Source organism: Oryx dammah, unplaced genomic scaffold (genome assembly GCF_014754425.2).
Source record: "Oryx dammah isolate SB20612 unplaced genomic scaffold, SCBI_Odam_1.1 HiC_scaffold_2, whole genome shotgun sequence".
Classification (NCBI taxonomy): domain Eukaryota; kingdom Metazoa; phylum Chordata; class Mammalia; order Artiodactyla; family Bovidae; genus Oryx; species Oryx dammah.
Window position 1 is genome coordinate 85545818 of NW_024070186.1, and position 60948 is coordinate 85606765.

Below are 60948 nucleotides of genomic sequence, written 5' to 3' on the forward strand. Positions count from 1 at the left end.
TGTTAATTATTACATTGTAAGTATAATGTAAAGACAAGTAAAAGTATACAAATACATATATGTTTATATAACTTAAATATGTAAATTAAATTAATTGTATATTTCAGAACACTTTGGGCAGCTGGTATTCTTTGTTAAAGAGAAAGGGGCCCTCATCTTTTTGACAGCAGGAAAATAATTCCCTTCTTCTGTTTGGGAAAAAGAGGATTCTATACCTAGAACTTGGTTCTGTAATAATCAATATTTGCTGGGCTATTTTTGAGGAGTGCTTAGTATCCAAACTCCCTTTCTATTTAGGGGAACCTTTTCTTGCACAGTCTTGGTAGGAAACAGACCCATATCCCTTGGAAATTAGAACAGAACTGCACAGTCCAGCCTCAACCATCTGAATCTGCACCAAGAACCATGGGTCTGGAGCAAGTGATGTAAAGAAGCTGACTCTTCCAGGGTGGCAGCTGCAGCTCATGGTATCTGGAGCAGTTAGTGGCCACAGTGCCAGGGACAGGGTTCTGCAGCTGCAGTGATGCAGCCTTCCAACCAGGTTGTCCCCGTGGCATGACCATGGCTGTGGTTACAGCTGTCCACCTCTCTCTGGTGCTGCCCATTTGCTCTTCTAGATGGCCAGCCTTCACACTCGCATCCACCTTCAATCCTTCCAAGAACTTCGTTCCTGCTCCAGAATCAGTTTCTATTGCCTGCAGTCAGGAACTCTAACTCATTTTCCAAATGGGAAAAGAAAATACAGAAAAATTCTTAAAGTTGAAAAAGGCGATGGGCAAAGGAGAGAACCAGGGGCATAAAGGAGACATTGGGGCTTCACTGATAGCTCCGTTGGTAATGAACATGCCTGCAATGCAGGAGACCCCGGTTTGATTCCTGGGTCAGGAAGATCCACTGGAGAAGGGATAGGCTACCCACTCCAGTTTCTTGGGCTTCCCTTGTGGCTCAGCTGGTAAAGAATCCGCCTGCAATGTGGGAGACCTGGGTTCGATCACTGAGTTGGGAAGATACCCTGGAGAAGGGAACGGCAACCCACTACAGTATTCTTTCCTGGAAAATTCCATGAACAGAGGAGCCTGGTGGGCTACAGTTCATGGGGTTGCAAAGAGTCAGACACAGCTGAGTGACTAACAACCAACAAGGAGATATTGGGATTTGGAAAAGTAAAATAGGCTTTTTTCTGGAATTAGCATAAAGCAGTGATAGCAACAAGTCTTGTTAGAGTAAGACATTACCTGTAGCTGTGAGCAAAGCTGCTGAATTCCCAGGGAAACCAGGACTGCAATTCAATTGGCACAAGTCAAAAATTACAACCCACCATCCTAGAAGGATGTCACTCAAATGCTGTGCTGAGTTGCTCAGTCATGTCTAACTCTTTGCGACCCCATGGACTATAGCCTGCTAGTCTCCTCTGTCCGTGGGAATTCTCTAGGCAAGAATACTGGAGTGGGTAGCCATGCGCTCTTCCAGGGGATCTTCCCAACCCAGGAATTGAACCAGGGTGTCCTGCATTGCAGACGGATTCTTTACCAGTTGAACTACCCAGGAAGCCCCACTCAAGGAACAGAGTGATAGAATTATTTTCAGAGACAGTAGTGTCTTTTATTTTGAGATCATGTTTTTTGGTGAATATACTTTAGGATAAATTAGACCTGGAAACACATAAAAGAACAGAAGTAAAATGTAGGCCACAAACTTGATAATAATACAGGAAAAACTGAAATATTTGAAACATGTAAAAAATATTAGTGAAGAAATTAATAACCAATACATTTTTATAGGTGAAATAATGTGAAACCAAATTTTAACAATAAGAATTGAGGGAGCTAGTTTATGATTATGTGATAGAAATGTTTATAGTTTGGATTGTAACTACTACTTAAGCTATCCTGAAACTACAATTCTATATAAGTTTAATAACAAATACTATAATTGGAATTGTTAACAGAAAAATAATACTCTCTAACACACTCTCTATAGTGGTTTATAGGTTAAATTTGGTAACACTGAATTTAAGCCCATTTCAATGAAATGATACTTTTTTCATCTTAGGATCCCTTCAATCATACAGGTTGGCTGAATATAATTAACAGAAGTTTGTGAAAGAAACAGATCCATATAGGCTTTGTTCCATGTTAGGTTTCAGTAGAAATGAACCGCTCTGCAGTTGCATGGCTTCTTTGCGCCTCTGTTTCCTCATTTGTTGATTATAATGGTAGCTACTTAATAGAATTGTTCTGAGAAAGCTAAATAAGTTAATACTATAAGCCCTCAGAACAAAGCCTGATGTATTGTAAGGACTCAATAAGTGTTAGTTGTTTTTATTATGATTATTAGGTTTTTACTTGAGGGTAAAGTTAGATATACTTTCAATGGCTATGGAAAGGAAAGCAGGCTTGAGCAGCAGTTTAATTGAAACAAGATAACTTAAAAAACCCAAAAGGTGAGGCATTCTCAAAGGTGACCTAAATTTAGAAAAAATAAAAAGAGCAGAAATGTTTAAAGAAGCGTGTGCATGTATGTGCTCAGTTTCATCTGACTCTGCGACCTCATGGACTATAGCCCACCAGGCTCCTCTGTCCAGGGACTTTTCCAGGCAAGAGTACTGGAATAGGTGGCCATTTCTCTCTCCAGGGGTTAAAAGGAGGATTCACAGGAGATAACCTTTCATCTTAGAAACCCATCACCAACTGCAGATGGCCCCCAGGGACATGCCACCATTATCCTTCTGGCAGCAAAGTCTGTAATGAGTGCAAAATGGTCCACAGGCAGAGGGAGCAAAGGGAGAAAAGCCTCTCTGAGTGACTTGTGAGTGGAGAGGATGCGGGAGGAAACCAAGGAACCCTGTTCGGTAACCCTGGTAAGGGCTTTGCTAAGGAAAACTCAACAACCAAGAGGGTATTGGGTTGTAGGTCACAAGGAGCGAAAGCTGAGGGTGGAAGGAGGGGAGAGATCCAGAAAGGATGTTGCGGTGGGAATTACCACAGCTCCCAGAACAGATGCAGGAAATGGAGCAAAGCCTCTCCACGTCACAAAAGCAGCGTGGAGGCGGGGAGATGCTGACAGGAGCTCTTGCTTGGGCTGGCTGGAAGTCCACACAGCTCAAACTAGACTGGGCAATATGCACTTTTAACCTGGGACAGAACGTGGGCTCTGGAGTCAGACTCTGGCTCCTGGCAGGTGGATGAACCTGAGCAAAGTATTTTGTTTCTTTGGGCCTCATTTTCCTCCTAGGAAAGGTGTCTTGCACACATCAAGAGCTCAGTAGACCTTAGCTGATATTATTGCTTGCTGACAATTTCATCTTCCAAAGAACAGAGGAAGTAATAAGGGGAACTGCCACTCTGAACCTAAATTTGGCCAAAAGGAGGAATTGGTTGGCAGAGTGGAAGTGACAGGAACCTTGGGAAAGAGCAACTGTGTCTTCTTAAAGTTTGTGATAGAGAAATGCTAGGGCACTGTTAAATGTGTTCCCCAGATTTTAACAATTAAAAGAATTTTTTTCCATTTCCGTGGCTTGAAACTTGAGAAAGATGCTCAAGAATTTGGTATCTTCTTAAGAACATCTCCATTTACCTGTGAAATCTCAAATCAGTGAAAAAGGAGAAGGGACTTAAAGAGATCACACAGTTATATATATGTTTGCTTATTTGATTGTGAGAGAAAGTAAGCCTAAGATGGACAGGGCAGAGCAGGAACAATGATGAGCACAAGAAGCTGGAACAACTGCCTAATGTGCTTTTGAGAAAGTGAAAGCCTCTCGTGAATTGAGGCCTGTAAAGTGCTTCATAAAGTCATATTCGAAGCAAAAAAGGGATACGATATTTGTGGTCAATGTTGTCATGTTGGTGGGTGACAGAGAGAAAGAGGAACTTAATTTGTATTTTGCTTCTGTTTTCTGTGTCACAGGGAATGTTCTTAGAACAGAAAGGCCCAGAGGAGAAGTTTATCTGAGGTGAAAGGGAAAATTGTAAAAGACACTCCCAGTGTTTCTCTATGAATTCCAAGAATCTAACCAGACAAATTACTTTCCAGAGTATCAGGAGACTTCCAGTTGAATTATCCTTGAGGCATTGTCTAAATGACAAACCTCTGGAGACAGACACTTATTACAATTTTCAAAACAGTGAGCAAATTCACTTCCACACATCACAGCCATTGAATTTATTGCCAGTCCCAGAACCAAAATGGAATATTGATGAGATAGCTCTTGGGCATCTCAAAAAGGCAGTCGTCACTAGGAGGCTAAAGAATATTTCTGTCCCTGCCATTTTGTCCCCAAGGAGGTTTTTCATACTAGCAATTCAAATAAATAATACCAACATTGGTTAATTTTCATCAGGAATGTGTTTTCTGGAACAAACACCACCAAATCAATTTAATTTCTTGATCAAGATGATCAAGTGTCAAGTGATGATGAGTATCTTTCTATGACATTCATTTGCAACATCTCCATTTTTATCCATTTTTATTTTAAAATAAAATATGCTTTATTCAACTGAAATATTTTTCACTAGAATCAATTCTTTTATCTGACTGCCAGTGCAGGGGACACGGGTTCAATCCCTGGTCTGGGAGGATCCCACGTGTGGTGGAGCAGCTAAGCCCATGCGCCACAACTCCTGAAGTCTGCACACCAAGAGCTTGTGCTCTGCTGCAAGAGAAGCTACCGCAGTAAGAAGCCTGGAGACAGCAATGAAGAGTAGCCCCCACTCACCATGACTGGAGTAAAGCCTGCGCAGCAACAAAGACCCAGGGCAGCCAAATAAACAAATAAATAATTTTTAAAGGATCAATTATCTTTCATTTATATTTTAAAATTTAGTTTTGTCTCATTTCTTGGTTTATTTATCTGTATCAGATCTATATCAAATTTTAATAAAATATCTGCCACGTTCAGTGACATTGTGATTGTGCCCCTACCCCCGGTCCATTTCCTAATTCCTGGTGAGCACCCCAGCTTTTGTCTGGGAACCATATATCCACCAGCCAGTGCAGGAGATGTAAGGAAAACTAATCCCATCCATCCCTGGCTTAAGAAAGGACCATGGCTCAAGTCAGGGGTCATCAGCAAAACCTCAACTCCAGTGAACTATTATTGCAGAGGGTAGGATGTGACTTAATTCAGGTCAGTTGGAAAAAGACTTTTGGTGGGGTGTTCAGGGAAAGCAGTTCTCTTCTCTTCCATTGACTGGTATGATATGAAGATGTGAAGCTGGGAAGCACTGCAGCCATTTTGTTGCCATGAGGTAGAATCCTGGCAGAGGGCTAAGCCACCACATACAGGAGACAGGACCTATAGGCCTCCATGGAAACTGAATGGAAGCCCTGATTAAATTACATCTGAAGGAGCTAGTTATGGATTTTACTATTACACAAACCATTAAATCCCCTTCCACTGCTCCTTCTTAGCCAGTTCAGTTGAACTTTCTGTTCCTTGCTACTGAAAATGCTTTAACTGATACACCCACTGTGGATTTTCCTTTATGGCCATTGTTTCAATCAACTCCAGATTTTCTTACTCAAATTTTACAGGCCTTAATTTCATTTAGAAGATTTTCATTTTTTAATTTTTAGGTAAAAATAAAATTTTAAATGTTTCAGTATAAGCAGTTGTGTGTTTCGTTTTCTGTTGATTGTATCTAACAGAGATATTCATAATAGATTAGATAAAAAGTTAAAGATAATCTATATGTTCAGTTCAGTTCAGTCACTCAGTCATATCCGACTCTTTGAGACCCCATGAACCAGCACACCAGGCCTCCCTGTCCATCACCAACCCCCGGAGTCCACCCAAACCCATGTCCATTGAGTCGGTGATGCCATCCAACCATCTCATACTCTGTTGTCCCCTTCTCCTCCTGCCTTCAATCTTTCCCAGCATCAGGGTCTTTTCCAATGAGTCAGCTCTTATCATGTGGCCTAAATATTGGAATTTCAGCTTCAACATCGGTCCTTCCAATGAACAACCAGGACAGATCTCCTTTAGGATGGACTGGTTGGATCTCCTTGCAGTCCAAAGGTCTTCTCCAACACCACAGTTCAAAAGCATCAATTCTTCTGCACTCAGCTTTCTTTATAGTCCAATTCTCATATCCATACATGACCACTGGAAAAACCAAAGCCTTGACTAGACGGCAAAGTAATGTCTCTGCTTTTTAATATACTGTCTAGGTTGGTCATAGCTTTTCTTCCAAGGAGCAAGCGTCTTTTAATTTCATGGCTGCAATCACCATCTGCAGTAATTTTGGAGCCCAGAAAAATACAGTCTGACACTGTTTCCACTGATTCCCCATCTATTTCCCATGAAGTGACGGGACCGGATGCCATGATTTTAGTTTTCTGAATGTTGAGCTTTAAGCCAACTTTTTCACTCTCCTCATTCACTTTCATCAAGAGGCTCTTTAGTTCTTCACAATCTGCCATAAGGGTGTGGTTAGCAAAGGTGAAAGAAACGGGAGTGTAAAGTAGGACTTCGGGATTAACATATGTATGTTGTAGCTTAGTCACTACTTGGTGCCTGACCCTTTTGTGACCCCGAGGACTGTAGCCTGCCAGGGTCCTCGGTCCATAGGGTTGGTTTCCCAAGAATACTTGCCTGGGAGAATACTTGCCTGGAAAGTGGATTGCCATTTCCTTCTCCAGGGGATCTTCCCCAAGCATGGATTGAACCCACAGCTCCTGTGTCTTCTGCATTGTAGGAGGATTCTTTACTACTAAACCACCTGGGAAGCCCTAACATACGTATACTACTATATATTCATATGTATATTACTATAGATAACCAACAAGGAACAACTGTATAGCACAGAGAACTAAACTCAATATTTTGTAACAATCAATAAGGGAAAAGAACCTGAAAAGGAATATATATATATACATGAAGCTTAATCACTCTGTTGTACACCTGAAACTAACAGAACATTGTAAATCAACTATTTACTTCAATTTTTTAAATTTATTTAAAAAAATAAAGTTATTGTTCCATTGTTTTTAAAAAAGATACATACTGAAGTACTTAAGGGCAGAATGTAATGATGTCTTAAAATACACTTTTAAATATTTTAGCAAAAATCAATAAAGTGAACTGAATGGGAACAAATTCTTGCAGAAGACACTGAGCACACAGAGGGAGCAAAGCCAGCAGGTAAAGGTCACAGTCAACATCAGGTCTCCCAGGCAAGGAAAGGGCCCACCAACGGCATTGTTCTCAGCATTTCCTTCCTGCTTAGGTTCCAGCATGGATGCCCTTTGGGACTGTAAGTTTCTGAAAAACTGATGTCTTTATCAGGACGTCCCCTGGGGCGTCAGACTGGAGGGTAAGGCAACTGAAGGGCTCTCCCATGGAGGAAGGAGAGAGGTTCTGGCGGGCCCGAGGAGATGCTGGAGGAGGCAGATTTCAACTGGATGAAAGGCAAAAATAGAGCTGATTCCTTGGGGAAGCAGCAAAATTCCCCTCTCTGGAAGCATCAAATGCAGGCTGGAAGGCTTGGGCGTGCTAGCCTGGATGTTTTCTACAGTCTCTTTCAGCCTCACATGCCAGGACCCAGGGAAAGGAGAGAAGGGTCTGGAAGTGGTGAGGGCAGGATAGGGCTGCAGAGAAAGGGGCCTGGACCAGGCACGAACTGGGCTTGGCCTCGAGCTCATTCTCTGGCTTCCCTCCTGGGACACTGCTTCTCAGTGCTGCTTCCTGTCTCTCACAATCTGGAGAAACTAATTTCCTTCAGTGGCTGATTTCATTTGATAAGTTAAGGGAGGGGAGCCTAAGCCAAGCCATCACAAGGCATTTCTTGAGCAGAAACAGGGAGCTCAGTCTTGACAGTTTCTACCCATCCTGGTCAGTCTCCACAGTGGGGAGGACTAGGAGAGAAGCTGCAAGTCAAATTACTGCAATATTTGTTTTGAGCTTTGCAAATACTCCATGCAAAACTGGCAAAGAACAGTGACCAGCATATTTCCTAGTTCTGGTGAGGACAGAACAATACTGTTCAGCCCAACACACTGGACCCCAGGGTCACTCTGTGCTGGGCTTAGATGGGATGCAAAGATGAATGCATGCTTTTCCTTCCCTTGAAGTATTCAAAACCTTCAATGGCAGGGAAAAAAAAAAGGCTAAATACACAAATAAATACAAGTAAGAACTCACTGCAAAATATACTTGATTCTGAATTGCCAGGAGAGAATATGGAAATATGGAATCTCCCCAGAAATACTTAACCAGCAGATTGTATGCCATCTGGGGTAGTTTAGATGCAACCTCTGGTGAGGGATAAGGAAATGGCCTAAGACCATTGACCCTTTGGTGATCCTGTCCAGACCCAGAATTCAAGAGGCAGATCTTCCTATTAGTTTCCCTCAGTTCAGTTCAGTTCAGTTCAGTCGCTCAGTCGTGTCCGACTCTTTGTGACCCCATGAATTGCAGCACGCCAGGCCCCCCTGTCCATCACCAACTCCCGAAGTTCACTCAGACTCACGTCCATCAAGTCAGTGATGCCATCCAGCCATCTCATCCTCTGTCGTCCCCTTCTCCTCCTGCCCCCAATCCCTCCCAGCATCAGAGTCTTTTCCAATGAGTCAACTCTTCCCATGAGGTGGCCAAAGTACTGGAGTTTCAGCTTTAGCATCATTCCTTCCAAAGAAATCCCAGGGCTGATCTCCTTCAGAATGGACTGGTTGGATCTCCTTGCAGTCCAAGGGACTCTCAAGAGTCTTCTCCAACACCACAGTTCAAAAGCATCAATTCTTCAGCACTCAGCCTTCTTCACAGTCCAACTCTCATATCCATACATGACCACAGGAAAAACCATAGCCTTGACTAGACGGACCTTTGTTGGCAAAGTTTCCCTAGGCCCAAGATAAAAAAGACACCCTTCCTCTCACAGAGGGCTAAAAGCCAAGAAATCACCAGAAATAATCCCACTGGGTTCTGTCCTGACTTGTCTCTCAATAGCCCTGGAACCCTCAAGAATACCTGTGTCCCAATACCAGATTCTGTGCCCATGAAACAGAAACCAAAGTGTTCTCATAACAAATGACACTTTGGAAGCATTCTATTGTTTATAAAACCTTTTCATATCATTATCTTACTTGACTATCTCAACTCTGTAAGGTAGTTATAGAGAGTACTATCATTATCCATTTGCAGATGAGAAAGCTGAGGCTTGAAGGTAAGTGACTTGCCCCAAACCACACAAGCAGTACAATCAAGCATATGGCTTGTGTCCTGGTCCCATATGCTTTCTACTGCACCACACCACCTCCAACTATGATAAGCCAGGGTGGCCATGCTGTGTAAAGACATTGCAACTGTGGATTTGGGGAAAACATGGAGATGGCATTAGGATCATGGTCTTTTGGGACCTTTGCAAAACTGTCCCCCATCACTGTGCCTTGAGCCCTAACTCCACAAGTTCTGCCCCCAGGTATTCCTTCCCCCCGTGGCATGCAGGTGTAGGCCATTACAGGCCAGATCGCAAGGTCGGTGCCTCTGTTCTCATCCTTTCAGGGCAGAGGATCTCAAGTGAATGCGACAGGACGATGTGTGAGAGAGCGCCAGAGCCTTTGAACAGAGGTAATTGGAGTCTCTAATCTAATCTGAAGATGATGCCCCTGGAGAGGCAAGGAGCTCAGGAAGCCAGCCAGCTTGCTCCTCCCTCACACTGCATCTCCTTGCCAGAGTGACCCGGTATCAAGGAGGTGAGAATCTAAATGGATCCATAAAGCACGGTGGTGGGAAACTGGAGGAAAGAATGGAAAAGGAAAGCTGGAGGAACTAGAACTTTCATTAGCAAAAGCAGAGGACAAAGAATTAGTTGAAAGGGATTAAAAAACAAACAAAAGGTCCTCAAAAGTATTGAGAGCATCTTCTTCCCTCCAGAATAAAAGATTTTGTTCGCTTTATAGAAAAGACTGTTTGTGGCTCAACCCACGGCAGGCTGTGGGTTTAGCTCTGAAATAGGACGAGGAACTAGTTAACTTTTCCCACTCTATATGGGTTTCCTTCTGCGAGCTCCTCCCCAAAGGGCACCCAACACCACCCCACCCTTCCCTGAGAATCTGAAGTGTGGCGCTGCTGCCCCCTGGTGGGAGAATGCTACAAATCCAGGGAGCCAGGTGTCTTTGGGGAATGGCCCCTTTCCACACCCAGGGTGGAAGAGGGACCTCTAAGGAGCAGGCAACAAAACGGAGTATTTTAATGCAGACTGACACTAAAAATCAATCTTTGCCAGAAATATCTGAAACATCTGACTTAGAATCAGCATAAACGTCTGCTGCTGCTGCTAAGTCGCTTCAGTCCTGTCGGACTCTATGCGACCCCATAGCAGCGGGCAGCCTACCAGGCTCCCCCGTCCCTGGGATTCTCCAGGCAAGAATACTGGAGTGGGTTGCCAGTTCCTTTTCCAATGCATGAAAGTGAAAAGTGAAAGTGAAGTCGCTCAGTCGTGTCTGACTCTTCACGACCCCATGGACTGCAGCCTTCCAGGCTCCTCCGTCCATGGGATTTTCCAGGCAAGAGTACTGGAGTGGGGTACCATTGCCTTCTCCGAAATAGCCCTGCTAAAAGAGGTTAAAAGAAAACTAACAACTATGTAGATCATTGCTTTCATAATTAAAATCAATAAATGACTTAAAAAAAATAAATAAGGAGATCAAGGTAGAACAAGGGGGAGAGTATTGACTTGAGACAGAAAGCTTTTGATGAGCCTAGACTACCAATCTTCTCCCTTTGCACTATTTGAAATATATTAACTTTCCTAGACCACAGTGGAGTACTTCCTAGAGCACAAAGTAGGGTTAAAACTCAACATTCAGAAAACTAAGATTATGGCATCTGGTCCCATCGTTTCATGGCAAATAGATGGGGAAACAATGGAAACAGTGACAGACTTTATTTTTCTGGGCTCCAAAATCACTGCAGATGGTGACTGCACCCATGAAATTAAAAGACATTTACTCCTTGGAAGGAAAGTTATGACCAACCTAGGCAGCATATTCAAAAGCAGAGACATTACTTTGCCATCTGGTCAAGGCTATGGTTTTTCCAGTAGTCATGTATGGATGTGAGGGTTGGACTATAAAGAAAGCTGAGTGCGGAAGAATTGATGCTTTTGAACTGTGGTGTTGGAGAAGACTCTTGAGAGACCCTTGGACTGCAAGGAGATCCAACCAGTCCATCCTAAAGGAGATCAGTCCTGAATATTCATTGGAAAGACTGATGCTGAAGCTGAAACTCCAATACTTTGACCACCTGATGCAAAGAACTGACTCATTGGAAAAGACACTGATGCTGGGAAAGATTGAAGGCAGGAGGAGAAGGGGACGACAGAGGATGAGGTGGTTGGATGGCATCACTGACTCAATGGATATGAATTTGAGCAAGCTCCACGAGTTGGTAATGGACAGGGAAGCCTGGCATGCTGCAGTCCATGGGGTCACAAAGAGTCAGACACGACTGAGCGACTGAACTAACTGACTGACGGAGAGTACAGTGTTCATTTTGTTTTTTGCCGATAAACATCTTCAAAGACTACATTGCTAAGAGAGTAATGTTCAAAATCTTCAGCTTACTTTCTCTCACGTTTTATTCCAAAGTCCACAGATTGTCCCCAACCCACCTTTCCAGCCTTGCCTCCCACTAGACTTCAATGCACAGGTTGTGCTCCCTTCAACTGAACTCTTCACGGCTCCCAAACCCTCCCTCTTTCCTTCCCATTGTCGTTTCACTGTCAGGGCTTCTCTCCTATCCTTCCCACTACTCATCTAGCTCTGTGAATAATGTGCATTACACAGATACAAAATTAAGAAATAAAAACTGGCAAAAATAAAACAAGAACAGATGTGTTTCTAAAAAGCCAATAACTTCTTCATTATGTTTTATGTCTTTTGAATTTTGTACAATGTGCCTATACTGCATATTCAAGACAAATTAATTAAATGGCTTTTTTCTTAATAAGAAAAAAATAGATTAGAAATACTGGAAATATACTCTTTATTCAATGACTACAAATTTAGCAAACAGGAGCACAAAAAGAAGGTTTGTTAATTAAAATATGACAGAGTAGATACTACAAAAAATACTCTTTAAGTAAAAAAAAAGGAACAGCAGCCAAGTGACATAGAGAATAGTTTGAGTCTCTAATCCAATCTCTTTTAAAAATCTCATAAGAAAATAATTGAGAGAATTTTGAAGAAGAAATTTTGAAAATTAATTCATGTGTATATCTTCATGAGAAAAAATGAAGTTGGGCCCCTACCTTATACCCTAAGCAAAACTTATCTCCAAACGACCATAGACCTAAACATAAAACCTAAAACTAAGACTCAGAGAAAAACAAAGGAATATGATCTCGGATTAGGCAATGGTTTCTCAAATACGACACCAAAACTTCAACTGATAAATAAGAAATAGATAAATTTGACTTCATCAAGTTAAAAAATGTTTCACTTCAATAGTGAAGTCGCGCAGTCATGTCCGACTCTTTGCCACCCCATGGGCTGTAGCCTACCAGGCTTCTCCGTCCATGGGATTCTCCAGGCAAGAGTACTGGAGTGGGTTACCATTTATTTCCCCAGGGGATCTTCCCGACCCAGAATTCGAACCCGGGTCTTCCACATTGGAGGTAGACACTTTAACCTCTGAGCTACCAGGGAAGGGAAGCCCCTGTACTAGGGCACCATTATTCCAGGGTATATAAAGAACCTCTACATTTCAACAATTAAAAGACAAAATTTCTTATTGAAAAATGGGCAAATAATTTGAATAGATGTTTCTCTAAAGATCTTGTATGCTGCTGCTGCTAAGTCGCTTCAGTTGTGTCAGACTCTGTGCGACCCCATAGACGGCAGCCCACCAGGCTCCGCCGACCCTGGGATTCTGCAGGCAAGAACACTGGGGCGGGTTGCCATTTCCTTTTCCAATGCATTAAAGTGAAAAGTGAAAGTGAAGTCTCTCAGTCGTGCCGACTCTTAGCGACCCCATGGACTACCAGGCTCCTCCGTCCATGGGATTTTCCAGGCAAGAGTACTGGAGTGGGGTGCCATTGCCTTCTCCTAAGATCTTGTATAAATGCACGTAAATATGTAAAAAGATACTCAACATTATTCAAAAACCACAAATTACCACTTCATACCCACTAGGATAGCTATATATATATATTTATATATATATATATTTTTTTTTTAAAAGAAGCATTTGTGAGGATTTGGAGAAACTGTAACCCTCATACACTACTAGTAGGAATGTTAAAATGGTGTGGTCACTGTGGAAAACAGTTTGGCCTTTCCTTGAAATTTTAAACATAGAATTACTGTATTATCCAGCAATTCTATTCCTAGGGAATGCCACTGAAGGAAATTGAAAGTATATTTTCATGCATAGGTTTGTCTAAAAATATGGATACAAATGTTCATAACAGCATTAGTAGTAATAGCCAAAAAGTAAAGACCAAAATGTCCTTCAACTGATGAATGGACAAACAAATGCAGTATAGATATATGGAATATTATACAGCCATAAAAAAGGAATGAAATTTGACACATGCTACAACATGGATGAACCTTGAAATAATTATGCTAAGTGAAAGAGGCAAGACAGAAAAAGTCACATATCACATAATTTAATTATTTGTAATGTCCAGAATAGGCAAATATATCAAGATAGAAAGTAGGTTACTGGTTGCTAGGGAACTGGGAAAGGGAAGAACAGGGAAGGATTGCTGATGGGTAGGTGATTTCTTTTTGCTGTGTTGAAAATATTTTGTGCTTAGATAGTAGTGATGATTATATAGCTTTGTGAATAAACTAAAAACCACTGAATTGCATACTTTGGTAAATTTAATGGTATGTGAATTATATCTCAATAAAGCTACAAAAATAGTTGAAAGTTTTTTAGAATTGAAGAAAAATATGAGTCTCCATATGAAATGTACATGGTGAGTATCAAGCAAGATAAGTAAAAATAAATTCACATCTGGTTACATTGAAGTGAAATTGTACAATAATAAGTATAAAGAAAAAGATTTAATAGCCATAATGGAAGAAAAGATTAGCTATAGAGAAGAGACAATTAAACTGACAGCAAATTTCTTATGCCAGACAACAATGCTATTTTCAAAGAGCTAAGGAAAAGGAATTGCTAACTTAGAATTTGTTTCACTAGTCAAACTCATTCAAGCATTAGGGCAAAATGAGACATTTTCTAGACATTCAAAGATAAAGAGAGTCTCAGGAAAAGACACGTGTTGAGTGCCCAGATACTGGTTTCTAAATGTCATTCCCCGCTAAAAGAACCAGCCTTCTTGATAAGACAATTGATTTCAGGTCTGGAAAAGTGCCAGAGGAGCCTAGGACATTTTGTTATGCTAGAAATTTATTTCATGTAAAAAAGATGACATATGGCAATTTCTCTGGTGGTCCAGTGGCTAAGACTCCATGCTCCCAATGCAGAGGGCCGGGTTCGATCTCTCGTCATGGAAGTAGATCCCACACATGCCGCAATGAAAACTGAAGACCTGGCGTGATGCAACTAAGACGGAGAACAGACAAATAAGTTTTTTTTTTTTTAAGTTGACACATGTATAAGGTTACCCATTGCAGTGTATCTGTAATAAGGAAAGACTGGAAATAAACTAAATGTTCATCAGTAAAGATTGGAAAAATAAATGATGGGTCCTTCATACAATGGATACCACAAATTCGTGTGAAAGAAGTCTGCATGGGGATGCAGAGTGATAGTTCTGGAACTAGACTGTCTAGACCAGAGCCAGACTCTGCCATATCCCAGATCTGTGACCTTGAGCAAGTTATTTAAACTCTGTTGCCTCAATTTCTTTATCTAAAAGAGGGATAATAACATTACTTATCTCATAAGATGGTTCTAAGCCTGCTGAAAATGAGTTCATCACAGATAAATCAAAAGAATTCCTATATCCCCATAATAACCAATGAAAAAATGTAATGAGGAACTAATTTCATTCTCAATTTTAAAAGACAAACACCTTATATAAGGTATATAATATAAAGAAAGAATATTTCTTTCCTACTAGTGATATTTCCATCCATTTGAAAGGAGTTCTACTGGTTAACAAACACTCCTAATTTCTCTGCCTCTTTACTTCTTTTGCCTCTTGGAGTACTAAGTGTTATTAAGTAGTAAATTTAGGAAGAATAATCTGGACATGCTAGGTTCAGCTCTATTTTTCTTCTTCTTGGGGAGCAAATTGCTGACAGTGTTATGTACATAGCTATATCTATGAGATCTTTTGTATAAATCTTTTGAATGCCTACTAATATTTAGTACCAAGAACTTGACTATCTGACCTAAAACTATATTCTCTAACCTGGTCTCCATCAATGAAACGTAGTATTTTTTGTCTCCTAAGTACTACTCCTTTATTTCTCAATTTTTCCAAATCCAAGTGGAAAACCCTATCTAATTATCATACCGTCAAAGATAATACTGAAGGTCATAAAAGATGACAAGATATACCATGATCATGGATGAAAATACACTTTATCATAAAGTTGTTTTTTAATATCAGTTCTCCTAATCTGTTAATTAAACATGTATATTGATTTATATTTTCTAACATCACAATAGAATTTTCAGATAACTTTACAGGTTAGATATAACACTTACATGGAAGAACAAAAGACCAAGAAAAACCAAAACAATTATTAAAAATCACAAGGTTAAGGAACTTACTCTTTCAAAAATGAAGATTGACAGTAAAATAAGAATAACTACGACTGTATGGTATTAGCCTATTGTAGAGGTATAAACCAAAGGAATAGAAGAGGGAGCCCTCAAGCTCATTATGTATGTATGAAAACTTAGTAAGTGATGAAGGGGATATTATTGCAAATCAATGGAAGAAAGCATAAGCTATTTAATAAATAGAACTAGGATAATAAGTTAATCATATTTTTAATAATAAACTTTCTATTTTCTCCAAAACAAAAAATTCTCAATAAAGACCTAATTAAAAATGTTAAAACACCCTTTCTTCCTTTGAATTACAGATGTGGACAAGAAGTCTGGAAATATCTTTTCTGTCTTTCACAGCCTTTGATGCGCATTTGTCACAGTGCTGTCAACCGATACCTTCCCTGTGTCAAGAGTCCTGTGTTTAACAAGCCTTCAGGGCCAGAGGTGTAACATAGAGAGAGAAGCCAACCGTCTACTGGATGACTGCTGTGAGCCTCTTTCAGGCAGCCTACCAATGAGCAGGCTCTCAGGGAGGACCACAGAGCCCGGTCTACAAATTTTCTGAATTATTGGACTGTTTTTGATGCATTACTCATGCCAGCAAGGCTAAAATCTTAATTATAAAGACAGCTTGTTCAGATGATTCTGATTCCTCCATGCTGCTGCTGCTGCTAAGTCGCTTCAGTCATGTCCAACTCTGTGCGACCCCATACTCCTCTGTAAATGTGTGAGGTCACAGGAAGTGTGGAGTCCCTCTCCTGTACGCAATGCATAGTGTGTCCAGCTGTGCCTGGCCTGAGCACACTTCCTCAGGGAATGGTCAGCGTCTGTGGTACCACATGCATGACCCGATTCCTTTATACCTGCAGGGTGAAACATGCCTGTACCATTATCTGTGGGGTTTGACCTTGACCGCTTGATAAACAGAAATATTGCTAGTGAGAGTAAATTGGGCCAAATGTTTTGATAATTAATTAGGCAATACCTAACAAAGGTGAAGATGAGTATAACCTATAGAATGCCATTTCTAATAATATATTCTAGATAGACTACAGCATATGTATAGAATGCATTCAAGCTTTGTTTGTAATAATAAAAAATTGGAAATAACCCATTCGTCAACAGAAGAATGAATATATTGTAGTTATTTGTAAGATGAATACTGTAGAAAAATCTAAAATGAGTTAACATCTCTCTGTTTAGGTATGGATAAATCATAAGGATATAGCATTACAGAAGGACGTAAATAGTATTATGATATGTATGTACATACATATATAGTTTTTAAATATGCAAAACAATGGTAAACTTTCATGGAATCATATATATGTAGACAAGTATAAAAATAAACTTGGGAATGAGAAGTCTTAGATTCTGGAAAGGAAAGGAAAGAATCAAATCACAGGCAAGGGAATACAGGGGTTTCAACTGTATCTATAATATTTTGTCTCTGGGGAAAAATTATCTTAAGCATATATGGCAAAATGTTAAGATTTGTTAAAGCTAAACAGTGGGTGTTTGTTGTTATTCTCTTTATTATTCTACTTATTTAAAAAATGTCAAAATTACACAGGAATAGTCATAAGATAGAGAAAGCTTCAAGCATGTGCCTGCAGAAAAGTGTGTGGGAATCAAGTCAGTGGAGTCACAGAAGCCCAAGGATATGGAGAAGTAAATTTAAAGTTGGTTGGAAGCTGTTCACCAGAAAGGAGAAGGCTCAAAACAGTATTGTATCCAGATCCTGAACTCACATCATCCCACGGGCACAAGAAATCTACAGCTACATATGGAATAATACACTCGGTAGGAGATCTGAAAACTGGATGAACAGAACGTATACAACAAAGGCTAAAATGACAGCATCAAGACAGGCCATAGAAGCAGAGAGACGGGCTCATCAAGGGAAAACGCACAGCCCAGCTGCAGTGATCCTCACTCAGAGGGATCATAAAGGTGGGAATCTTTTCCCGAAGGAGCAAGGGGTTATAGCTCCACATCAACCATTAGATCCTGCATTGGAGAGAAAGTCAGTCAAGCACCCCAAACACTTGGCTGTGAAAAAACAGTGGAAAATATGTTCAGGAAAACTATAGAAATTCAGGTAATGGAAAACCCACTTTTCCCGTTTTTTATTTAATTGAAGTATAGTTGATTTACAATGTTAATTACTGCTGTACAGCAAAGTGATCCAGTTATACAAATACATACACATTATTTTTAAAGTATTCTCTTCTATTGTATCAAAGGATATTGAACATATTTCTCTGTGCTATATAACAGGACCTTGTTGTTTACCCATTCTATTTATAAAAGCTTACATCTGCTAACCCTAGCCTCCACTCCATCTCTCCCCTGAACCCCTCCCGGTTGGCAAAACCACCACTATGGACAGTGCATGTGTGTGCTCAGTCGTGTCTGACTATTTGTGACCACATGGGCTGTAGCCCACCAGGCTCCTCTGTCTGTGGAATTTTCCAGGCAAGAATACTGGAGTGGATTGCCATTTCCTTCTCCAGGGATCTTCCTGACACAGAGATCAAACTTGCATCTCCTGTGGTTCCTCATTGGCAGGCAGATTCTTTACCACTGAGCCACCTGGGAAGCTCTCCAATCGGGAAAACCCATTTTTAAAGGGCTCATGCACAGCCTTTACCCAAAAAACAGTGCAAAATTATCAGATTGAAAATCATATGGGCCATAGGTGATAGGGGTTCCACTTACTAATCTGTAAATTGGTGTAGCCACTATGGAAAATAATATGGAAATTCATCAAAAAATTAGGAATAGAACTACTATATGACCCAGATATTCTATTTCTGGGTATTTATCTGAAGAACATGAAAACACAAATTTGAAAAGACATGAAAGTTGCTCAGTCCTGTCTGACTCTTTGCAACCCCATGGACTGTAGCTCCCCTCTTCTCCCAGCCTCCTTTCTCTATGGAATTCTCCAGGCAAGAATACTGGAGTAAGTAGCCATTCCCTTCTCCAGGGGATCTTCCTGACCCAGGGATCAAACCTGGGTCTCCTGCATTGCAGGCAGATTCTTTACCATTTGAGTCACTCGGGAAACCCGCACTGTATGACCCAGCTATTTCACTTCTGAGTATTTATCTAAAGTACCTGAAAACACAAATTTGAAAAGATGTATGCACCACCAAGTTCACTGTAGCATTATTTACAACAGCCGAGATATGGAAACAAGTAGTCAATGATGGGTGAATGGATAAAGAAGGTACGGTAGATATACAATGGTGTGCTATTCAGTCATAAAAAAAGAATGAAGTCTTGCCATTTGTGGCAACATGAATGGGCCTTGAAAGTACTATGCAAAGTGAACTAGTCAGGTGGAGAAAGACAAATATCATATGATTTCACTCATATGCGGAACCTAAAAAAACAAAATGGATGAACAAACGAGATGAAACAAGAATAGATTCACAGATAGAGAATAGATTGATGGTTGCCAGAGAAGAGGGTCAAGGGGTAGGCAAAATGAGTGAAGGGGGTCAACTGTATGGTGATAGATGGCAACTAGACTTGTGATGGTGATCACTTTGTAATGAATATAGATGTCGAATTACTACACCTGAGGCTCGTACAATTTTTAGATATTAAAAAAATAAAATTGGGTGGAAGAGAGAAATCAACTTTATGATATTTTTGACATCTGGGACATGAACATTGCCTGAGATGCTTTAAAATAATAATGAACAATATTTGGAAGCCTTGGTAAAACACAATTTGCTACAAATTCTATAAATAATTAGAACAAGATTTTAGTGAAGTGGTGGTTTGACAAACTGTAAATTGCTATTAATGAACTGCTGCTACTGCTAAGTCACTTTAGTTGTGTCCGACTCTATGCGACCTCATAGACGGCAGCCCACCAGGCTCTCCCATCCCTGGGATTCTCCAGGCAAGAACACTGGAGTGGGTTGCCATTTCCTTCTCCAACTAGTGTTCAACAATTTGTTATTTAGTAAATTGAGAGATGTTTGAGTACTATTTATCCTTTGAGGGTATGTTCAAAAGATACCTCCTCCATGAAGGTGCTTGGGTTGAACCTCTCCCTCACCTACTTCTTCTTCTAAAGTCCCACAGCTTTCTCTCTGCACTTCCCTTAGGTGTATCATTTTCTACTGTACATTACAGCTATTTAGGCAGATCTTGGCTTCCTTGGTTGGTCATGAGATCCTGGAGGACAAAGTTTTACTCATCTCTGCCTGCCTGATAGTGTGGTAATCATAGTAGGTACTTAGTAAATATCTGAATAGGGGAAAGGAGAAAGAGGGATCAGTAGTGATAACTGAGGAAAGGATCAAGTAACCAAAAGCTCCTGCTTTTTGCAACCTACAAAGTGAAAGGTATTTATAACAATCTGTGCTTTGACTTTAGGCCATAGACTTCCACTGTTCCAACATTTTCTCCTCTTGGGCCACGTCCTTTGAGATGAAGTTCTGCCAGTTTCTACCTGCTTGCTCTGCCTACTCTGCCAGCCTGCCAATGTGGTGCCAGGGAAGTGCTATCAGAGGAAACAAAGCAAGAAAATATGATGATAGCTTTTCTCTGCAGCAGTAGCAGACCCCACTCTCATGCTGGGGCATGTACAACAGCAGATGAGGAAGGCTTGGGTGGAGCCCAGGGGCCCAGAGCCAGGCTGCCATCAGGATGCTACACAGAAAAGCCAAGAGATGAGAAAGGTATGGCTGCTGACAGTCAGGACCAAGCAAGAGGTCTCTGGATGCGTTTAAAGTTGCCAGATTCAGCAAATAAAAATGCAGGACATCTAGTGAAATTTGAATCTCAGATAAACAATGAGTAATTCTTTAGCATAAGTATATCTTATGCAACATTGGGGCATACTTATACTAAATTATTCATTTATCTGAAATTCACATTTCATTGGGCACCCTGTATTTGATCTGGCAACCCAGACACAGGTTAAGGGTTATGTAGTTATTGCTGATCATAACTACCAGGCAGGGCACAAGGGGACAGTTCATGGAAGTAAGAGAGGAAGCACAGACCCTGCATGTGGCTTGAGAGCACGGATGTGAGTTGTGCCATCCATCTCCTCCCCACCCCCGACCCCCACCATCCTGACGAATAAAGCAGCTGTCAGAGTGTCTCTGCGATCCAGCCACCACCACTATTCGTGTCTGCCTCTTCAAGTATACTCACCTAGTTATAGGTGGTTTATCTGTTGACATGAATCTGCGTCCCCCCTTGAGTGGAAAGCAATCAAGCTTTTGAGTCAGAGATCTGGGTCCAAATCCCAACTCTGAAACTTAGTGAGTCACTTATCCTCTGAGAGACTTGGGTCTCTCTTGGGAAAGGGTACCATTGAGCTGTTGCGGTAAATAAATGAGAGGATGTAGGGAAAGCACACCGCAGGTGCTCAGAAGCATTAAGCACAACACCTGTGACGATGAACAGCGTGGGGACAGTCTAACGTGGCACTGTACAGGCTACGCTGGAGGCGCTGGGTAGATGTGCGAGAGCTGAATGGACATCCAAGTGAGGAGGGCGAGCCCCACATTAATTCCCTACACTAGAGACTCTTGGTATTTAATTCTTGCTTCTTGTCATGATTCTGATGGAAAAAGAGATAAGAAAGACGATCATAATTTTCCACCAGCCACCTCAGATAGGGCCCTGAATGAGAGATGCGCAGAGGACAAGACTTTGTAATACACTTGTCCTTTACCATACCTTTGTGCTTCCTCACGGGAGATGCAGCTGGGTGCTAATGAAGCCAGATCAGCCAAACAAAGCAGATCCCAGAGCTTGCTTTCTCTTTGGATTTCAAACCTCACCAGCCTTTCGTCTCCCTTTAAAGCAGGGAATAGAAGCGTGAGGCAAGAATCACAGTTTCTTTTTTCAAGATCCAAAAGACCTGAGCTTTTTATTCTTGCCCTCTGTTTAGCAAACCAGCTCCTGCTAAGGTGCAGCCGCTGCTGCCCAGGCAGTGTCTGTCGCCTCTCAGGGCTGAGTCTGGCATGGAGCCGCCTGTCCTCTCGGGTGCTATCTCGCTGTGAGCCTCAGCCTCCCCACAGGGTTGCCCTGCTCTCCTCTCTGTATCTCTCATTCTCCTCACCTCTTTCTGCTTCTTTTGTGTTCCCCCCTCAGAATCCCTAAAAGTGCTACTCTTCATATGGCCAAAGCACCTTTATTAGTGTTTGTGTGGTATCCAAGCTCTCTACTGTGACCCTGCCCACCCTCCCAGCCACTGGGTACAGAGTTGGGACCCTAGCAGCTTCCGGGGTATTAGTGAACCCACTTCCCACCCACCACACGATCACAACTGACTGGACACCTAGGAGTAGGAAGTGGAGTCCCTATCTTTGGGATTTGGTATTGGGACTAAGAGTCCAATCTTATCCTTGGAAGGAGTGATATGGGCAGCCATTTTCCACAAAGTGAACAATGCAGAAAAGAAAGAGAAGTGAGGAGATGTCTCAGAGGCGAGGAAGAGGTGATATTGTCGAGCATCGAATTCTTTTCCCTTGCCTTGTCCAAGTCCCTTATGAAGTTCAACTGCCTTTTGGCCATTGACCTCTGTGAAACACCCCTGTATCTGTCTGATTAACTTCTTTTGCTTAAACTACCTGAAGTTTCTATTGATTTGAATATTTTAAAATATTCCTTATTTTAGGACAAAATGAGTTAAAATTTTTTACACACAGGAACACACAAAAATTGCTTTTCTCTTATGATTGACTCCTAATGTTATTTACCTATTATATAGTATAGAACAATAATCAACGAGAAATGTACGGAATGCTTACTATAATATGTTCTCGGTGCTGTTCTAAAGCAGCTCAATATGCCTTTCATTTCAACCTCACAACATCCTTTAAAGCAGGAGTCCCCAACCTCCGGGATCTAATGCCTGGTGATTTGAGATGGAGCTAGTTTAATAAAAATAGTAATAAAGTATACCATAAATGTAATGTGCTTGAATCATCTCGAAACCAGTTCCCATTTCCTGGTCCTTGGAAAAATTGTCTTCCATGAAGCCAGTCCCTGGTGCCAAAAAGGTTGGGGACCACTGCTTTACAGGAGTTAGCACCCTCCTTTTACAGGGAAGAGAACTGGGGCATAGGGAAATCAAATGTCTTCTCCAAAGTTACAGAGCTAGTAAATGGTAGAACTGGGGTTGAGTCCAGGCAGTCCTGACTCCAGAATTCATGCCCTTAACCACTATTCTATGTACTTTACAAACCCTGAGTTACCAACAAAACCTGACAAAAGACCTTCCGACAAATCTGTAACACCCTCGAAAACAGTTCCTGGCCTTATCCCCTGATCCAGTGAACAAGAGAATACAGCATCAAAGTTGGTCCCAAAGAGAAATAAGAAAATTGGTAGAGCAAAAACTTACCAAGTATATTAGTTTCCTAGGTCTGCCATAGCAAAATACCACACACTGGGTGACTTAGAAATTTATCTTCTCTCTGTTCCGGAGGCCAGAAGTCCAAGATCAAAGTGTGGGCGGAGCTGGTTCCTTCTAAGAGTTGGGAGGAAGGAATCTGTTCCATGCCTTCTCTCTCCTAGCATCTGGTAGTTTTGCTGACAATCTTTGACATCCCGTGACTTCTGCTGAATCACCTAATCTTCGCCTTTCTCTTCACATGGTATTCTCCCTGTAAATATACCCTTTTAGGCAACAATCACAATGGTTTAGAGGCTCACCCTATTCCAGTATAATCTTAACTAATTACACCTGCAATAACCCTATTTCCAAAAAAGGCCACATTCTGAGGCACCTGGACTTTGACATATGAATGTGGGGAGTGGGGTGGGACACAATCACCCAAATCACCAGCTTTTCTCATTTATCTCCTGTAGCAATTTTCAATGATTATATCTCCCTTTTTTCAGAGGTAAAAAGTTTGACTCTAACATGTGACAAACCACGGGTGCAGCTTCTCAGCTTTGGTTTAGCACTCAAATTTCATGATCACTCTGATTCAGGAAGGATACCAAATCCACTGTCCCTGAAAGAATCCTACTGAGGACACTGACCTCTTAAATGACTGCCTAAATTTGACTCACTAAAGATGACAGAAGGATCAACAGAAGATACTTTAGATGCCATAGCTCCAGCTCAGGGTCTGCCACTGACTTGTTCTCAGTATAGGGCTAGAGTTTTATAAATGCATACAACATAAGGGCTTCTCCAGTGGCTCAGTGGTAAAGAATACAATGCCTGCAATACAGAAGATATGAGTTCGATCCCTGGGTTGGGAAGATCCCCTGGAGGGCATGGAAACCCACTCCAGTATTCTTGCTTGATGATCCCATAGACAAAGCAGCCTGGTGGGCTACACAGTCCATAGGATCACAAGTCGGACATGACTGAAATGACTTAGCATGCACACATGCATACTACATAAATTATATAAACATAAAAGTATATCTTATATGAATTATATATTATTTCCTGGTCATAAAAGAGATTTTGCCACCACTCTGTCTCTTCAAAAGTCGGTTGTGGACTTCCTTGGTACAGATAAGAATCCACCTAACAATGCAGGGAACATGGGTTCAATCCCTAGTCTAGGAAAATTCCACGTCATGGAGCAACTAAGCCTGTGCTCAACTACCGAACCTGTGTGATCTAGAGCCCATGAGACACAAGTACTGAGCCTGTCAAGTGCAATTACTGAAGCCTGCGCTCCCTAGAGCCTGTGCTCCACAACAAGAGAAGCCACCGCAGTGAGAGGTCTGTGCACCAGGAAGGGTAGCTTCTGCTCACTGCAACTAGAGAAAGCCCACGGGCAACAACAAAGACCCAGCGCAACTAAAAATAAATAAACAAAAGAAAGAAGTCAGTCCTGAGTGGTGATTTCTAGTCAGGGGAGAATTACCTAGGAACTAAAAAAAAGCAGGGGGATGACAGAGGATGAGATGGTTGGATAGCATCACTGACTCAATGGACATGAGTTTGAGCAAGCTCCGGGAGATGGTGAAGGACAGGGAAGCCTAGCGTGCTGCAGTCCGTGGGGTCGCAAAGAGACAAGACTGAACGACTGAATGACAATAACAAAAAAATCTATTGATATTGATACCTGAGTGCATCCCCTGTCCATCTAATTTAATTTACTTGGGCATCTTATCATTTAGAAGTTTCCCAGGTATATATTATCTTAATGGTGATGGGTGTATACCTCTGTCAAAGTGCACACTTGAAATAAGTGTAGCTTACTGTATGTCAATTATATCTCAATAAAGCTGTTCAAAACATTAAAAGCTTCCCAGGTGCCTAGGAAATCCCGTGGACAGAGGACCTTGGTGGGTTACAGTTCACGGGGTTGCAAAAGAGTCGGACACGATTTAGTGACTAAACAACGACAGGTGATTATAGTGAATATCCCAAAGTGAGAACCATTGAGCTAGGTCAACCTCATCACTGAAGCACATAAGGAAACAGCCCTAAAGGAAAGAAATCTGCTCTGGAATCATGTCACAGCAAGCAAGACTGCCAGGACTCAGAGCTTGTGACTCCTGAACTATTATTTCAATGTTCTGGACTTAAAACCAAGATGATAAAGCATTATCGAGCTCCTCAAAACATTTTAAAAGAGGCACTTGTAAAATCTGAAGTCCAGCAATTGTTACACAGAGATGTAAGCCATGAGTTAAAACCAAAAAACCATATCAGTCTTCACTTGGTAGTTCAGTTCAGTTCAGTCACTTAGTCGTGTTCAACTCTTTGCGACCCCATGAACCACAGCACGCTAGGCCTCCCTGTCCATCACCAACTCCCGGAATCCACCCAAACCCATGTCCATTGAGTTGGTGATGCCATCCAACCATCTCATCCTCTGTCGTCCCCTTCTCCTCCTGCCCTCAATCTTTCCCAGCATCAGGGTCTTTTCCAATGCAAAGAGTCAACTCTTCACATGAGGTAGCCAAAGTATTGGAGTTTCAGCTTCAACATCAGTCCCTCCAATGAACACCCAGGACTGATCTCCTTTAGGGATGGACTGATTGGATCTCCTCACAGTACAAGGGACTCTCAAGAGTCTTCTCCAGCACTACAGGTAGAGTCACTACTTAAAAGCATAGTTGGTTGTCCTTTCAATATACTCCAGGTATACGCTGCCCTCACTCTGTCCACTCTGTTGTGAAGTCTAGTGGGGTTGGTAGAGCTCTGGACAATTTGGTTGTGAACTACATATATCGCTCTCTGGACTGCCAAAGGGGGAGAGGAGTGATTGACCTCCCTCATTCCAACCCTAAGTATCCTCTCTTTCAAAAGTAAAGGTAACCAACAAAGGGCACAGATGAGTAACAGACCTCTTGAACGTTGGTTGGAAAACATGAATAACATTAGTTACATTAAAGATATCTGGCCTACTTCTATTACATTTCTAATTAATCTAATTGGATATTAGCATTTTAATAAAATTATTTCAGGAGCCTTTCTCAAGGGAGATAGGACCTCACAACTATTCCCATTACTCAATTTTATCCTCCATTTCATTTATAAAGAAAAGGAGGAGCAGAAAGACAACACAGCTTAATAGGTGTCTACCACAGAATAGACAGGACTTGACTTCCCTATCTTTCTCTTATGTTTTCTTCTTTTAAAAGAAACAGAAATTAAGGACTGTCAACAGAGTGACCTAAGAAAATCTCCCTAAATGATTCTTGCTTCTTGAGTCACTCATTCATAGTGAAATCCTACACACACAAGCTGAATAATGACAATCTTAAATCTTGAGGGGCTAGTTCTTTTAACAAACCATATTCCGAAAAGCAGAGAACATGTTGCTCTCAACAAATTTTAATGAATACACTAAATAAAAAGCAAATGGCTTGGGGGAAGATTCATAAAAGAAATTAAGGCAACAGACTAGTTAAGCTGTTCCTGGTATCTCTTCCCACTAAACAAAAAGATAAATACAGAAATTCTGCACCTACTTAATTTTCCTTTAGAAAATTAAAACTCTTTAATTGTAACATATTATTAATACATCAGGCAACTTTTAGCAACACGATCAACTGATTCTTGTAAGCTTTTGGATCACAGGAGCCATTTGTTCAGCCATTCCTGCTTCTTGTACTTCTTATAACTCTTGGTGAACAACTGCATTATCAAACAACTGTTAGCTGGGGGTGGAGGTGAGAGCAAAACAGGATCCTAGTGAATTACTATTCCCTATAGTCTATGTTCCATTTCAAACGTGGGAAACACAGATTCCATTGTTAAACCCATGGAATTTATAGGTAAATTCCATCAACACATTTGGCTATGAAGGTATTCTGCTTTTTCTGACCAAAGTATAAGAAAATTCCTTGTTTTAAATGTAAGCAATCACAAATAGTTAATGTTTGTTTAAACTTTTATTAAGAAACTAAAGCAAAAAAAGAATTTCAAAAAATTAATATACAGAATTCTAATTTTAATTCTAAACAAAGAAGAAATCTACACCAAGAACTAAACAGCAGAGTTTACCGATATTCAAGAATAAAGGGGAATGGTTAAAATGCATTCACAGTCACTATTTTTTCCTCACAAGCCTTAGATTTGGACAGGATATAAAAATTTGGACAGGATACAAAAATTTTTCTCATCTATCTTTTGTTATTATAGCCTATAAATTCAGAGAAGGTATTTTCTTCCTATAGCATATATGCAATTATGCAATTCCCTGCTTACTAGGTTTGATGACATGGGTATACAGATGAGTCCATCAAAGATTCTTTCTTAATGTGTTTAAGGAAGATAAGACATGAACAAATAATAAATATAAATAAATTTATACAAGTTATAAAGTAATACAGCATGAGTTAAGTATAGATAAATACAAAGACTAGGAAATTTCAAGGAAGAAGAGATTACATTCAGCTAGAGAAACTGAGGAATGCTTTATTAGAATAACATTTGGGTTGGGTATGGACTGTTCCTTCTCAGAAGGCTTTATAGTGGTTCTGACTGTGGTGGTCTTGATTTCTAGAAAGTAATCTCAATACTGATCTTTAAAACTTAAGTTTCTATCTTATCAAACTGTTCATTTTTTAAAGCGATCAAAAATATAAATATTACAGTCTATATAAACAGCAGTTTGGGGACATAAATAAAAAGTTAATTATAATACCTACTATGTGGGTTAGGGCTCTATTATTTTCAAAACTCTCTTTCTCTGATCAAATCATATCTAAAAGGCAGAAGATGCCTAATCATAGAACCACGATTTTTAAGTATTCAACTGAGCAATACCTACTTGCTTTACATGCCTTATCAAATCTATATCCAAAATCACAGGAATAAGAATGGAGATGAAATCAATGGTTTAACATTCAAAAGTCAGATAATGAAAAAATAACGGCAACTAAGAAATGATATATATTAACCACAGAACTCTTTGTATGAAAAGTTTTAATGAATTGTGAGCCATTGACCATTACAGACTTTAAACCTTAATATTTCTTCTTTCCTGTGTGAAACCAGATAATTAAACCAGTCTATCTCAAGTATGACAGAAGACCATAGTATGAATAAGAGTAATGTTTTCTTACCCATTGCATGCTTCACTAAAGTTAAGAACCAAAGAGAGTGCTCCTGGTTTCCCAAGTCAACAGAGCAGATCCAATTACACATTTCTTCCTAATCACAGTTTCAGTTGAAATACAACAAATACAACTTTGCCTTTCAATAGCACTTTTTATCCACAGCACAAGCACTTTCCCATTATTTTCTTCTTTACCCTCAATATCCTTGTGAGGTAGTGAAGGGAGGGAGCAAGGATTTTTTTTGCAGATGAGAAACTTAAGGTGAATCTTGATCAGTGGTTCTCAGCCTTGGCAACATACTGAAATCATCTAGGAAGTTTTTTAAAATCCTTATGGTAATGTCATACCCCAGACCAACAACAGAATCTTAGGGTATGGGACCCAAGTATCAATATTTTTCAAAATGCATATGACTCCAAAGTATAGCTAAGGTTGAGAACCACTGGTTTAGATTATTTTTATTTAGTATTCAGACGTAACTGTCTTCTACTTAAGTGCTCTCTCAGTAGCAGTGAAAAAGAGACTCCATTTCCTCAAACACGGTAACAGTTTGTCTTAGTATTCTATACAACTACTATTGGTATCTGGTAACAATTTACCCAGTTATAAAGGAAAGCTCCTTACTCCCCTGATGCTCATGCTAAACAAGAACCTCCATTTTATAAAATTTGCAAATCAGATATTAAAGAATTTAAATCTCTGAGATAAGAATGGCTTTTTGTTAAATATTTAGGCAATTATTGGATTCTAGGTTCAATATGCAATAACCATGTGTTTCTGTTTTTCATTCAGCACCTTCAAAACTTTGTTACAAATGAATGTTTACTAATAAGACAAAACGTAAGATATAAAAAAAGCTCTGAGCAAAAGCTCTTGGAATTGATCATATCCCAATCTAGTTTTCTAATTAGTTCATTATTTATCCTGAATCAGATCTCTTCTTTAAATTTTAAAGTTTGCCAAACTGAGTTGTTCCACACCAAGAAAAAAATGCATTTCTGTAGCAGCTATATTCTCTAATACATTTAACATATAATTTCACTCTGTAGTATTAAATATGGTTCCTAGGAAGTTTCTTCCTTGATGTGGGTATCAAAAAGGATTTTTTACAGATTTCACCTTTAAGCAACATACCAAATATACAATAAATACTTGTGTACACCTTTCAGGTGGCAAAAATGAAATCTTTGCTCATGACTGAAATCCCTTGCTTCATGGGAGTACTGATAATATTAACTCTCAAGGAGCAACCCAAGAACCCCAGCCAACTGCTTGCTGTCCCTAATTTTATTAGATGCAAAACAAAATATGCATACAGCAAAACCTAAAAAGTACAAAGATTCCACTTGCCTTAGTCAATTCTTATCACAAAGATGTATCTGAAACCATACAATTTATACTTTCATACAGAAAGATATTTGTTTGTTTCTTTTCTAACAAAAGAAATTTTCAGTTCATGTATGTTGAATTATTAATTTGAAAAACTATTAGTGAAATCAGATTAGTCAAAAATTCTGAATAGGAATTAATGTTAAACTCTTCTACTACAACGAAACCTTCAAAACATTGCCAACCTGAAGTTTCCAGCACAAGGTCTTTTATTTCAAGTCCCATGGGGGCAATTATCTATAATGAGATTAAGAACATTCTTAAGCTGGGTTCAGGCTGGCACTGTTTCAGGTGGGTGAGTAAACATTTTCTTGACAACCCCAATGACAAGTTTGAGGCTTAGACTGTTGCATGATGTAAACAATATGAACTTAAAAAGATTATAATATCTACAGCATTATAAAGTTACAAAATAAAGGATCACTGATCAATTATTTTCTTAAGGTCTGTGACTAACAACTTTCATATTTGAGGCCTATAAGAACAAATGGCAATGTTCTTTATTCTTACAAGACACTTTCTCAGAAGGTCAAAAAAATAAAACCAGATACTATAAGATGCACATTATTATTACTGATATATGTATGATTAGAAATAGATTTGCCTTCCCTCAATCTTAGCCTGGAGACGAGGGACCTTTACAATAATTTTGATGGTTAAAAAAATAAATCAGACTGTAACAGCCATGGAAACTGTAAGCCAAATATAATACAAAACGAGCCAATACAACACATCTTCTCTTAAAATCCTCTTCTTTGTAGTTACCAAACTGTCCCTAATGTTTTTCTAATTTTGTACCATGTAGTGGTTTTTAAGAAATTGAACAAAGCAACTCCTTTGCCCTGTTTTTTTAACAGTTTTTTTTTTTTTACACACATACTGTATATACAACTTTTAAAATAGCTGCACAATTTTATATCTCACTGTTAGAGAAGTGCAGTCCAGGCAGACCATGCTTCTCAATATATTAAAAATATTAAATAAAACCCAACCAGTTTCATACTTTTCCAATAGTCAAGCTGGTTGGAAAAAAGGGTCTGGAGAAAAAACAGGCAGTTGTAAAACAGGATCAATCTTTCTTCACAAACACACTACTTAAAAACTCTTGCTAGTTCCTTATCTTATCCCTTTGACACCATCTCTATGATCTCACCTTAAAAGTTGGAAATAACACATTGCTAACTTAGAGACAAAATCTGTTGAAACATGCATATGTCAACTGCCCACTCAACCAACTGCAACCCTGAGGATTTTTCTGGCCCAGTAGAAAGAGGAAACACTAAGATCATCTCTGCTGTAGAGTTGCTTCTCCAGTTAACAATATCATGTGTTTTTCAGGATGTTTCTTGGGCATGCATGTATGACACTGTCACTTCATGATTCTACTTCCCACAAGCAGATATCTCCTCCACTCTGTCTTTCATCCCAAGAAAGCCACTGTCATCCATCCAAAGGTTTTCCAAGGTAAACCAAAGTCACTTCTGTGTTGCCATATACAGCAGAAACTGCTGGATATAAGCAGACCTTTGGAAGTCCTCTAAAGGCAACCCCCAGGAATTCATATCCACGTTCAAAAGCTAGAGTCTTATCTTCCATGTCCAAGATGACTCGAATTCTTTCTCCTATCTGCAAACAGACATCAAAAGAAGGTTAGAAGAAACCCATCAAAGGCATAGCTAGAGGAAATCAAGTTGAAAATATTATTAAGAATATACATCTCAAAAGTTATCTAGAAAAACCAACCAAGTTATTTGGTCAGGGAGAAACATCGAGAAGAAGAACACCCATCAATTTCATCACAAATGTTTTGATGGTCTTTTTTTTAACTTAAGACTTGTGTGGGATCAATATTTAATACTGAAAACTTTAATATTCTTTCTGAACAGTCCCAAGATTTTATTTATTCTTTTTAAGGGCTTTTTAAAGAAGGTTACCACTAAAACCTATAACTTGGCACATTTTACCAAAAAAGGCACTCTAAATTTTCTCAAATTACTACAGTAAATGCATACAATGGAATGTTATCCAACCTTAAAAAGAAATTTTAGTATGTGCTACAACATGAGTGGACTTTGAAAACATTATGCTAAGAAAAATAAGCTAGACACAAAAACACAAGTATTATACTATTCCGCTTATACCAAGCACCTGGAATATTCAAATTCACATAGACAGAAAATTGAATAGAGGTTACCAGAGGCTGGGGGAGGAAGAAACGTGGAGTTATTGTTCAGAGGGCACACAGTTTATGCTGGGGATGATGAAAAAGTTTTGGGTATATGTTGGGTATACATAGTGGAGATGGTTGCACAACCCTGTGAACGTATTTAATGCCAATGAATTATACACTTACAAATAGTTAATAATAAAGACTTGTGTATATTTCACCCCCCCAAAAAATACTATAATAAAACATTTAGCCATTAAATTATACAAAGCAGCTCTACATACAATATGGAAATTATATAATTATGAATTGTGAAATCTGGCTATAGGTTCTAAAGACATAAAATACACTTATTAAACAATCACTTTGTGGTCGGTCCACTACTCTGAAAGACCTGTTTGTTAAAAAAAAAAAAAAAGAGCAGCACTGATTGTTAAACTAAACAGAAGCACAATTATCCAGTTCTTTTCACATATGGAAAAGTAAGCAAAGAAGTAGCATGTTTTATCCTTATAATTTGCATATATTAGAGATTGTTCCATCTATATATTTGGAGGCAGAAAGTCCTAACATTTTTCAATCAAAAATCATAATTGAACACTTTCCAGTTATGATATCCCCCAACTGCTATCATTACCTTCCTTCATTGTATTTCCTATCACAAACAACCACCAATGTCTTTTCCTCTTTCTCTGCCCAACTCACAGATTAATCCCATTTTACGGACCTAAGAACTTGCACATTACCAACATCATTACTTTACAAACAAAGCACAAACAACAACAAAAACGATGAGTATTTGTTGAGTGATTTTTATATTATCTCATTTAAAATCTCACATCAAAAAAAAATAAAATAAAATAAAATAAAATCTCACATCACTCCTAGGAGTTAGCCCTATTTTACAGAAGATGAAATAAGAAAACAGAACCACTCCCCATGAAATTTTCGTTTGCTTTACCTTTGAGCATATAGGAAGCCACAGCACAAGGAGCAGAAAGCCCAAGTTTTAGGTGTCGGAGGACAAGATTTAGAGATAGATAGCCGCACAACTAGAAACTCCAGAAGCAACAAAACCACAAAGAGGATGAGCCCCAAAATAAACTCTGCCCAAGTCCTTGTGTGAGGACTGCATTACACAAACACAGGGAAAACCGCCAGGGAACCAGGCAGATAAAGCAGCAGCTAGAAGCCAAAAAAACTGAACAAAGACATTAACTGCTATATACAGTTTCAGTCCAGGCAAGGTAACTGCCTACTAGAACAAGAAAACCTACAGGTTTCAGAACAAAGCAGTTTCTAAAGGAACAAAACATTCCAGAGTTATTGTATTGTCTACCAGTTTTCAATTAAAAAAATGAATGGATATGAAAAGAAGCAGGGAAGTACAACTTATACACGTGGAGAAAAAAGAAGTCAGTAGAAACAGACTCCAAGTGGGCCCTAGATGTTGGATTTGGAAAAGACTTCAAAGTAGTTATTATAAAATATATACAAAGAACTAAAGAAAAACACAGTATTAATAAATGAACAAACAGAGACCTCAGTAGAGAAATGGAAACTATAAAAATGAACCAAATGAAAATTTTAGAGCTCAGAGGCACAATCACCAAAACTCACCAACCTGACTCAATAGTGTTGAAATGACCATAGAGTTTAAATGACAAGAAGAAGAAAAAAAAACTATGAATTTAAAGATAGAACAACAGAAATTAATAAATCCAAAAAACAGAGAGAAAAAGGGACATAGCTCCAGAGGCACAGAGACAAGGAGAGTATCAAGCAGTTCAACAATTACATTAAATATAAATGGACTAACTACTCAAATCAAAAGATTGGGTTAGATAAAAAGAAAGATATAAGCAGTCTGGGGGACTCATTTTAAATATAAAGACAAAATAAATGTAAAAGGATGAGGGGAAAGAGGTACTCCGCAATAGTAAACCTAAGAAACTTGGACTGGTTGTACTGACATAAGACAAAATAGACATAAACACAAGGAATATTACTAGAGTCAAAGAAGGTCATTTTGGGTTTCTCTGGTGGCTCAGTGTAAACAATCTGCCTGCCAGTGCAGCAGACATGGGTTCAATCAATCTCTGATCCTGGAAGATCCCACATGCTGCAGAGCAACTAAGTCTGTGCACCACAACTATTGAGCCTATACTCTGGAGCCCAGGAGCTGCAACTACTGAGCCCACGTGCCCCCGCTACTGAAGTCCCTGTACCCTAGAGCCCATGCTGCACAAGAGAAGCCACTGCAGTGAGGAGCCCACACACCTCAGCCAGAGAGGAGCTCCTGCTCGCTGAGACTAGGGAAAAGTCTGTGCAGCAATGAAGACCCAGCACAGAAAGAAATACATGTTTTCTAAAAAAAGGTAGATATAACAATTATAAATATGTATCTAATAACAATTTCAAAACACATACAGCAAAAACTCACAAAACTGAAAGTATAGACAAATCAACAATTATAGCTGGAGATTTTAATAGTCCTTAGTAAATGACAGAACAGGTAGACGAAAAATATAGAAAGCAGAAGACATAGATATTGTTAACCAATTTGACCTAATTGTCTTTAATAGATTATTCCATCCAGCAACAGTATATATTCAAGTACACATGGACATTCATCAGGATAAACCATATGCTAGGAATAAAACATGTCTCAATAAATTTAAAAGGATTGAAATCATACAGAGTATGTTCTTTGAAAAACAAAGAAGAAAGGACTTTCACTTCAAAATCACGGCTAGTGACAGAACTTTATCTTCAATGATTATTAAGTCCAGACATCTTTCTCCTTAGTGTATCTGTAGAGCCTGAAAGAACAGTAAGGAAAGGATTCTATGAAAGAAAACCTTCCATACTTTTATACCTCAGGAAATGAGACATATTTTTAGTTCTTCTACTTTATTATGCTTGACTTGAGGTCAATACTAAGGCTAGAACTTTCAAACCACATGTTCCTCTAAAATGTGCCATCTATAATTCTTTAAAATTTCCAACTTATCAGATTATTATTTTTTAGATTCTGCTGAATCTATGGTGATCATATAGCTTTTACAAATAGGAACTATAATTTTGATCCTAGAATAAAATGAATATGGCTGAAGGTTAAGATGAAAAGAATTTTAAAATGCAGTAGTTTTGTCCAGTGGTTAAGGTTCTGTGCTTCCACTGCAGGGAGCAGAGGTTCAATCCCTGGTCGGGGAACTAAGATCCTACATGCCATGTAGTGGGGCCAAAAAACAAAAATTAAAATAAAAATGTAGTAGTTTGCCTGAACTTGCTTATATTTATAGAAATCACTGACACCTCCACAGGCTTTGAATACAATCCACAGCTCAGTAAGTAGCAGACAAAAAGTATGTATATACATGCACAAAGGTGCATTTGTTGGGGTGAGGTATCTAGAAAAAGCAATTTAGATGTGCCATGTTGTAAGAAAGATTACAATCCAGAGTACAAGCTGGCAAACTATGGCTCCTGGGCCAAATTTGGCTTGCAGAGTATAAGTAAGGTTTTACTAGAATAATAAACAACAGAGTTGAACACTTATGAGAGATAGTATGGACCACAAAGTCTAAATATTTACTATCTGACCCTGTACAGAAAAAGTTTGCCAACCCGATATAAAGACAGATTGCTCAGACTAAATATGTATAAGGAAAAAAATATTAAGATACTAAAAGATAATCAGAGTAGCCAAAAAAGGCCAGTTACACTATTTATTTAAAAATTACCAAAAAGACAAATAATGCTGCTATATAAAACTTTGTAAATTCAAAACAAATTAAGGCATGATTTAGCAAAGGCTCACTTTTCAGAAAATACTCGGTTTCTCACCTGATATTTTGGTGCATTGTTGCATTGTGGAAAACTGCCATTGACTTCTCCATTATGTAGCAGATTATTGTCCACTAGATTCCAGCCCCAGCTCTGGTCATCGCTGCCCAGCAGTGCCACATAACCTTGGCACTGCATGGGAGCTCGTTTTGTAGCAATTCCAATCACTGCCACAGTGCCCAGAGGGCCCTCCCACCACACTTCCCACGCATGGCGGCCCTCACTGAAACCGATCTTGGTCCTTGCACCATCAGTGCTCTGAGCGATGGGGTTTCGATGTAAAGTAAAGCCATTCTTCTTAATGTATACATTCCTGGAGCAGTCATTAGTGCTGAAAGCATGTTGGAAAGCACGTATCTGAAAAGATAAAAGACCAGAGAAAGAGAATTTTATTTTTCTTAAACATTAAAAAGTACCCAAACTTTAGGGCACATGTTTTTAAACAATAAAATTATATATTTTAAGTACTACAATAAGTATTTCTCAAAAATGGCTTTTTGGGGATGAGACACTAACACAATAAATTACACAACATTAAAGATAAAACTGCCAACTGTTTCATTATTGACCAAAATTTTAAATCGCTGTATAATTTCTCCAAATAGACTTAAGACATCAAAAGATATACACAGAAATCCTTATATTTTAGAGGGAATACTGAGATGTTTTTGGGTGGCATATGATATTTGGGAACTGCTTTGAAATATCCAAGAGTGGAGTGGGAGATTGGACAGGGTAAACACAAAACCAGACTGCCCACGAGTTGATCCTTGGTAAAGCTTGGTGATGGGTATAGGGAGGTTGTTCCCTCTACTCTGGTTTATATTCCGTATTTTTACATTAAAAAGTTCAAATATGTACAGTTTCCATGTAGGCAATGCTGTCATCAAAAAGAACGGTATTTTAAGTAAAACAGGGAACTCAGTCACATTAGCTATCAAAAATTTTAATAACCACAAACTATCTGAGATCTCTGCCTCCTTGCTATGTATTACTCATACACTAAGACATCACCACTCTCATTTTACCAAATCAAATAATCCCCTAGATAGCATCTAAATTCAACCACTAAAATTTATAAAGAGATAGTCATTAATAGCAGCTACCATTAACAGGTTAGTTGACTTTCAGTAATTACTAGTCTTTGAAGCTTCCAAAATAAAGACAAATAAAGAAAATTATTACTGTATCATTTCTCATGTTTTGGACTTCCCTGGTGGCTCAGACGGTACAGCGTCTGCCTACAATGAGGGAGACGGGGGTTCGATCCCTGGGTCGGGAAGATCCTCTGGAGAAGGAAATGGCAACCCACTCTAGTACTCTTGCCTGGAGAATCCCATGGATGGAGGAGCCTGGTAGGTTCTAGTCCATGGGGTTGCAGAGAGTCAGACACAACTGAGCGACTTCACTCACTCACTCTCATGTTTTAATAACTTATAGCTTTTTGGTCTGTATATTTTTCAGAAAATCCCTTCTTTATTCAAACTGTGCAGAAGCAGTTGAAGGCTAGGATCTATTGCTTTAGTTAACCTGAGAAATCAATTCTAGAATCAGAATTTCAGCATAGGAAAGACCTTAAGACCTTTACCTAGTTAAACTCAGGAATTAGGACACAGGCATAAAAGTCAACATGTAGTCAGCATAAGTACCTCAAAGATAAGTCAAGCATCCAGTCCCCTTATCCAGTGTGCCATTGCTTTGCCATCAGTGAGTATGTCACTGTTTAGCTGTTGTACACCATCAGATCACAGATTAAAACAAAAACAAAAAACCTCTTTGGTTCAGGTGTCCCATGTTTTCATAAGGGGGATGTACACCTGAAGTATATCTAATTTTTTTCTGTATCTATTCTTTAACAACCTGAAAGTGCTATACACATCCCAACCATTTGATTCTAGCCAAAAAATATCTTAAAAAAAAATCTAATCTAACCTAAAGTTATCAAACTTTTACAAGAAATACAGAGGACGGAGCACATGTTAAGCAAAACCATAGGAATGAAATCAGCAAAATCCAGACTGAGGATTACTCTCTACAGGGTAAACACCTGGGTTTCTTCAAGAAATAAACTGCAGGGGTGAGAGGTGGGAGAGATGGAAGGAGTATCTGCAGACTAAATTAGCCTTAAGAGACATATCAACTGTCATGAGAACCTTACATAGATAGATCTTGCTTACATAAACTGAAAATTAAAGACACAACATTTGACATTTTTATGAGAAAACTGGAATTTGAATGCCACACTTCGCATATTAAGGGGTTATTTATTTATACTACAGATATAGTAACGGTTTTGGGATTTAGTGTCCTTATCTTTTAGAGATAATATGAAAAATCAGATAAAATGAAAAATACACAAATAAAAACAGTCTATAGTTCTTGCTATGCAGTCTCATACACAATATGGATTTTGCATTATAGCAAACAGCTTTCAGATCTAGTTTAGGATATAAGTTTGAGATATAGAGAATTACAATTAGATGTCAAGTATGACTGGAATAACTAATGTTACTTGGTAATATGTAAAATACGAATTTCTAAAAAGAAGTCAAATCCTAATTAGACTGACAACTCCAAATGCTTTCCAGTTTTACACTGGCCCAAGCCTGTTCTTATCCTTTTCTCAATTACCCTCGCTCCCTGGAAATCATATTTGACTCTTCCTTCTTCTTCATCCCACCTCACCCAGTCAGTTGTCCATCTATGTGGACTTGTTTTCTTGCAATTTCTCTCCCAGTTATCCTCTTCTCTGCTCCATACACTTATTCTGGTCTTGAATACCTCTGGTACAGAAACCAACCCCTGCCTTCTTGAATTCATCTTATGGACTACTAGTTTTTCTAAAGCACAGCTCTTACTTTGTCATTCCTTTGTTTAAATTTTGTGGTTTCCAGCTGTAAAACAAAGCCTAAACTACAGACTGAAGCCTGTATGTCAAGGACCTCCATGATATCTCTAGTTTCAGCTTACCTTTACAATCGTATCTCCCACTACAATTCAATCTAACCTATTTTATATCTTTAGCCTTCCCTCTAAGCTACAAACTGTAACAGATGCCTATCTGAAAACTCTTGATGTCTTAACACTGTAAATTCTGTGCTACCAAAACTGAACTCATTGTTATTTCTCCAAAATCTAGCCCAGGTAATCTAGCCCCTATATTACGTAAGCCAGATACCTAGAAGTCATCCTGAGCATCTCCCTCTTCCTCACCCTGATTTCAAATCTACTGCCAAGTCCTGTAACTTTTATTTCCTAAATTTCTCACCATCTCTTGTTCTACATACTTACTACTATACATATTTCGAAGGTTCCCCTCCAATTGGTTGTCCATTCTTAAGTCACAATAACCTCCTAGAAATGGAAAACTATCACATCACCAACCCCCATACTCCTAACTCTCCTTCACTTACAATTTAAAATGGCTTCCTTTTGCTTGGCTCCAGTCCACCTCTTCATCTTTATCAAACTTGCCTCAATTTTGTTCTCTGTGGTCCAGCCACACTGATTATCTTCTGTCACTCATACTCACCAGGTTCCCTCCTGGAAGGCTCTTCTCTCTTTCTCTGGCCTATTTATCCCTTTTTTTTTCTGGGTCTCAGCGTTATTTTCGCAGAGAAAGCCTTTCCTGAGAGCACCATGGATCTAACCTTCATAGGACTCATCACAAATCACAAAGCATCCGTAAGCATTTGTATTTGTTTTTATTCAGCATTCCATCTGCAAAACTGAACATAGTACCTAACATTCTTTTTTTTTTTTAATAAAAATATATACTGTTCAAATCCTCTGCTTTCCACTGTCTTGCTTTTTGTTCAGGGTATTTCCTCTTAGTAAAATGTTCATATTCTTCCCATTTTAAAAATTCAGCTCAAATACAATATCAATCTCAACCCTTCTAAAGCTGTTCACTCAACTTGTGAATCTCTTTCACTAAAATTCTAGTTTCTGACTAATAACCACTAGTTATTTCTATACATTTTTTTTTCCTCTTCTCCAAGACTGAGGACTTTCCTACTAGGCTATGTATATCCTTTTGAATTAATCTTTTATCTTCAAGATATTCAAGAAAAGTCCTGCAACATCTGAATGCCCAAGTCTATAATACCTACAGTTCCAGTAGCGAAAAGGCATACAAAGTATTAAAATTTATAAGCCTCTGCAAGGATACAGAAAAACAGATAACATAGGCTGCCTCCAATCTGGACGGTGGGGGTATAAGGACTAAAGGAAGACATTTTGCTTTTAGATCACTTTGCTTCTTTTGAACACTGACTCACATGAATACATTATTTATTACATATTATTACATGAATCTTGAATCATGTGAACATGTCTATTACAGGCCAACTACAAAAATGTCTTAATTTAAAATAAGTAAAAATAATAAACTTTATGGAAAAATAAAAACTAAATAAGATTCATGAAACCTATATGTTTTTAGGCACAGTAAGACAAAACAATCTTCTGCCCTCTACTATATGAATTACAATTATTATCCATTGAGCATCTACTAACTGTCCTTGCAACTCAACATGTTATTTCACTTAACAGAGAAACAATTTGACATATTTAAAAGTAGTAATCCTTATCCTAACCTTATTAAACTGAAACCTATTTTATTACAGAAGACTACATTTTACATCTATTTCACATGGAAGAAATTTTTTCCATGTGAAAATTTACTTACTCTGGCCCCACTGGCAGTCTAGCATTAAAAAGATATGTTTTCCGTTTTTTAGTTGTTAATGTATTTTTATGTTTACCATATTCTACATCAGACTTTATCCTCTCTCATGTATACTCTTGGTGACTGCAATCCTAAATAGTTGTATCCATCCAAACTGAACTCAAGTTTACAGCCATTTGTTTATATTGCTTGAGAAATGCTCTCAGTCCTACTAAGATCTGTTACTTGACATTTTTATTTGTATATGAAAGCAAGACTAAGCACAAGAGTCTGGCAGCGGGGGGGAAAAGGCACCAAAAATGGAAACGGCATGTTGGATGACAAACAGAACATAAGAGACACACCAGCAAGGTGGAACTATGAAAAAGTTGGCAAGGCAATAGCCAGTAATAGTGGGACATGGCAATATTACGACTGTTAAGTGGCGCCAATGGTACGATGTTCTATTCAAAGCCTTTATCTTTAAAGTTAGCAGATGCCTTGGACCACACTTATTTATAAGCCTGTAACATAGCGGAGGGAATTTAAGGTACTTGGGCAAAAATAAAACAGTTATAAATCAGAGCTTGGAAAACGTGAGGTGAAAGCAAAAATCTTAGAAACTAAGTCAATAAGGCAGCCGAGATGATCTAATAAAGGACAGAGAGAAAAACAGGATTAGAGTATTGAAAGCTACAACAATGGCCTGTTTTTAAGGGAACAGACGGTGGAAAGTAGAATGAATGATGGAAATCAAGGATGGAAAACCATCTGATCCTTCAAAAAGTACATCACGGAAGTGGGGTGGGTTAAGGAGCAGAACTTCAACCCAAAGAGATCTTTATGGCGGGGGAGGCGAGGTAAGGTACTGACTGGAGCGGTGGGAAAGCGCTTCTGACTCAGAAGCTTAGCTGAGAAACACTGAGAGCTGCGCGGAGAAGCGGGACAGGGGGCAGCGGCGTGGCGCGGGGCTCCCTCACCTTGGCCTTGTAGCTGGGCAGGTTGCAGAGGATGTCCGTGCGCAGAGCCTCCTCTGCCAGGCTGCGGGCGCACAGGCTCCGCCACACCTCGCTGTTCTCATCGCCGTGCAGGCAGCGGTACCAGTGCTTGCACACCAGGGCGCAGCTCCGCAGCTCGGACAGCTCCAGGTAGGAGAACACCAACTCCAGCACCCGGCTGGGCAACCGGCCCCCGGCCCCAGAGCCCGAGCCGGCGCCCGCGCCGCCGCCACTACAGCCAGCGCCGCCCGAAGCTGCCCCAGCCCCCGGGGCCGGCGCCGCCATCGCCTCACCAGCCGGCCCGAGGGCCGCCGCCGCCGCCGCCGCTTCCCCCCGTCTCTGCTCCAGAGGCCAAGCCTCGCCTTGAGACCGGAGCAGCTCGCTCACCGCCCCTTTCACAGCTAACCGCCCGGCCCCTCCAAACCACTCCCGCCCCTGCCCGGGGGCGTCCGCCGCGCGCCCCGCCTCACTGAGGGCAGACGCACCGACTGCACGGGCGTCCCCCGCCCCTCCCCCGCTGCTCAGCGCGGTCGCCGGAACCGCCCGACTCGTACGGCCTCCCCGCGGCGCGCCCGTGGCTCCGCCATGCGGGTTGAGGGCACGAAGCAAGGACGCACGCCCAGCTCGCGCGGTTCCTCTCGGCCCCGGATGTGACTATTTGGCTGCGGCGCCTCCCGCCCTACGCTAGATGGGATTGGGCGCCCGTCGGTGAGGTCATCGCCAGGCGCCTTGGTGGGAAGCGGGAAGCGCAGGTATGAGGTTGGCGCGGGTGGGTTTCAGGCTGTCCTCTGTCTTTCCCCCTTTTTGATCTAGTGGCCTCGCGTCGGCTTTTTTGGTCCCCTTTTCCTATAAGGTTTACCTGAGTCATTTGCGTTCCTGCTTGACCATTCCACCCTAACACAGGAAACTTCCCTCTCCTTACTAGCCAGTCCTAGCTCCGCCACCTTGAGTTTGAGTTAGATCTTCCTTTTCCTTCGGCTGCTGAGGTCGTGTTTTCCTGGTCAGGCCCTCTTGTTCTCGCTTAGTACCAGTGCTTACCAGAACGTGTGTGCTAGCCTGTATGTAGTGTGAGAGGTCGCTACATTTGAACACCTCCCGCCCCCCTCCCATGTTTGGGTAACCTTAAAGCGCTCTCTAAGTGCTACATTATTTTGGACAAAATATGGCCTTTCTCAGTCTTTCTTACTAACCCACCGGTTAGTAGGCGAATTGAGGTGTGTTTTTAACTAGTCATTCTAGTAGGGAGAATGACATGGAGGCTATAATTAAGAACACCATTTGGAAGGGAAAGCATTTCAGCATTATTTAGTCATACTACGTTTTCCTAGGTGGCCAGAACGTTTTCCGACAGCCTTTAAAGAATGCTCGGTAAGAGAAAATAATAACCATCATGTCAGACAGGCAATCTACTGGGGCCCTTTACGGGAGAGTTTATATACCTCTCAAAGCAACACTGCGAAGTAATTGTTAAAATAATAGGGTTCACAGATTCCCTTAGTAGTTAATTCCACTGTCTTTTCTTTACGTAGTAAGGAATCTTTTCGAAAGCTCTCCTGCTGTGAATAATCCATTTCTTGTTTTCTAGTGAAAACAAAAGCACAGCACCTACTATCTCTACTCTCTGGTAAGTGGTGTTTGATTACTATTTGCCAGTCCCTTCTTCCTAGCTGTTTTTTCCCCCAAGCTTAGTCACCCAGATTCTTTCCTTTCTTACTAGTGTCGGTGCCACGGCCCTTCAACCACGCACTTTGGAAAACTGAAATGTGTGAAGAAAAGTTGACCAGTATACTTATTACAGTGATAGTGACTATCATATTATTTAAACCTCAGGCTAGGGGAATTTATTGTTCATTTTTCAACTTTCAGCTATCCCAGGAAGGCAGTCCATGTTTTGTCTGGAAAGGCACTGAAGTTTCTTTTACATCTGCAAGGATAGAGTCGGTCCATTCAAGAAGGTGACAAAGAACAGACAAAATGAACAGCTTTAAAGGCACAGTCACTTGAAAAGGACAAATGGATACATGGAGATATGACAGGAGCAAGTATTTTAGAGAGCATTCAGTTATGAAAGACATTGGCCTCTATTCTGTCTGCCCTGGTTAAGTGAGGGAGAGCCTTTGAAGGATCTGATGAAATAAATCTAGTCCAGTCAGTGAGGTGACTTTTTATGGCAAAGTACCCCCAAGTGGCCCAGGTAGGATTTCAAAGTAGGAAAAGCTTTCCTTTATCACTACCTCCTGTTTTCTTTCTTGCCTGCTTGTCACCCTCTGGACCGTGTCCCCTCCCCCCATGTTCAGTACCTTCTTTCTGCCGTTTGGCTGCTTAGAACTTCCATCTTAGCACTCCACCCTTCATAAAAAATGTTTTCAAAGTACCCCACCTTCCTCATCCCCACACTCCATAATCTCATTAGGTGTTGGAAGAAAGGACTCTTACTATCTCACAATAGGAAATGACTAATTACTGTGCTTGACCCTTTAGGCATCTACCTTTGAGAAGAGAAGCTTGTTGACTTGATACCTGAGTGGAGATAGTGGCACTTAGCTACTTCCAGGTAGCTCTCCAGTCCCAGTAAAACAAAAACAAGAAACAGCAGATTGCCAACTCATTTCTAAACGATTGTTTTGATTTAACCCATATGTAGTTAATTTTTCCCACTACCTTCTACCACAGCAGTCTGATTAACACTTTTGATTGAATATTTCAAATAATAACAAATAACTTCAATTTTGTAGATTAAGTAAACAAGTGATTGGGGTCAGGAGGTAGGGGGGTACGCTGGTTGAATCCCTGATCAGTACTCTGGGTGATTAAATGCCTCAGAATGTATGGATTTCTGGGGCTTTCCCAATTCTTTTTTCCTAATATTTCCTGTAATAGGTCTCTATTTTAATTTTTCTGACTAGCTGGGTAATCAGTGAATATTATCCATGTGGTGTAGAGATTGAAAGTGAAAGTGAAGTCTCTCAGTCGTGTCCTCCTCTTTGCGATCCCATGGGCTGCAGTCTACCAGGCTTCTCTGTCCAAGGGATTTTCCAGGCAAGAGTACTGGAGTGGGGTGCCATTGCCTGAAGTTTCATTTGTTCTTTACTCTGGTGGGTAGACATTAAGGTAGAACTGACCTTGGACTTGTTGGGAATAACAGTCCAAGAGATACTACTGCTTCCATTATGAAAAACTACAGGAATTGTATTGTTGTCTATAGTAGTCTCTTGAAGTGCAAAATTCATTTATTGCCTAACTTCTTACACTTTGGGGTGGAGTTTAACCAGATGTATCTTTAAAATTGAATTATCCTTTTCTGGAAAAGAGTTACATTAGGAAGAAGAGTTACATTAGGAAGAAAACCTAAAACTCTTGTCTGCAAGTCAGCCTTACTTAGGTCCTCTGTGGGTAGATCTGTGATGGAGAAATAGAAGTACTAGAAACCCTGCCTTTTCTTAGTGAAAAACCTAATATTCCAACAGAGATCCAAAACCTTTATGGACACAAAATCCTAAAACTGTAGAGGGAAGACTTCTCAACTTTAAAGTTAATTCATTGTAGAAAAATTAAAACTCTGACTTAGGAATTAATGATCAATACTTTAAAGATTCATGACATAGTTAAACTGTTTGTGACTTAAATAGCCTTTTCAACGATTAATTAAAAATTCATATTTTTAGTTAGGATATTGTCTCTATCATGTGAGTCAACAGTCATCACAAATGACAGTTCCTAAGCCTAAATATTAATACCTTTCATTTTAAATTGTGTTGAGTGTCCTTTTTCCTTGGTTTATCTGGAACATTTGGCAAAAGTCCTTGTTATGGTTTGTTGTTGTTCATTCGCTCAGTTGTGTCCGACTCTTTGTGACCCCATGGACTGCAGCATGCCAGGCTTCCCTGTTCTACGCTATCTCCCGGAGTCTGCTCAAACTCATGTCCTTTGAGTGGATGATGCCATCCAGCCATCTCATCCTTTGTTGCTCTCTTCTCCTCCTGCCCTCAATCTTTCCCAGCATTACAGTCTTTTCCTATGGGTCAGCTCTTTGCATCAGGTGGCCAAAGTATTGGAGCTTCACCTTCAGCATCAGTCCTTCCAATGTATATTCAGGGTTGCTTTCCTTTAGGATTGACTGGTTTGATTATGGTAGAAAATTATTTAACTACTATTTCAGTACTTGTCAGCAAAAATCAAATCACCAGAGTTCCCTGTCTTTATCTGCCTGAGTCATTTCCTATCCAAACCTCTCCTTTAAAACGTATTTGCTTCAGTCTCTATTTAATTAGTTTTTTCTGTTTACTAATTGAGTGCTTCTGCTAAAATTTTTTAAATGTATTTTTATCTTTTTTATACTTTGTTTTGTATATGAAAATTGCTATATCTGATTTTGTGATTGTGTTTCTGTTACTTTGATTATTATTCAGTTCAATTCAGTCACTCAGTCGTGTCTGACTCTTTGCGACCCCATGAATCGCAGCACGCCAGGCCTCCCTGATCATCACCATCTCCCGGAGTTCACTCAGACTCATGTCCATCGAGTCCGTGATGCCATCTAGGCATCTCATCCTCGGTCGTCCCCTCTCCTCCTGCCCTCAGTTCCCCCCAGCATCAGTCTTTTCCAGTGAATCAACTCTTCTCATGAGGTGGCCAAAGTACTGGAGCTTCAGCTTTAGCATCATTCCTTCCAAAGAAATCCTTCAGAATGGACTGGTGGATCTCCTTGCAATCCAAGGGACTCTCAAGAGTCTTCTCCAACACCACAGTTCAAAAGCATCAATTCTTTGGCACTCTGCCTTCTTCACAGTCCAACTCTCACATCCATACATGACCACAGGAAAAACCATAGCCTTGACTACACGGACCTTACTTGGCAAAGTAATGTCTCTGCTTTTGAATATGCTGTCTAGGTTGGTCATAACTTTTCTTCCAAGGAGTAAGCGTCTTTTAATTTCATGGCTGCAGTCACCATCTGCAGTGATTCTGGAGCCCCCCAAAATAAAATCTGACACTGTTTCCACTGTTTCCCCATCTATTTCCCATGCAGTGATGGGACCAGATGCCATGATTTTCATTTTCTGAATGTTGAGCTTTAGGTCAACTTTTTCACTCTCCTCTTTCACTTTCGTCAAGAGGCTTTTTAGTTCCTCTTCACTTTCTGCCATAAGGGTGGTGTCATCTGCATATCTGAGGTTATTTATATTTCTCCCGGCAATCCTGATTCCAGCTTGTGCTTCCTCCAGCCCAGCGTTTCTCATGATGTACTCTGCATATAAGTTAAATAAGCAGGGTCACAATATACAGCCTTGACATACTCCTTTTCCTATTTGGAACCAGTCTGTTGTTCCATGTCCAGTTCTAACTGTTGCTTCCTGACCTGCATACAGGTTTCTCAAGAGGCAGGTCAGGTAGTCTGGCATGCCCATCTCTTTAAGAATTTTCCACAGTTTATTGTGATCCACACAGTCAAAGGCTTTGGCATAGTCAATAAAGCAGAAATAGATGTTTTTCTGGAACTCTCTTGCTTTTTCCATGATCCATCGGATGTTGACAATTTTGATCTCTGGTTCCTCTGCCTTTTCTAAAACCAGCTTGAACATCTGGAAGTTCACGGTTCGCATATTGCTGAAGCCTGGCTTGGAGAATTTTAAGCATCACTTTACTAGCGTGTTGAGATGAGTGCAATTGTGCGGTAGTTTGAGCATTCTTTGGCATTGCCTTTCTTTGGAATTGGAATGAAAACTGACCTTTGCCAGTCCTGTGGCCACTGCTGAGTTTTCCAAATTTGCTGGCATACTGAGTGCAGCACTTCCACAGCATCATCTTTCAGGATTTGAAACAGCTCAACTGGAATTCCATGACCTCCACTAGCTTTGTTCGTAGTGTTGCTTTCTAAGGCTCACTTGACTTCACATTCCAAAATGTCTGGTTCTAGATTAGTGATCACATCATCATGACTATCTGGGTCGTGAAGATCTTTTTTGTACAGTTCTTCAGTGTATTCTTGCCACCTCTTCTTAATATCTTTTGCTTCTGTTAGGTCCATACCATTTCTGTCCTTTATCGAGCCCATCTTTGCATGAAATGTTCCCTTGGTATCTCTAATTTTCTTGAAGAGATCTCTAGTCTTTCCCAGTCTGTTGTTTTCCTCTATTTCTTTGCATTGATCGCTGAAGAAGGCTTTCTTATCTCTTCTTGCTATTCTTTGGAACTCTGCATTTAGATGCCTATATCTTTTCTTTTCTCCTTTGCTTTTCGCCTCTCTTCTCTTCAAGCTATTTGTAAGGCCTCCCCAGACAGCCATTTTGCTTTTTTGCATTTCTTTTCCATGGGGATGGTCTTGATCCCTGTCTCCTGTACAGTGTCACGAACCTCATTCCATAGTTCATCAGGCACTCTATCTATCAGATCTAGGCCCTTAAATCTGTTTCTCACTTCCACTGTATAATCATAAGGGATTTGATTTAGGTCATACCTGAATGGTCTAGTGGTTTTCTCCACTTTCTTCAAGTTCAGTCTGAATTTGGCAATAAGGAGTTCATGATCTGAGCCACAGTCAGCTCCTGGTCTTGTTTTTGCTGACTGTATAGAGCTTCTCCATCTTTGGCTGCAAAGAATATAATCAATCTGATTTCAGTGTTGACCATCTGGTGATGTCCATGTGTAGAGTCTTCTCTTGTGTTGTTGGAAGAGGGTGTTTGCTATGACCAGTGCATTTTCTTGGCAAAACTCTATTAGTCTTTGCCCTGCTTCATTCCGCATTCCAAGGCCAAATTTGCCTGTTAGGCCAAGTGTTTCTTGACTTCCTGCTTTTGCATTCCAGTCCCCTATAATGAAAAGGACATCTTTTTTGGGTGTTAGTTCTAAAAAGGTCTTGTAGGTCTTCATAAAACCATTTAACTTCAGCTTCTTCAGCATTACTGGTTGGGGCATAGACTTGGATAACTATGATATTGAATGGTTTGCCTTGGAGATGAACAGAGATTATTCTGTCATTTTTGAGATTGCATCCAAGTACTGCATTTCGGACTCTTGTTGACCATGATGGCTACTCCATTTCTTCTGAGGGATTCCTGCCTGCAGTAGTAGATATAGTGGTCATCTGAGTTAAATTCACCCATTCCAGTCCTATTACTGATTACTATTAGATCAGTGGTTTTTTTTTGGCAGTCTGTGATTTTGTATGTGTGTGTGGCTAAAAGTGGGAGGAAACAAACTCGTGTTGGGAATAGAAACTTTAAGCAGATTAAATTATTCTTCAAAACAGTATTTGGAAATTTATCTCTGTACAATTGAACTAAATTCAGGTATTATATCTGAAAATACTAAAGCAACTATTGCAGTTTCTTAGTAGATAAACTCTCTTTTGTCTTGTGGAATGAAAAATTGGTCCAGATAGATTTGTTTGCTTCCTTTTGTCTGATCACTTAATTGTATAAATTGCCCCAGTTTCCTTTTTTGCTTTACCCAGGAGGTAATTAGGCTTCCAGGTGGCAGTAGTGGTAAAGAACCCGCCTGCCAGTGCAGGAGACATAAGAGACGTGGGTTCTATCCCTGGGTCGCGAAGATCTGCTGGAGGAGGGCATGACAGCCCACTCCATTATTCTTGCCTGGAGAATCCTATCCACAGAGGAGCCTAGTAGGCTACTGCCTAGTTGTGGGAAGGGTCGCAAAAGACGCACATCTGAAGCGACTTAGCAGCAGCAGCAGCAGCAGCAGCAGCAGGAGATAGTATTATGTGGCAATTCCAGTTTAAAGAAGCAGGCTGCCTAGCATATCAGGAATCTAAATAATGCACATGAACGCTACTGTTATATAAGTGCAAGTAGGTGATAATGTGATTTTTTTTTAAATGTGAGTATATTTAGAAGCAGTAATGAATTATTAGTAGCTTTTGGTCATGTTCTGTACTTTCAAACACTAACAGATTAAACCTGTTATCAAGTAGAATTGTTATAAAAAGGTCTTCATTATTTAGAAGTTTAGGATTGTTTTATTTTAGATCCTAAGTACAAACCCTGAACGGGTGACTTTGGGGAAATTATTTTAAATTTCTGAGACTCAATTATCTGTAAAATGGAATGATACCAATCAGAAGTGTTTTGAGAATAAAATTAAATAATGTACTGAATTAGTCTCCAATGAGAGGACCCAAGGGTTTGCCTTTTTACCAGTTCCTCTGAGGATAGTGGTGTAGTACCAGTTCTCAGTGGCTTCCATGGTGGCTCAGTGGTCAAGAACTCATGTGCCATGCAGGAGCCATGGGGTTGATCCCTGGGTGAGAAAGATCCCCTAGACAAGGAAACTACTCCAGTACTCTTGCCTGGGAAATCCCATGGACAGAGGAACCTGACGGGCTACAGTCCATGGGGACAAAAAGAGCTGGACTTAGCGACTAAAACAACAAGTTCTCAAATTCTAGCATACATCAGAATCACCTGGAGGGCTTGTTAAACCACATTGTTGGTGCTGATGTCAGAGTTTCTGATTCAGTGGGCCTAGAGTGGGGTCCAACAGTTTATATTTCTATAAGTTCCTAGGTGTTGCTAGTGCTGCTGGCGACCATACTTTGAGGACCATTGGTGTAATATATATGATGCCACTTTGACTAGCCTGATAAAAGTAACCAAAGTGACAATGATAATACTTTTGTTGAGTTTTCATTACATACCAGGCATTGTTACATGCACTTGACATTTATTATGTCATTTAATCTTCTCTTCTCTTATGAAATGGATGTTATTATTACCTCCATTTTATCAAGAAGGAAAGTGGATCATAGATTCAGTAACTTGCCCAGCTGATAGGTAATAGAGCTATTCAAACCCAAAGAGTCTAATTCCAGAACTCATTTTTCATAAACATTATTCAGATAAAGGATATAACCTGATGATTGTGTGGCCCTTTCTTAAAAAGGACTTTTCTTAATTTAAAATAAGTGTATTTATTGTTTATTCCTATGTGAGCCTCACATCAAAGGCTGGAGGACCAGGCTTACCTGGGTACCTGATTGCAAGGAAAACATGTAGGCATGTGCCACAGTTTTGTGTTAAGCAGGCTTTGTAGGCTTGATCTTCAAATGTCTTTTTTTATTGATTGAGTTTTTTAGATGTCTTTTATTTTATAAATGAAATATTAAGTTAGTGTCTTACGAAGTTCTTATATAAAACGTGAGATTATAGTTTTCCCCCCTCTTCACAGAGTTACCTGGGTCATCATGGCAGTCAAGTGGACTGGTGGACATTCTTCTCCTATTCTCTGCCTCAATGCAAGTCAAGAAGGGCTAGTGGCTTCTGGAGCAGAAGGTGGAGATCTCATGGTTTGGGGGGAAGATGGGACTCTTTTAGGACACACGTGCTTCCAAGGGGCAGAGGATGTTACCAACGTCTTATTTTCTCCATCCTGCCCCACCAAACTCTATGCCTCACATGGAGAAACCATTAGCATACTGGATGTCAGGTCTCTTAAAGAACGCTTGGATGATTTTCATGTGAATGAAGAAGAAATCAACTGTCTTTCATTGAATGAAACTGAAAACCTGCTGGCTTCTGCTGATGACTCTGGAACAATCAAAATCCTAGACCTGGAAAATAAGAAAATTAGCAGATCACTGAAGAGACATTCCAATATCTGTTCCTCTGTAGCTTTTCGACCTCAAAGGCCTCAGAGCCTGGTGTCATGTGGACTGGATATGCAGGTGATGTCTTGCAGAGAGTACATGGGTAATTTCTAAATGGGACTTGCTAATAGAATCAAATTATTGATCGGGCTAAATATGTCTTGGCATTTTCTACTGACATACCTTATGTATTTAAGAACCGTAAACTTTATGTCTACTTAATGTTAAATGCTAACTTGACAAAGTCTAGTAGATTAACAAAGTGATTATTAATCTTTTTCTCTATGCTTTTTCTAAAACATGAGAATTCAAATATTTGATTCTAAATCTGTTTAAACAAAGGACCATGCTAAATACAGAGTTTATCACCCGCTCACTCTCCATAAAGTTTGTAGTTTTAAAAAAGAAGTTAGAGGGCCTGAATCTATTATTGTTTTTACTCTAAATCACTAGAGTGAGAATAGGCATGGCTTCCCTTTGGTGATCACTTACCACTTTACACTGCTTTACATATATTAGCTTTCTTTCTAATCACACACTGATCATACTATTTCTTTTTCAGAAATGAGGAAACTGAGATTCAAATTGAGTTTTCCCACAGCTACCTGATTTGGAATTCAAACCTCAATCTCTCTGACTTCAAAGCCTATATTTTTTCTCTGTGACACCAAAGATAGTTATTTAAATAGATGATATGTGTGCCCAACACTGCTCTAGGCATTTAATCTACTTTCTCAACTGCTTATAGTATCTTACAAGACTCCTCGTCACTTCCAGGCCAGTGATCTTTACCACTCCTCTATCCTCCACACCTCCTTATAATTTAGGAATAAATGAGACTAATTTTAGTTGTTGTCACTCTGACTGCTACTGGTCTTTTTACTAGGAAGAATCAGTGGATGTCCTGCTGCACTGGGGCAGCCCCCAAACAATTAAAAATTGTCCTACAAAAATTTGTAGTGCCTCTGTTGAGAATCATTTTACACCTACAGAGCACAGTGATCCCATGACATCAAAATTCCTTTTCTACTCCTAGGTCTTGCCCAAAACTTTAATAAATTTATATTTTGCTACACTAATGGAGATAATCTGCTTACTTTGTTGGGCAGAAAGACCTATACAACCAGTCAGATATCTGTTTTAAGTAGGCGGATTGTACAGTGTCTCTTTGACTACTCATTCATTCATCCTTAAGCTATACCAGTTTTCAATCACTGGTTCATTAACTGTGTTAGACATGGCAGTCAACCAGTTAGATGTATAGCAGTCACAGATTAGACAAGAAGCAGGCATCCAGCATTTACCATTTTACCTCCAGTTCCAGATGAGAAAGTTTAGTGCCAGGCAGGTGTTAGAGAATACTCTAGGAAATAAATATATTGTGAGAAGAAGTCTTTTGGTTTTTGATTTGTCAAGAATTGCTAAAAATTCACTATAGATTAACTGCTGTATTGGGTTGTGATATATAATAAGAGTGACTAAGATAGTACAGCCATTACTTCTGACTGAAATTACTTCTTTAACTGGAGTTGAAAGTATAATTTCTTCCAGTTTACTTCTTAAAATCTGGTTATCTGGTATTTTTCTGAACTTTAAGAATAGCCAGCCTATGGAGGGGTCCAAGAATGTAGGTTTAATAGTGGAAGGGAGTTTTTATCAGAGTAATGAGAGTTATTTATCTCTGAACAAGGTGTTTTATCTCAAGGTGGGAACTAAATTATTGCCACACATAATAGATAAGTTCAACATACCTATCTTTGTTATTAGAGAAATTATAAAAATTAGATCCTTTGATTTAGATAGGTTTAAGTAGAAAAAGCTTACTCAAAGAAGCAGGGACCTTAAGAATGAAGTGTGATTTATTAAGACACTTGAGACTACTTAATCTTTTATTAAATAGACACAATATTCATAATGTATTTTTAAGGTATAAATAATAACACTAAATAAATACATGTGAACCCACCACTCCAATACAGTTTTTTCTTGTAAGGACATTTGGGAATTTGAAGCCGTCATGAATTTCTGTAGCATACACACTGGTTTTCTTTATCCCTCATTTCCACATTTGAAAGTAAATGGTTTCAAGTTTGTTTTCTTCTTTCTGGAGTTTGAACAGTCTCTAGGACCAAAACCTAAGTATCCAGATAGTGGAGGAGCCTTTTTTCCCCCTTGAAAATGAATCTTTTATGTGGAAAGAAATGTTTTTGTACAAGAAATTTTTGAGCAGGGTCACTTTGATATGCTTGCATTCACATCTGACTGTCACTTCTTTTGAAAGTAGGCTGACTTGCAGGAAGTTACTTTGAATAGCAAACCAAACCTTGGTATAATCAGCAGTGGTAATATTTTCAGTTCAGATCTGTGCTTTTGACTAAACAAGGCCATGCTTATCCTAGTGTCCCTTTTAAATCATGAGCCATAATTCAGGGACAGTACTAGCTGGTGAAATAAAGCTGTCTGTTCGCTCTGAAAGTATGAAAAATATTTGCTTTTTCAAGCTGGTTGCTCCAGGAAGACAATTGCTGAAGTTTGGAGAAAAATCAATCCACAGAACTTATTGTTTTGTTTTAAATATTTTTAAAATCACGTTTTATCTAAATCCACTTAGTAGGTCCAAGATCATGGTAGAGAACAACAGTAAAAAGCCAAGTACACCAAGATGTCAAATTAACAGACTTGTTTAGAATTTCTGCTCCTTTCTATAGGTACTATGCCAGGCATTGAGCTTCCCTGGTGGTGCAGACAGGAAGGAATCTGCCTCCAATGTGGGAAATCCAGGTGTTATCCTGGGTTTAGTTTATTTAGTTGATAGGTGTTTCTACTTGTAACAAGCATAGGCTAAAATTAATAAATTTCCTCATTTTCAGTTTTACTTGTAGCAGTCAGGGTAGGATGACTTAAAGAAATTGGCATCTTGCTTAAGAGTTTGGATTGCACATTAAAGGGTTTGTTGATCCAGAGTTACTCAGGATCTTGTGTTTAAATTATACCTTCCTTACTGCCCTTGGCATTCTAGTTTTGGCACCAGGGTAGCATCCCACTGGCATGTTGTGGTGCCATCTGAATTTTTTTTTAATATTGCTGAGAATGTATCCTGCTAATCATTCTCAGACTACTTTGGTGATTTTGTTAGAAGCAGAATAAGCATGTTCGTGAAACAAACTATTTAGAACTCTAACTGTGTAACTTCCACTTACTTAAAGGTGATGCTGTGGAACCTTCGGAAAGCCCGGCCACTCTGGATTACAAATTTACAGGAGGATGAAACAGAAGAAATGGAAAGTCCACAATCACCTGGTCAGCTTTTAAACCCTGCCTTAGCCCACTCTGTGTCTGTGGCATCGTGTGGCAATGTTTTTAGTTGTGGTGCAGAAGATGGTAAGGTTCGAATCTTTAGGGTGATGGGAGTCAAGTGTGAACAGGAACTGGGATTTAAGGGCCATACTTTGGGAGTTTCTCAAGTCTGCTTTCTGCAAGAATCCTATTTGCTACTTACTGGAGGGAATGATGGAAAGATAAAGCTGTGGGATGTAAGCAGTGAAATTGAAAAAAAACAGAAGAGTCCAACCAAACATACTCACAGGAAGAAAACCAAAAGGGCAGCTTACACCAAGCAAGGTGGAAACACTCATGCTTCAGTAACAGGTGAAGATGAACATGGCAAAATTTTACCAAAGTTAAGTATTGAACATGGAGAAAAAGTGAACTGGCTCTTAAGTACAAAAGTAAAGGGGTACCAAAATATATTGGTAGCTGATCAAACTAGTTGTATATCAGTGTATCCCTTAAAAGAATTTTAAATCCAATAAAACATTTGAAAAACTGCAGCAAAACATTTTGTAAGTTAAAAAAAAAATCCTGATTCTTTGTTTAAACTCTTTGTCATATGTGGAATAATAGCATTCCATAATGTGAGCAAAAGGAGATAATTGGGTAACACTTCATATGGTAAATGAAATATTAAAATTTGGTGAAAGAGAACGAATATTCACTGAGTCCTGATTGTGCTCCAGCATTTTACATGTGTTTCATTTCATATTCCAGATCAATGAAGTGGGTGACTTCCTTCATTTTATTACCACAGCAATCAAAACTCAGAGATGTTAAGTAACTTGAGGATCCAAGAAAATCGCAGGCTTGATTACTTAGCTGCAAAGGACCTTCATTGTCTTGTCAAGCTCTTGCCTTAGGAAGGCTCACATCCTGATCCAAACATGGTCACCGCATCAGTTATAACATTAGTAATTCCAGGGTGTCATGAGGATCTTTACCGAGTCGAGAGAAGAAACCTGTTCTTGCTTGTTCTGTGTAAAGCCCAGAATACTGACAATCACTTTTTGCCATTTCTAAGAAAAGTGTTCAAGGGTCAAGTCAGTTTAGGATATTAGGCAGCCATCCAGGCTGTGATGCTGTTGGGACCAAGAATAAGCTGAAGTTATGAATAAGCAGAAACTCTGACTAAGCAGAAGATATGAGGTAGATAGAAAAGGTTGAGAATAGAAGCCAAGACATTGTGTCAAGAGTAAGTTTTCATCATGCCCTGGATTGCTGATTTTTCTGCATGTTCTTTCAACTTCTGCTTTAACTGCCTACTCTTATGTTCAAAGATGTAAAAAGAGAATCTGATTAGTTACCATTAGCTCGATACAGTCACCTCTGATCAGGAGGATGTTGTCATTTAGTATCAGTATTGCCAAAGGAGCCCCCACAGGTAAGGGATCTAGTTCTCAGGGAAGAAGAGTAAGAGTTGTACTTATTGTCCCCAAAGATCTACAACCAACTTGATATTTTGGTAAATTTACAATGTGAAAATTACAACGTGAAATTACAATGAAAAGGTGCAAAGTGAACTCTTAGGTCAGTCATTTTGCTACAGTTTGGCTTACATTCTCAAGCAACACTGTATACCTAGATTAGTTAATGAGAGCTTAAAGAAACACATTGGTAAAGTAAGCAAAAGAAAGTGCCATAGCCTTGGCTTACAGAGAATTGGGATACTTTTTTTTTTTTTTTACACTGTGCAGCATGCAGAATCTTAGTTCTCCAACCACAGATTGAACCTGTGTTGCCTAGAGGAAGCATGGAGTCTTAACCACTGGACTGCCAAGAAAGTCCCAGGATACCATTTTTAAATTTTGCTTACCTGGATTAGCCAACCGGCCCCTCAGAAAGTGAGTAAGAACTTAAGTGGTCTCACCTTCTAAGTGGGCTGCCAAAGTCCCCAATCTATAGAAGGTTGAAAATGTACCCCAAAACACCAGGTTCTAATCCCTGGAACCTGTAAATGTTTCTTTATTTGGCAAAAGGTTATTTGCAGATAAACATTACAACTAGTAAAGGATTATGTTAAAGGAACATAATTAAGATAATTATATACTTACCTTTTTGCTTTATTAGACTGTAAGATGCTTGGGGGCAAGGGTCTGCCTATTGAATTTCAGAACTTGTGGTTTGGCCTGTCCTGGACCCCCCAACTCACAAACAGTAATCATTAAATATTAAATGAAACAAGAGAGATCCAGAAGGTGAAAATGTTAAGAGATGTGGATAGAAAAAAATAAAAGGTCAGCTTGAAGGGAGCTGGCAGCAGGGTTGCCTGGCAACCAAACTGAACCCTTTGCTTATGCTTTAGGTTATTTTTAATACCAGTTATGAGGGCTCTCCCAACCAGTGCTCAGTTTACAGATACCCAGACATGCTCATTTCACATTTGATGTTCTCTCCAAATTACAGTCAGTTTGTACTCTGGGATAGACAGTCCTGAAGCTGATGCAGTGCCACCCAGTTGCTTCTCCCTGCCAAGAGCAGAAATACCTTCAGGATTAATCAATCACCCTCTGGCATAATTATGTATAATTCTGATGCCTTAATCTATGAATAGCTCTTCTATCATCTCAGTTTTCCTGTTTATAAGTGGAGAATTAATGAAAAACAATGATACTGCACATGTGTTCTATGAGTGTATTTGGTTTTCTGAACTATGACACCTGACCTCAAAATGCATCAGCATGCATCTCCTAAAAAGGTCACTTTTCAACATAACCACATTACTGATATTATATCCAAGAAACTTAGCAATAATTCACATTCTTGTTCTTAGCCAGCCAATTGTGACTGATATTCTTAACTAAAGTCTGATGATGAGAGACGGTAGCAACCAGAACTGTAGAATACGGGTCCCTTAGCCTTGAGCAGGTCTCACAGAGATGAGAGATGGAACAGTAAGGATCTTGTGGCTCAGTCTGGGGTCTGAACAGAGGTAGGTCTCCTTCATAGCCAACCCTCTTCCTGTGGCACGTTCCCAGTGGGGAATATTGCCCCTTGCACTGGACTGAGGTTCATTTTAGAGACTAAGTTGTCAGACAAGAGGGAAATTGTGGGAGAGTAAGGACACAAGTGAACTGAAGTGAACAAAATATGCTGTCACCACCACTACCTGGGCCATACTCCAGCCAAAGAAGCAGGATTTAATCCAGCCCAGAAGAGGATGTGAGAGAATTCAGAACTTCTCATATACCTGGAGAGCCCTGCCGTACCCTAGTACTCTTAGTGGAGGAAAGGACTGAGCTGAGGTTTGATAGAGCTCCATCAGGTCTTTTTCTCTAAAGCCATAAAAATGCTTGAGGAGAGTGACCCAAAGTTCACTTGGACATGGTTTCCCTATAATCATTCTAGGCAATGAATGAAGTAGCATCAGTGTGCAGTGATCAAGTAAAAACACTAAATGTCAATACAAGAGGTCACAAATAGTGACGTGAAAGTTGAATGCATTATTTTTGTTATGAACAAGATTGTTAATCATGTTACAAACCAATGTGTGGCTAGATAAATGCAATGTTAATATTTTATTAAAAATCATTAAGATATAAAAGATTCAACTAGGGACTTAGCTGATGGTCCAGTGGTTAAGATGCCATGCTTCCATTGCAAGGGGGTGTGGGTTTGATCCCTGGTCAGGGAACTAAGATGCTGCATGCTGTGGGGTGTGGCCAAAAAAAAAAAGGACTCGACTAAAAAACTTGAACCAGTAAAGTTCAAGGGTTTAAAATTGCTATACCAAAATGAGTTGCTTTTCTATACACCAACAGTAAAACATCTGAAAAAAGAAATGTCTCTTATTCACAATAGGATCAAAGCAATAAAACACATGGGAGCAAGAAAGTGAAAGATCTGTAAAATGAAAACTACAAGACTTTGCTAAAAGAAATCAAAGAAGACACAAACAAGTGGAGGGACATCCTGTGTTCACGGACTGGAAGAGAGTATTATTGTTAAAATGTACATGCTCCACAATGTCATCTATAGATTCAGTGTAAACCCTATCAAAATTCCTACAGCATTTTTCAAATAGAAACAAATCCTAAAAATGCAGGGCACCACAAAAGGCCCCAAATAGCTAAAGCAACCCTGAGAAAGAAAGCCATCACACATCCTGCTTTGGGACTATACAATAAAGCTATAGTAATTAAACCAGTATGGTACTGGCATAAGAATGGACACACAGACCCAAGAAGGAAATAGCCCAGAATTAAACTCCTGCATATATGATCAGCTATTATTTGATAAGTGGGGAAAGGATAGTTTCTTCAGCAAATGGTGTTGGAAAAACTGGATAATCACATGCAGAAAAAATGAAATTGCATCCCTATCTTACACTACTCAAAAAAATTAACTTGAAAGTCTTAACCTGAGACCTGAAACCATATAACTTACCTCAACAGGAGGAAAGAAGCTCCTTGATACAACCCTTCACAATGATTTTTTGGACCAAAAGCACAAACAACAAAAAACAAGTAGAACTCCATCCAATTTAAAAGCTTCCACACAACTAAAGAAACAACGAAATAAAAAGGTAACTATAGAATGAGAGAAATTTTTTTTCTAATCGTGTTGGATACAGGGTTAATATCCAAAATTTATAAAGAACTTGTACAACTCAATAGCAAAAAAAAAAAAAGTGTACAGAGGAATGGAATAGACATTTTTTCCAAAGAAGATATCTAACCAACTAACAGGCACATAAAAACGTGCTCAGCATCACTCCTCAGGAGATACCTTACCTGTAAGAGTGACTACTATCAAGAAGAGAAAACAAGTGTTGATGAGGGTTTGGAAAAAAAAGAGACCCCTTCTGCACTGTTGATGAGATTGTAAGTTAGCATGCAGAGTCCTCAAAAAATTAAAAATGAAACTATCATATAATCCAGTAATCCCACTTCTGGCTATATGTCCAGAGGAATGAAAACTGGTTATTGAAAAGACATGTCTGACTCTGTGCAACCCCAGGGACTATAGCCCACCAGGCTCCTCTGTCCATGGGATTCTCCAGGCAAGAATAGTGAAGTGGGTTGCCATTTCCTTCTCCACGAAGAGACATATAAACTCCACATTTATTGCAGCATTATTCTCAATAACTGAGAGAGAAACAACCTAAGTGTGTATCAAAGGATAAGTTAAGATGTGGTACATATATGCAATGGAATACTATTCATCCTTGAGAAAAAGTTCTGCCTTTTGGAACAATGTGGATGGATCTTGGGAAAAATTTGCTAAGTGAGATATGTCAGAGTAAGACAAATCCTGTATAATATCTGTTATATGTGGAACCAAAAAAACCCAAAAGAATAAGAGAGTGAAGTGGTCATTACCAGAGGCCAAAGGTGGGAGAATGGGAGAGATGTTTAAGGGTACATATTTGCAACTAGTGTATAAATAAGTCCTGGAGATCTAGTGCACAGAACAGTGATTACAGATAACAGGTTGTTAAACATTAAACTTGCAAAGAGACTAGACCTTGGTTGTTCACAGCAGTGAAAGAGTTGATAACTATGATGAAGTTGAAATGTTAGCTATTGCTGCAGTGGCAGTCATATTACAATATAAATATCAAATAAATGTGTTGCACACCTTAAACTTAAACAATGTTGTATGTCAAATATAGCTCAATTTAAAAAAGAAAAAGTTGGGACTTCCCTGGTGGTCCAGTGACTAAGTAACTGCCTTCCAATGCAGGGGGCACAAGTTCCATCCCTGGTGCCAAGGGGCAACTAAACCCATGTGCTGCAACTAGAGAGGCCCACATGCCATGATGAGGAGCCCCCATGCCGAAATGAAGATCCAGCGCAGCCCAAAATGAAGAAAATTTTTTTAATTAAAAGAGAAAAAAAAATTACTGGGACTTCACTGTAAGTCCAGTGGTTAAGACTCCATGCTCCCTATGTAGGGGCATGGACTCCATCCCTGGTCAGGAAAACTGAGATCTTGTTTGTCACATGACACAGCCAAAAGAAAAAAGGAAAAAATTATTAAGATTTAATAGAATGTCATTATGTCAGATACAGGGCTTATATAACCATAGACTGAAGAGGAGAGACTTTTTTCTATAGCTTGTGTGTGTACTCCCGAAAGAATGAAAGTTGAATAAATTGGTATTTGAACTGAACATATTTTTCTGAAGAACTAAAGCAAACATCTGTGACACAGGATCCTTTCTTCATGTTGCCATTTGATGACACTCCTCTGAGATTCTGTCCCTCCCTCTGAAAACAGGAAGTAATAGATGTCACCCATACCTACCCAGGATCATTCTTGTATCTTGTGGTCCTTTCTCAGCCAAGCTCTGAGGTTGGCCGAAGTGTTCACAAGCACCCCAACTATACATCTCAGATTCAGGAGCTAGACAGAGCTGCAAACAGTATAAGCGTATGCAGACATATGCTGACATTATGAATTATACACAGGTGATGGCAATTTCCTCCCTTCTCGATTATTTCTTGATTATTGATACATACACTTGTTTGGAAAGAGGAATTAAAGCTATGAAGAAATTTTGTTTCTAATATGAAAATACAGGATGATATACAAGAATTTGGAAGGTCACAAGGCTGAAGTCCTATAACGTGAAGGGTTTGGGGAAGCAGCAAGCCATGTTCTCACTGGTCAGGTGGTACCCATGTAGCAGGAGGAAAACCAGAGAGCGAAACTGAGGTCTGACTGTATTCCCAGTGATCTGCAATTCTCCAGTATACTTTCTGTTTA

General features: G+C 39.6%; 2 protein-coding genes across 4 annotated transcripts; one reads left to right on the forward strand and one right to left on the reverse strand.

Moving 5' to 3' along the window:
- Nucleotides 1–27045: 27045 nt before the first annotated feature.
- FBXO45 (F-box protein 45) lies at nt 27046–41903 on the reverse strand. The gene is made up of 3 exons (XM_040249905.1): nt 41289–41903; nt 35640–35996; nt 27046–31249 (listed from the first exon to the last, which is right to left on the reverse strand). Exons 1-3 carry the CDS (start codon nt 41589–41591, stop codon nt 31064–31066), a joined length of 846 nt encoding a protein of 281 aa, XP_040105839.1. The 5' UTR covers nt 41592–41903; the 3' UTR covers nt 27046–31063.
- Nucleotides 41904–41959: 56 nt separating this feature from the next.
- WDR53 (WD repeat domain 53) lies at nt 41960–54895 on the forward strand. 3 transcript variants are annotated; one of them, XM_040249878.1, is made up of 5 exons: nt 42028–42058; nt 42892–42930; nt 43788–43860; nt 50490–50985; nt 54114–54895. In XM_040249878.1, the coding sequence occupies exons 4-5, from the start codon at nt 50506–50508 to the stop codon at nt 54708–54710; spliced, it is 1077 nt and encodes a 358-aa protein (XP_040105812.1). In that variant the 5' UTR covers nt 42028–42058; nt 42892–42930; nt 43788–43860; nt 50490–50505; the 3' UTR covers nt 54711–54895. The 3 variants fall into 3 exon arrangements, with proteins under 3 accessions (XP_040105807.1, XP_040105816.1, XP_040105812.1); XM_040249882.1 differs by lacking the exon at nt 43788–43860 and having other exon boundaries at nt 42022–42058; XM_040249873.1 differs by lacking the exons at nt 42892–42930; nt 43788–43860 and having other exon boundaries at nt 41960–42058.
- The last annotated feature ends 6053 nt before the right edge of the window (nt 54896–60948 follow it).

Bases quoted from the DNA above. Each gene is read 5' to 3' on its own strand.
- FBXO45 (XM_040249905.1), bottom strand. From the start codon at position 41,591: ATGGCGGCGCCGGCCCCGGGGGCTGGGGCAGCTTCGGGCGGCGCTGGC. The intron at 35,997-41,288 runs GTGAGGGAGCCC...TTATCTTTTCAG, and splicing joins TGCCCAGCTACAAGGCCAAG to ATACGTGCTTTCCAACATGC. The intron at 31,250-35,639 runs GTGAGAAACCGA...GTCTGTTTGCAG, and splicing joins ACAATGCACCAAAATATCAG to ATAGGAGAAAGAATTCGAGT.
- WDR53 (XM_040249873.1), top strand. From the start codon at position 50,506: ATGGCAGTCAAGTGGACTGGTGGACATTCTTCTCCTATTCTCTGCCTC. The intron at 50,986-54,113 runs GTGATGTCTTGC...ACTTACTTAAAG, and splicing joins CATGTGGACTGGATATGCAG to GTGATGCTGTGGAACCTTCG.